Raw genomic sequence first — 66,700 nt, 5'->3', positions numbered from 1 at the left:
AGCAGAAAGACATTTACATAGATTAGAAACCATTACTTTATTTTCCAGATCACCAGACTGGGCCACAGCAACACATGGCAGGGGACAGCTAGTATATATATATATCCCAGAGGAGCCAGGCAGACAACGCTTGGAACTGGGTCGCCTGAGTTCACACTCAGATCACGCGGGGTTTTCTGCCTTGAGATTCTGGGATATTGTCACCATGCCAGGGCTCTGCCGTTATTCAGGCAGAGATGAACCAAACAAACTCCCAGGTTGTGTTAAACAATTTAATCAAAGCAGCACTAACTTCCTGGCTGTTTTAATACTCCAAAATATAAAATTTAAAACATTGCACTCGGCCACGGAATATAAAACAAAACTGACAGCAAACACTGTTGTGGGTTCAAGATAACATCCCTAGTCCAAAAGGTCCAGTCCAGTGGTCAAGCGCCAAACAAAGTCCAGGGATCAAGAGTCTAAACCCAGGGTCCTCAAACTAAGGCCCGGGGGCCGGATGCGGCCTTCCAAGATCATTTACCCGGCCCTCGCTCAGGGTCAACCTAAGTCTGAAATGACTTGGAAGCACACAACAACAACAACAACAACAACAACAATCCTATCTCATCAGCCAAAAGCAGGCCCACACTTCCCATTGAAATACTAATAAGTTTATATTTATCAGAATTGTTCTTCATTTTAATTATTGTCTTGTTTTTAAGTGTTTTTTCCCACTACAAATAAGATATGTTCAGGAATTCTTTTATCACTACAAATAAGATATGCATAGAAATTCATTCATTTTTTCTCCAAATTATAATCCGGCCTCCAACAGTTTGAGGGGCTGTGACCTGGCCTTCTGTCTAAAAAGTTGAGGACCCTGGTAGTCAAAAGCCAGTTCCAGGGTGCCAAGGGTTCAAGAGACAGGTCAGGACACCGAAAATCCACACACCTGGGGGAAAACCAGCAGCATCTACCACCACCAATAATAATAATAATAATAATAATAATAATAATAATAATAGTAATAGTAATAATAATAATACTTCATTTATACCCCGTCACCAAGGGGACTCAGGGCGGCTTACATGAGGCCACGCCAATCAACACAGTACAAACACAAAAATACAACAGAAAATCAAAATAGTAATAATAATATAAAACCAATAAGATAAGACAAATACTTTTCTCTTGAAGATCAGTCCCAAGGCTCGCTCCTCATATCCAGAAACACTCAGCTGCAACCCGTCTCTTGCATGCCTCCACCCTTGATTGCTTTCACCCAGGGACTCTTACTTACAGATTACTCAACCCTTTAGAACCAAGACTTACATTAACCCTTCCATCCCCAAATGGTAGGCCTGCCACCACCAGCCACCACCAACTGCAGAACATGACACATGACAGATATGTAAGGCTGCGTGGAATTGCCCCCAAGTCAGCCAGAGAAGTCAGCCAGAGCAGAGCACCTGAGGAACCCACCTGGGCACAGCATATTATGATTGGAGAATACAGAAATGCTGGAAATGCCACTCTCGCAACCTCCATGTCAGGCTACACAGAGAAGCCACTGGAATCCACAAGAAGCAGGTGGGGAATTTCAACAGGAAGCAGGAAACCATGAAAGTGAACACAATCTGGCTCCCAGTACTTTAAAAATTCCAAAATCAAGACAATAAATAAAGAAGAATACTCTGCAAACAAGGGAACTCCAGACAAGAAACAATCAGGGCCAGCTAACACCTCCCAACAAAGGATTCCACCAGGCAGGAAGCAGCCAGGCTTTGAAGCTACAAGGCCATCCAATGCTAATGAACGTGGCCAATTGCAACATTCACACTTGCTTCAAACAGACAAGAGTTCTTTCTCCTCACCCTGGGCATTATTCCACAGATAGATAAACCAAATTTTCCTAGTTTCCTCACAATCTCTGAGGAAGCCTGCTATAGATGTGGGCGAAATGCCAGGAGAGAATGCTTCTGGAACATGGCCATACAGCCTGAAACAAACCACAACCCTATTATTATTATTATTATTATTATTATTATTATTATTATTATTGTATTGTCGAAGGCTTTCATGGCTGGAATCCATGGGTTGTTGTAGGTTTTTCCGGGCTATATGGCCATGTTCTGGAGGCAATTTTTCTCCTGACGTTTCGCCTGCATCAGGCACATGAAATCACTCCCAACAAAAGATTCCCCCCAGGTGCTGCCAAGCCATTGAATGCAAATCAAGGTGATCAGCTGAAACATTCACACTTAGCCCCAGCAGAGAAGAGTTCTTTGTCCCACCCTGGTCATTCCACAGATATATAAACCCATTTTTCCTACTTCCAAACAGACCTCACAACCTCTGAGGATGCTTGCCATAGATGCAGGAGAAACGTCAGGAGAAAATGCCTCCAGAACATGGCCATATAGCCCGGAAAAACCTACAACAACCCATTACTATTATTATTATTATTATTATTATTATCATCATCATCATCATCCTTATTTCTCCCCTGCCTTTTCTCTCCCCCGAGGGAGGGGGGGCTCAAGGGGGTCTTCTATAAAAGCCTTGCCAGGAAGGCCCCCTCAGCCCCCACCTCGCTCCAAGCGCCAGCAAGGGAGGAAATATTTAAATTCCCAAGGCTTTAATCCCTAAAGCCCTTTTGGGGAGGGGGTCACCACTGGAGCGAGGGAGGGAGGGAGGGAGGAGGGGGTGGGAGAAGGCGCCCATTGCCGCCCATTGGTGCCCAGGCCGGGGGGGGGGGGCAACAGCTGGCTGCCTTGACCTCTCCCTGGAATCCAAAGGAAGAGCTAAGCCCTTCCAGAGGGCAGGGACACCCCCCCCCCCACTCCCACTCCCACTCCCTGGCATTGAATGGCCTCAACTCCTTCCAGGATGCGCAGAATGGAGCCACCACATCCTTTGCAGATCACGGTCCCCAAAGCGGTCCCTCTGCTCTCTGCTCAAGAACGTCATTCAACAGCCAAAGAGATCGCAGCTGACCTTAAGAAATGGGCCACAAACACATGGGAATTCTTGGCACTCGGACATTGTCGTTGGAGATCAGCTGTTACCAGCAGTGCTGTGGATTTGGAAAGGCACAAAGAGAGGGCCAAAAGGAGAAGCGGGCCAAGAGGAAGAAGGCGCGCCAAGCAAGCCCACCCTTGCGAGGAGGACGGCCTTGTTGGAGAATGGGCTTCTTCACAAAAGACCCTTCCTCATAAATGTACAGCAGACTCACTGATGCGCAGCAGCGTGACACACCAGCAGCAGCCAAAAGTGATCAAAAGAACAACACGCACGCACACCGAGACCAGTGTTATCTCTTCCCTGGGAGACTTTCCTTTGTAGTAAGATAATATGATTGCACTATTTACAAGAGCAAGGTTTCCATAACACAAATAAAGTTCTTTATACTTCCTTCTTTGCTTCCACGCTCGGCTTCTTTCTCATGCAGAAAAAATTGCTTCGCTCTCACAGAGCCTCCTCTCACACCAAACTTACACAGGAGCTTCACACACAGCTTTACACATGGGGCCCTCAACCTGGAGCGTCTCTCACCGAAGCTTCTCACACCTGGCCTCTCACACTCAGCTTTCTCCCAGACTAAGGTCTACTGCACACTGTGAGGCCTACCTCACACAGAGGCTTCTTTCACAGACTAAGGCCTGCCTCACAGACAGAGACCTTTCTCCCACTGAGGTTTACCTCAGAGTGACGGCTAAGCTTCAGGCACACCTGCTTATATAGGTAGTCCACGCTCTGGTTACATCCCGTCTTGACTACTGCAACACTCTCTACGTGGGGTTGCCTTTGAAGACGGCTCGGAAGCTCCAATTAGTCCAACGGTCGGCAACCATGATACTAACTGGAGCGGAGCGCAGGGAGCACACAACCCCCCTGTTGCACCAGCTCCACTGGCTGCCGATCTGCTACCGGGCTCAATTCAAAGTGCTGGCGTTGGCCTTTAAAGCCCTAAACGGTTCTGGCCCAACTTACCTATCCGAACGTATCTCTGCCTATCAGCCCACCAGGACCCTAAGATCTTCTGGGGGGGCCCTGCTCTCGATCCCGCCTGCTTCACAAGTGCGACTGGCGGGAACGAGAGACAGGGCCTTTTCTGTGGTGGCCCCTCGGCTATGGAACACCCTCCCCATAGAGCAGGGGTCAGGAACCTTCGGCTCTCCAGGTGTGGTGGACTTCAACTCCCACAATTCCTTGAGGCTCGGCATTCACCCCAAAGGCTTACCTTGGCCTCAAGGAATTGTGGGAGTTGAAGTCCACCACACCTGGAGAGCCGAAGGTTCCCCATGCCTGCCATAGAGGTAAGATCAGCCCCCTCACTGATGGTGTTTCGGAAAAGATTGAAGACATGGATGTTTAAACAAGCATTCGGTTAATCCGTTGCAACGAATTATGATGACTAAAGGACTAGTAATCATGGACGATGAAATTGGATTGCGACTCCAGTTACGAGATGCATTGGATGGTTATTGGTGGCCCAATAATTTGTATTGTATATGTGTTTTATGCTTTTAAACTGAATATTGTTGTTTTTTAAGTGTTGTAAACCGCAATGAGTCGCCGATTTAGGCTGAGATATTAGCGGTATACAAGCGCATTAATAAATAAATAAATAAATAAATAAATAAATATAGAACTGCAGCTTTCGCTGAGTCATTGTGCCCATTTAACCCTTTCAGTGCTTGATTCACATGTTTGTATTTAAAAATACCTGGTTAATTCTTAATATTTCTGACATGCTTTCCATATGGAAATCGATGTACTTGTTGTGAAGGACCGTGTGGATGAAGAATAGGTCTCTGCAGTCACCTGTGGGCCCCCCACCAAGACTCTACACTTGGAAGGCAATGGAACTCAGCCTGTGGTGTTGAGGAGCTTTTGTGGCAGTTGTTTCAGGATACAGCAGGCATGGGCCAACTTCGGCCCTCCAGGTGTTTTGGACTTCAACTCCCACAATTCCTAACAGTTGGTAGGCTAAATTTGCAATGCTTGGGATATAGGAATGACTGGGAGAGGGGATGTTTCCCTTGATCATCGTTTTGGGAAATTACACCCCATTTCAATAGATCTCACTGCCAGGATCACCGCATCAGCCCGGGACTGGCAGCTTCGGTTCTCTGCTGTCAAGAAGGGAGGCGGGGAAAGGAGGCTGGGGACAGTCAGGGAAGGTAGTGTAGATAAGGACCCTAAGATCTTCTGGGGGGGGGGGGCTGCTCTCTATCCCGCCTGCTTCACAGGGGCGGCTGGCGGGGACGAGAGACAGGGCCTTTTCTGTGGTGGCCCCGCGGCTATGGAACGCCCTCCCCATGGAGGTAAGATCAGCTCCCTCATTGATGGTTTTCTGGAAAAGACTAAAAACCTGGATGTTCGAGCAGGCGTTCGGTTAACTCAGTGCAATAAGTGTAATGATTGAAGGACTGGCAATCTGGACGACGAAACTGGATCACGATTTCAGTCAAGAGATGAATTGGATTGTTTATTGATATATGTATTGTGGATTGTGTTTTCATGCTTTTAAACTGTATACTGTTGTTTGTTATAAGTTGTTGTAAACCGCGTTGAGTCGCCGGCTAGGCTGAGAAACGGCGGAATACAAGTATAGCAAATAAATTTATTATTATTTATTTGCTTTATTTCTATACCGCGTTTCTCAACCTATAATAGGTGACTCAATGCGGTTTACACAATATTAATTACCACAACAATAACAATTAAAACACAGCATACCCAATAACAAACACACAATCATTCATACAATGCCTCGATCGCAACCAAGATCCAGTCTCATATCCTTATACCGTTCCTATGTTCAGTTTACCGTCATTCTGTGTACAATTGCGCTGATTAGCCAAACGCTTGCTCAAAGAGCCAGGTTTTGAGCTTCTTCCTAAATGCCAGCAACGAAGGGGCCTGTCTGATGTCGCTTGGTAGGGCATTCCATAACCGAGGGGCCACCACCGAGAAGGCCCTGTCTCTCGTTCCCGCCAACCGTGCCTGTGACGCAGGCGGAACCGAGAGCAGGGCCTCCCCGGACGATCTTAATGTCCGTGTCGGTTCATAGGAGGAGATGCGTTCGGAGAGGTAGGTGGGGCCGGAACCGTTTAGGGCTTTGTAGGCTAATGCCAGCACCTTGAATTGTGCCCGGTAGGGAATTGGCAGCCAGTGGAGCTGGCTCAACAGAGGAGTGGTATGCTCCCTGAGAGCTGCTCCTGTTAGCAACCTGGCTGCCGAGCGCTGGACCATCTGGAGCTTTGTGAAGGAAATTGAGATTGCAGTTTATTGTCGAAGGCTTTCGACCTCACTACCTCTGAGGATGCTTGCCATAGATGCAGGAGAAACGTCAGGAGAGAATGCCTCTAGAACATGGCCATATAGCCCCAAAAACCTACAACCACCCAGAGATGGCAATTATCAGACAGTGGGCATTTGTCCACTAAGGGCCGGATGGGAGTTGGGACTGATAGATACACCCCCTTTGCCACCCCCCCTCAAGGGGGGTCCCGACCCCTAAGTTGAGAAACGCTGCTGTATGACAAAAAGCCCCGGATCACAGGCTTCCTCCTTCCTTTGATTGCCGGGATTTCCTGGTATTTCCTTTATGTTGCCGTAAAACACCTCCCCGCTTCAGCAGCGCCTAATTTCTCTACTCACGGCTCACAGCCCTGATTGCCAGGAACCCTATTCTGCTGGAAATGTCTCCCTCGTTTGATAGCCAGCAATGACCGGGACAGTGACTGAGGAGCCCTGACCACAACACATCAAGGAACGGAAGCCGCAGCAGAAGCAGCCCCCCCCCTCTTTCTCCCCTCAAATGACCGAGACAGTGATTGAGGAGATGTGACCACAACATATTAAGGAACAGAAGCCGCAGCAGAAGCAGCCCCCTCCTCTCTCCCCCCTCAAATGACCGGGACAGTGACCGGGGAGTCCTGACCACAACACATCAAGGAACAGAAGCCGCAGCAGAAGCAGCCCCCCTCCTCTCCCCCCCCTCAAATGACCGGGACAGTGACCGCAACACATCAAGGAACAGAAGCAGCAACAGCAGCATTTTTTTTTCATTCAAAAAGTCATTTATTGAACTTTTTTTAAACATTATTCAAAAATGAAAGGTTAAGATTGTAGATAAAAAGGAGAAGGGGGGGGGGGGAAATAATATCATGGTGTAAAAGGCAAAAACGAAACCAAATCTAAAGGACTTCTTCTGACTCATGAACGCGCTCCCCCCCCCCCCCACGGCCCCCACAATGGGCGCGGCTGCTTCCTGAACGGATCCCACGGCTTCCCAACTCCAAGGGCCAGCCTGGCCGGGGCGGCTCTCGTTCCACCCCCGGTTCTTCCTTTGGACGGGTACTGCTGACCTTTTCCTTCAAGGAGGCACCTACACCCCTCCCCCAAGGTACGAGAGGGCAAACCTGCAGAGCCCCCCCCCCCCCCTCTGTCCCCTCAGACCCTTAAGAGATCCCACGCCACAAAATGGGAGGAGCAGCAGGCTGGATCCAGCCTCTCCCTTTCTCTCCCCACATTACATGGACCCACGAGAGAGGCCGATGCAGGGTGGGTTTGGGGGGGGGAGGGGGTGGGGGAGGGGGGGCCTGCTTGCACAGAGAAATAAAATGAACGCCGGGGTATACAAATGGCGCAGCTGGACTTGGGCAGCCCCATCTCAGACCCATCGACACCGGTCACGGGGGGGGGGGGGCGCCTTGTTCTCCTGGCTTGAACTTTCACAAAACGAAAAGGGGGGGGGAGGGGGGAGGCGCCGCGTTGGCTGAGCGATGGCAAGCGCATGGGGTTTTGCGGCGGTGGCGCAAGGCGGGTCAGCCGGCCTTGTTAGGAGATGTTGGGCGTGGCCAGGCCTTGGAGCATGATCATGAGCCGGCGGGCGGGCTTGCTCAGGCTGTTGTGAGGCTCGGCCTGCAGGAACTGGAAGAGCTTCTGCCGCACCTGGCTCATCACGGAGCCCATGTGGTCACGCGTGATGGGGTCGCTGTGGTCCAGGTGCATCACCGCCTCCTCCAGGTAACTGCGGACAGAAGAACACAAGGTGTGTCTGGGGAGGGCGTGGACGAGGACTCCAAAACCACACACGACATCAGGGACACAGTATTGGGGGAGAGAGAGGGAGCCCAAGAGTCATCCAGTCCAACCCCTTCCGCCATGCAGGGAAAGCACAATCAAAGCACCCCCGGGAGATAGCCATCCAGCCTAGGCTTGAAAGCCTCCAAAGCCACAGCTCTGTCTCCTGCAACATCACTTGGGAGCGCCTCAATAGATACAATATGAGAATATATAGAAATAATAATAACACTGTAATGTGATACTGCTGGTATATTGGACATAATATTAATAAAGCTGTAATTTATTTATTTATTTATTTAAAGCACTTTTATTCTGCCCTTTTCACCCCGACTCAGGGCGGAGCACAACATATCAACGGCAAACATTCAATGCCGAAACATAGAATCCTAGAATCAAAGAGCTGGAAGAGACCTCGTGGGCCATCATCCAGTCCAATCCCATTCTGCCAAGAAGCAGGAATACTGCATTCAAATCACCCCTGACAGATGGCCATCCAGCCTCTGCTTAAAAGCCTCCAAAGAAGGAGCCTCCACCACACTCCCTCTGGGGCAGAGAGTTCCACTGCTGAACGGCTCTCACAGTCAGGAAGTTCTTCCTCATGTTCAGGTGGAATCTCCTCTCTTGTATTTTGAAGCCATGGCTCCATTGCGTCCTAGTCTCTCTCCAAGGAAGCAGAAAGGAAGCTCGCTCCCTCCTCCTCCCTGTGGCTTCCCCTCACATATTTATACATGGCTATCCTATCTCCTCTCACATATTAGACCATACACATACAAAAGCATTAAAATCACTTATCTTGATGTTAAAATCCACTAGTTAAAACTGTGTCAACAACCATATCAAATTTGGTTGGCATACTAAGGGTTCCTCTCACTGCCTCATTGCACAGCCCCAAAGGCTCGGTCCCACAGCCGCAAAATAATATAATATAATATAATATAATATAATATAATATAATATATAGTATATTGTATATACTATAACATGATATGGCGCAACATATTATATACCACTAACAGTATAATGCACTGGTAGTGTATTACATATGTTGTGGTATAATAATATAGTACGATATAATAATATATAGTATATTGTATATACTACAACATGATATGGCACAACATATTATATAATTATAACAGTATAATATAGTGTATTACATATGTTGTGGTATACTAATATAGAACAATAGAATAATATATAATAACTGTATATTGTACATTACATATAATAATACTAGTATAAGGTGTTATTATTTTTGACATAGCTGTGGATTTGTTTTTGGGATTTGGGGGATCGGTTGTTTTTGTCTTGGTTCGCTTTCTCACAGCACTGAATGTTTGCCAATAAACCGCCCTGAGTCCCCTCGGGGAAATAAAGCGGGAAATAAATAAAGTTTTGTTATCATTATTTTATTAAAGAACAACACAATGCATGTGCGGAGAGGGCGTGAGCATGGATTCCAAAACCACCCACGAGATTAGGGGCACAGATCATAGCATTGGGAGAGAGAGAGAGAGAGAGAGAGAGAGAGAGAGAGCCCAAGAGCCATTTCCGGCCGGTCCACCCATGCGAATACTCACTTGATCTTAAGTTCTGTCCGGGCTCCTAAGTCGGAAGAGAGTTGCTGGATGAGGGAGAGGAGGACGGGCTGGGAGAGCGGGCAGGGGTGCTGCCCAAACACTTGCTGAGGGTCAACCATCTCGCAGACGTAGAGGACCAGGTTCAAATCTGCCGCAGTGAGAGCCTGCAAGGCCGAAGCGGGACACACCCATTGATTACTGGTTCAGAACATGGATATCCCGCCCTTCTTCTCACCCCGACTCAGGGGACTCAGGGCGGAGCACAGCATGTACACGGCAAACATTCAATGCCGGGACACAAATTCTTATATACACACATAAACATTAAAAACATTTGTCAAAATATTAAAATACACCATTTAAAACCGTCCTAGTCATCCTCATCAAATCCAATTGGTCCGGTCATCTTTCCCATTGCCGCTTTATTGCCCTGTCCTGAAAGCTGGGTCCCACGGTCAAGTTTTGACCACCCTTCTAAAGGACAGGAGGGAGGGGGCCAACCTGATCTCTCCAGGAAGGGAGTTTCCATAGCCGGGGAGCAATCACCGAGAAGGCCCTGTTTCTCCTCCCCACCAATGGCGGGATGGAAAGCAGGGCCTCCCCGGAGGATCTTAATCTCCGCGATGGTTCACAGGGGGAGATGCATTCGGACAGGTAATTTAGGCCAGGGCCATTTAGGGCTTGATAGGCCAAAGCCAGCACCAGTAGCAAACTGGCAGCCAGTGGAGCTGGTGTAACATGGGAGTTGCATGCTCCCTGTATGCCACCCCCTTATTAACCTGGCTGCCTCTCAATAGACTATTTGACGCTTCCGAGCAGTCTTCAAAGGCAGCCCCACGTAGAGTGCATTGCAGTAGTCTATCCTGGATGTAATGAGAGCGTGGCCACTGCATGATGGGAAATCTGTATCTCTGTATTGAGTTCAGCTACAGCATCAGGTCATTTTATTTGTAATGTTTTACAGATGAATCAGTATTTCTGAATTGCGTTTAACTCCTTGATTTAATGATGCTTAACCCAGCAACGCGGAATTGTTGCTCATCTCCTTTTCATTTGTAAACATTGCAAGTTGCTTTGGGAAGTTCTGGGGAAAATGACAGGCAAAGGAAGCCAAAAGTCAGGCTGTTATTAAATATTAGGGTAGCAGGTTGCAATAATTAATGAAGCACGATGTAAATAAGGGATCCCTTTCGTCCTCTTTGACACTGCCATCTAACAATGTATGGATCTCAACAATTCTGGAAGTATATGTAATACAATATAATATTAATAATATTATTATTATTAATAAAATATATTTTATATTACATGTAATATTACTAATAATATGACAATATCATGGTTAGTACAATATAGTAATATATAATACTGATATTGTACTATGCTAATAATATAATATATTGTATGTATTTATATCTTGTAAGCCGCTCTGAGTCCCTTCGGGGCGAGAAGGGTGGCATAGAAATGTCGTAAATAAATTAAGTAAGTATCCTGGGAGAACCTGCGGCTTTCCCCCTGGAGACCTGACCGGCTACGCCCGTCTTCCGTGGGAGGAAATACCTGCTGGAAGGCTTGATTCAGGTGTCCCTGTTGCAGCAGTTGCAGCACATGCGCTTGCTGGGACTGGAAGTCCAGGTGCGTGGCGGGGATGGGGGTGCCTGCCGCAGAGCGCATGGCCTGCATGATGCTGGAGGTGACCGCCGCCTGCTGCTCCTTCATGGCCGTGCTCACTTCGCCCTTGATCACGCGCTGCACCTGAGCCAGGATGGACTCCTGCATGCTGAAGGAAAAGGGAAACCACAACGCGGGGGAGGATCTCACATTGCCCAATACGTGTCACAAGAAATTCCATGTGCAGATTTGACAAATATGAATTCAATATGATGTGTGGGAATGAATGGAAGAATGGAAGGTGGATGTATGAATGGAGTTCATAACTTTGGAGACAGCAGTATAATATTAAGGCCTGCCATGACTAACCACCTGCTTGCTGGAACTGTGATCAAAACCTGGTAATGAGAAACCCTGACAAGAACTGGGACAGTGATAAAGGAAATGTTTGCAACCTTCCTTATGCTAAGAAGAAAGTCAACATAAGATCAACACCAATCAAGAAGATCAACACCTGACCAGGAAACTGAGATGGAGCCAGGATGGAAGATGTCTATGATTAATTTACAACTCTGGGACGACATCAGCAGAATATTCCTATAAAAGACTCAGTCGAATAATGCTCAAAGTGTGGCAGACCTGAGGAGTCTGTTCCACCCGCCCTGCTCTGCTCCATGGAAGGAGAGAGATAGTGTATTCAGAGAGTGGAAGATCTCCACGGGAGCAGCCTGGTCACTTTGGGGCTTCTTTCTCAAGGGAAGAGGAAGAAGGAGGGCGCTTTTGGAGTCTGGGATTTTGTGCAGCGAGTTGGGTTTTGCTGTATGGAAAACAGAGATCTGGTCCATGGCATTGCGCTTAGGGAAAGAAGTTTTGGCATTTCGGCGTTTTGAAGTTTTGGCGTTTTGGAACTATGTGTTGGCAAGCTGCAGGGAGGCAGGATCCGGCCTAACAGGGAGAAGGGGATATGGTCATATTTGGATGCACGTGGATGAATGCGTGTACACGTGTGTGAATGTTGAGTGAAAATGTAATTCCCCTTTGTTTGTGTGTTAACCAATGTAATTGTGAATTCAATGTAGTTGCACAGAATCTGTATGTCTGTATGTCCAATGCCATTCTTTGTCTAAATGTTTCTTCTAATCTGATATACCCTCTCACACTGGAAATTGCAATAATGACATATGTGCATGTGATGCATAAGCAGTAAATCCACTTGTGCTCTCAAAGGCTTTCATGGTCGTAATCACTGGGTTGCTGTGAGTTTTCCAGGCTGCCTGGCCATGTTCCAGAAGCATTCTCTCCTGACATTTCACCCACATCTATGGCAGGCATCCTCAGAGGTTGTGAGGTTTATTAGAATCCGGGCAAGTGAGGCTTCTATTTCTGTGGAATCATGTCCAGGGTGGGAGAAATATGGGTTGCTTACCTGTAAACGTATTTCTTCCAGTGATAGTCTGTGAAATCCGCACTAATGGGTTTCTGTGCGCATGCGCAGAGATTTCGGAACATTCTAGATTGAAAGATTTTAGGCGGGAGTCCCGCCCACCCTCCCAATGGTATAAGAGGCAGTAGGCGGAGTTCCGCTTCAGTTCCTTGCCGCCAGACAGCAGCCAGGAAAAGAGGCATGACATAAGAGGGGAGGACGGGCGGGACGTGCGGATTTCACAGACTATCACTGGAAGAAATACGTTTACAGGTAAGCAACCCATATTTCTTCCTCGTGTAGTCTGTGAAATGCGCACTAATGGGTGACTGTAAAGCTACCAACCTGGAGGTGGGTCATGCCACACAGGAGAAAAGAACTGCTCTGCCGAAGGCTGCATCCCTCTTGGCGAGGATGTCGAGCTTGTAATGAGAGGCAAAGGTAGAAGGTGTCGTCCAGGTTGCTGCTCTGCAGATGTCGTGGACAGGAACACCGTGGAGAAAGGCTTGAGATGTTGAAAGTGACCTCGTAGAGTGGGCATGGATAGTTGAAGGAGGTTCTTTGTGAGCCAAAGCATAAGCTAAGCGAATTGTGGATACTATCCATGATGATAGTCTTTGAGATGTTATTGGCTCCCCCAAGGCATCTTTCCGATATTTTAGGAAAAGTCTAGGAGATTTCCTATAGGAGGCTGTCCTGGATATATAGAAGGAGAGGGCTCTTTTGACATCCAACGCGTGGAGTGCAACTTCCAAGGGAGAGGAAGGGTTAGGAAAGAAAGCAGGGAGAGTGATGTCTTGGGACATGTGAAACTTGGAGACAACTTTGGGAAGGAAGGTAATGTCAGTCCGAAGGACTACTTTATCCTCATGAAACCTAATAAAGGGAGGATCTGAGCGAAGAGCAGCGAGCTCACTGGCCCTCCTTGCCGAGGTAATGGCCACTAGGAACGCCGTCTTCCAGGAAAGATGGGAGATGTCGCAGGAGGCCATGGGCTCAAAGGGAGGTTTGGAGAGTTGAGACAATACAAGCTCAAGGCTCCAAGCCGGGGGTGGAGGGGAAACTGGGGGGTGAACATTTTTATAACCTTTAACAAATAACTGTATCAACGGATCTTGAAACAGGGACGGTAGACCTGATTTCCTCCGAAACCAGGAGAGTGCTGCGAGATAGCACTTAATTGAGGAGAGGGAAAAACCCCGTGAGGATAGATGAACTAGGAAATCTAATACGATATGTACTGGGGCTGAGTCAGGCTCAAAGCCCAAGGGGTGAGTGAAAGACTTGAATTTCGACCATTTATAGGTGTAAGCTCTTTTGGTGGAAGTCTTCTGAGCTGCCTGGATAATAAGTCGTGCAGCCTCAGAGAGATGGGTTATGGTGTGATCCTCCACGCCGTGAGGCGTAGAGTTGGCAGATCTGGGTGGCAGATCAGTCCGTTTTGTATGGTGAGAAGATCCGGGCTGGATCGTAGGCGAAGGAACGTTCTTCGTGAAGCGTGAAGGAGAGGGGCAAACCATGGTTGTCTGGGCCACCATGGGGTTATCAGGATGCAATTGGCCCTGTCTGTGATGACCTTCGCCACTACTCTGGAGAGCAGAGGAAGGGGAGGAAAGATGTAGAGGAACCCCTGAGACCACTGAAAGAGAAAGGCGTCTCCTAAGCAACCTGGGAATACGTGAGGGCGGAGCCTCGCGCAAAAGAGTGTGCACTGTGTGTTGTCTGGGGAGGCAAACATATCTACTTGTGGGTGGCCCCAGTGACGGGTCAAGAGGTTGAACTCTCTGGGGTGCAGGTGCCACTCGTGGGTCGTGGTCGGAGTCCTGCTGAGGGAGTCCGCCAGGATATTGTCTTTCCCCGGAAGGTGGATTGCAATGAGGAATATGTTCCTCCGAATGCACCATTCCCAGATCTCTGATGATATGGAGAGGAGTGTTGGGGAGTGGGTTCCCCCTTGTTTGTTGAGGTAAAATTTTACTGATGTGTTGTCTGTGACTACCTGGATGGTGCGGTTGGAGACTTGGTGAGCAAAAGCCCGGAGGGCTTTTCCCACTGCTAGTAGCTCCAGTGCGTTGATGTGGAGTTTCTGTTCTGAGGGAGACCAGCGGCCGCTGATCGTCAAGTCCCGGAGGTGTGCTCCCCAGCCGAGGGAAGAGGCGTCTGTTGTGAGTGACAGAGACGGGCGTGGGGGTGTGAATGGGAGACCTGAGCACACATTGGATTCCTTTGTCCACCACAGGAGGGAGCTCAGGACGTGAGCGGGAGGTTGAAGAATCATGGATTGTGAGTCGTGAATGGGATCGAATACGCCCAGGAACCAGGACTGGAGTGGGCGGAGGCGAAGCCGGGCGAAGGGAGTCACACTTGTAGTGGACGCCATATGGCCAAGGATAGATTGGATAGCCCATGCAGAGGACCGGCCTGAAGAAAGCAGGCTGTTGATGGCTTGGCAGAGGTTGGAGAAGCGGTCTTCTGGCAGGTAAGCCCGTTGGGATGTGGAGTCTATCAGGGCACCAATGAAATGGATGCGCTGGGTAGGTATGAGGTGGGATTTGTCGAAATTTACGACAAGTCCAAGTTCCTGTAAGAGAGACAAGGTGAAGGAGATGTCAGAGAGGAGCTGGGAACGAGATTTCGCTGAAAAAAGCCAATCATCTATGTATGGAAAAACTGTTACGCCGTTCTGGCGTAGGTGAGCAGCTACTACTGACATGCATTTAGTGAAGACCCTTGGGGCAGAGGAAAGACCAAAGGGTAATACGGAAAAAGAAAATATGTGGTTGTCCAGTGCAAAGGAGAGATATTTGCGATGGTCATGTCTGATTGAGATGTGGAAGTATGCGTCAGTGAGGTCAACCTTGGCGAGCCATGCTCCCTTCGTGATGAAAGGAAGGATGTTGAGTAGTGTAACCATGCGAAATTTGCGAGGTGAGATAAATTTGTTAATGCCTCGGAGGTCTAAGATGGGGCGTTGACCTCCGTCCCTTTTGTCTACTAGGAAGTAGCGGGAAAAAAAGCAAGTGTGAGCCAGGTCGGGATGTACAGGGGAAATCGCCCCTTTGTGTAGAAGAGAGGAGATCTCGTCCCAAAGCATGGGAGAGGATTGAGTTGGTAAAACTTTTCCCAGTGGAGGGAGAGAGTGGAATTCAATGGCGTAACCTTCATCTACTATGCGGAGGACCCAGGTGTCATTGGTTATGGACTGCCAAGCAGGTAAGTATGGATGGAGTCTGTTGTGGCACAGTGGTGAGGTGGATGTGGTGTGTGTGGAGGGTGGGGAAGGATCAGGTAGATGCAATGGTGGGGATGGAGGAGGGCTAAAAACGCCGCTTTTTGTTATCTGGTGGTTTAGTGCCCCGATACTGACCCTTAAAGGGAACAGGTGGCTTCCCGGTGGTGGCAGGAGATGAGTGAGGACGTTGTTTTCCTCTGTAGGAGTGAGGGTTGTAACGGCCTCTTTGATAGGTGGGGTAATGATAATAATTGCCCCATCTCTGCCTCTGTTGATAAGGTTGTTGGTCATATTTAGTGACCGTTTGTTTCATCTCATGGGAATGTTTTAACTGGGAATCTGTTTCTGGATTAAACAATCCTGTTTGATCCATAGGGAGATCTTCGATCAGCGTGCGAGCTGAGGGAGAAAGAGTGGATGCCCTGAGCCAGGCGTGACGTCTCAAGGCCACTGCTCCAGCAATGAGTTTGCCAGATGTGTCAGCTGTGTTTTTCGCTAAGTCCTTCTGGAGCTTAGAGAGAAGAAGTGCTTCTTGAGCAAAGGCCTTTGCCATTGGTTGATCAGCCATTGGTAGGAGATCAAGGTAAGGCAAGATTTTATTCCAGAGGTGTGTCTGGTACACACTCATGTAGACGCCATAATGTGCCATTCTGGCAAAAAGGCAGGCAGAGGAATAAAACTTTTTTGCCATAGCATCCAGTTTCTTCCCTTCTTTGTCTGAGGGGGAAGCCTGATTCCTCTGAACTGGTTTGGGTTGGGCGTCTGTAACAACTGAATTGGCTCTGGGCAGTTTGGCAAGCCATGAAGCTGCCGTGAGGTCAATGCGATAAAGATTCTCAGCCCGCTTAGGCGTGGCTGGAACCAGGGCTGGAGAAACACCTTCCGTTTTGAGAACCTCTAAAAGATAAGGTAAAGTGGGCAATATAGTGGACATGGGCCGTTGTTGTTCAGATGAAGTAAAACAAGGGTCATCCACAGCCTTAGTAGGTTGGGGGACAGCCAGATTGAGTGATCTGGAGAGTCTGATTAATAAAGCAGAAAAGTTTTTAAACTCTTCTGCTTGTAAAGGGTCTGGATCCGGTTCAGTTTGGAGAGCAGCAGTGGGAGGAGAATCATTGGAGGATTCAGCGTCCACCATGTCTGGGTCGGGGTGGAGGTCCTGTTGAGGAGTAGCAGGATCCGGGGGTGGCGCTCCCTGGTGTTGAAGGATAGGAGGTTCAGGAGGGGGCCTGGAGATAGTGGCGGAAGGAGGAGGGTAGGAATGAGGATAAGGATGAGGAGGAGGGGTATGGTCCCTCGAGTATTCCCCTTGATAGTAAGGGTAGTAGAAGGGAGGAGGGGGATAGAGGGGAAAGGGATATTCGTACGGGGAAGGGAAGCGCGGATCGCGATCGCGTGGGTCGCGTCCGCGCGAGCGCTTGGGGGGAGGAGTGTGGGATCGGGACCGAGAATGAGAGGAGGAGGAGGATCGGGACCGGCGCCTGGAGCGGCTCGGCCGAGAACGGCCACGCTCAGCCTGAGAGGTGGGAGGGGCCGGTACCGGGGAGGGAGGGTGTTCTCTGGGAGGCTGGGCAGGCTGGAGGGAGGGAGAGGGAGGCAGGTTAGGCTCGGTTTGGGAGTCCAGGAGCTCTATCGGGAGGAGCTCCGGGGGCTCCTGAAGCTCTAAAAGTTGAGCGGTTTGCTCCGTCGGCGAGAGCTCAAGCAGCTGGGCCGGCGGCGCCAGCGTGGGAGGACTCAGGGGCTGCAAGCCAGAGAGTTGCCTTCCCTTTTTCTTATTTTGCTTTTCTTTAGATTTGCTCTTATGAGCAACTTGTTTGGAGGCCCTGGGTCTTTTCGGCGGCGGCTCGTCCCCCGGGGGAGGAGTCCCAGCCGCAAGGTTTTCGTCCAGCTGAGTGGAGGAGCCCGGCCGTTCCCCGGAGAGGGGGGAGGGAGAGGGCTGCTGAGAGAGACTTTGTGCGACTTGGCGAGTCTCTTCAGGGGCCAGTGCCTGCTCATATAAAAGAGCTTTAAGACGGGAGTCTCTGCTCTTTTGAGCCCGAGATGTAAACGCTCTGCAGATCTCACATGCAGAGCGATTATGGGCTTCCCCAAGGCACAAAAGACACTTATTGTGTCTATCGGCTTCTGGGAGATTAACTCCACAAGCCGAGCACTTTTTAAAAGATAAAGCCGACATAGCTAGCCTGTCCGTGATCAGTCCGAAGTCGAGGGTAGGAGAATGTAGGATCGTCGAGAGAAGTCCGAGTCGATAACAGGTAAGTAAAACAGAGAGAGAAAGTCCGAAGTGCTTCTGCTGTCGCGCGGAAAGAAGAACTGAAGCGGAACTCCGCCTACTGCCTCTTATACCATTGGGAGGGTGGGCGGGACTCCCGCCTAAAATCTTTCAATCTAGAATGTTCCGAAATCTCTGCGCATGCGCACAGAAACCCATTAGTGCGCATTTCACAGACTACACGAGGAAGAAAGAACTCTACTCTGCTTGAGGAAAGTGTGAATGTTGCCTCAAACTCTACAATTGGGACAGTAATTAAAGAGCAACACCCATAAAGCAGGGGAATTCCAGAAAAGCATCAATCGGGGCCAGCTAACGTCTCCCAACAAAGGATTCCCCCAGGCAGCAACCAACCAGGGTTGGAAGCTGTGATGCCATTAAATGTTAATCAAGGTGGTCATTTGCAGAGTTGGACACGGCTAAACTTAATGCCAAGGGGAAATGTTTACCTTTACTTTTTACTTTATAATGCATGGATTAAATTCATTGCTTTAGACACACTGAGCCATATGGAAGCCGTCCTGAGTCCCTGCGGGGAGATGGAGGCAGGGCACACAAATAAAGTAGTAGTAGTAGTAGTTGTTATTATTATTATTATAGAGCCCAGAAAACTCACAGAAACCCAGTTTCACCCAAAGATTAGGAAGAATCTGATCAGTGAGAATACTATTGTTGTTGTTGTTGTTATTATTATTAGAGAGCCCGGAAAACTCACAGAACTCAGAGTTTCACCCGAAGCTTAGGCAGAATTGGATCAGTGAGAATACTTTTCCCTCGGAGATGCGCATGTTGCCCACCCACTTGGAACTCACTTGCCCACGATCACATGGAGCTGGTGTTGCACCTCGGTGTGCACACTCGCCGCAATGGTGGAGGCCATTTGGTCCGTGGTGCTCTGAAAGGTGGTGACCAGCTGTCGGAGCTGGCCCAGCTGCGAGTCCCGGGCATCCTGGTCCCGGGCCTTCTTGTTCTTCATATGCGCCTCCAACTGCTGAACATCTAGGAAAGGAGTCACACACACTCCGTCTTAAGGCGGGCGCAGAAACAGAACAGGTTTGCAACGTAACCTAATGCACATGTGTCAGAGGCCACACCCGGCTGGCCATGTCACTGTATGGCTCTCCAGATGCCGGACTACAACTCCTGCGTTACTCCTCATTAGACATCAGGACTCAAGCTGGGATACAGTAACATCGGTTTAGTCAGGACAAGGGAGCTTCTTGGGTCTAGAGAGAAGGCTTTCCCTAACGTCAGAACCACAAGTGCCGTTGGGTTGTAAGTCCCATTATCCCCAACCCACATGGCAGAGTCAAAAGTATGGTTCCATAACATCTGGGGCAAAACTGTGGAATAATGTCCGGGGGGGGGGGGGGGGAGAGAAAGAACTCTACTCTTTGTGTCACTGGCCACTATGGAAAATAATTAGTTGGCTCTGTGCCTCAAGGATTCTCTCGGTCCATGGATTCAATTGCCCTTTGAAGGCAACCTTAAGGCAGATGTGGCCCTCAGTGGAAAGAAGTTGGACAGCCCTGTGGTCTATTTTATTCCTACTGCATTACGGTCAGAAATATTAAAAGCCAGCTCGGTATTTTTAATGACAGAAATGTGAGTCAAGCACTGAAAACGTTAAATGGAGGCAATGCTTCAGCAAAAACTGGAATTCAATACCAGTAGGTGTGCCTGGAGCTTCGTACACCTCGGTGTTAGTTGCCCTGTATGAAGAGGCCTCAGGCTGTGAGGAGGTCTCAGTGGGAGAAAGGCCTCAGTCTGAGAGAGGCCTCAGTGTGAGTAGGTCTCAATGTGTGAGAGGCTTCGGTGAGAGAAGGCCCAGGTTGAAGGCCTGATGTGTGAAGCTCCAGTGTGAAGGCTGCTGTGTGTAAAAGGCTCCTGTGTGAAGGTCCTGTGTAAGTTCGGTGTGAGAGGAAGCTCAGTGAGAGCAAAGCTGTTTATCTGCATGAGAAAGCAGCCCAGAGGGAAGCAAAGAAGGAAGTACAAAGAACGTTATTTGTGTTAGGGAAACCTTGTTGTTCTAAATAATGCAACCATATTATTTTGCTATAAAGAAAAGCCTCCCAAGGAAGGGATCACATTGGTCTCTGTGTTTCTGTTTTTCTTATTACTTTGGGCAACTGGTGCTGGGTCACGCTGATTTGGGGGCCAATTTGTTCAGTGGTTTTTGAGTTATGTTAATCCCACAAATGAACATGACCTTTTTATTTACAGAGATGTCTTTTGTGAATAATCCCACTAGCCCAACAGTGACAACACTGATCTGGATGAGGCGGCAGCAGCCATCTAGGAAGCTTTACAACGCTGCCTAACTACAAACCCAGTAACGTGTCCCATTGTACGCTATCTACAAGGTGCTTTATTAGGCATGTATATGACCAGCTCGATTTCCAAAGATTCAGCGCAATGGGAAACAGGAAATATCCCCTTGAACACGACATCAGAACCTCACTTCGGTTTTTAGAAAAGGTATCAGGCCTCCTGAACCGCCTGATTAACTGTGAACCCCACAAGCCTCTCAAATCTTTCTGAAAACACAAATTCTCAAAGGGGGAAAATCCCAAAGTAGTGGAGGGATGGTTGAGAATACCACCCCCCCCCCCCCACCAAAAGGCCACCCATGGTGCAATGAGGAAGACCTTCCTTCCTGCTTCATTCTCAGGAGGGACTGCCTGGTGCGCCAGGCCAGGCAGAGTGTGAGTGACATACATTCTTGCGTGCCTTGCTTGAAGGTGTCGTTGATTTGCTGGAACATCGACTGGCAGCTCTTCTCAAAAGCAGGCAGCACCACGCTCTGGAACGCTTCCCGGTACGCAGACTGCATCGGCCCTTGCAAGGAATCCGTCGCGGCCCGGGCAATCGCATCCGTTAAGTTCTGAAATAAAAGCAGAGGCTCAGCCTACGTATCCAAGGTGTATCTCTCTCTTCCAGGAGGACGGCAGGGGCAGAAAGAGGGGCAGAAGAGGCACTGGCGGGCCGGAGGTGGCACTTCCCCCACCCCTGAAAATCCCTCCCCCCTGGTCACGCCGGAAGAGGCCACTACAGCACGCCTGAGAGACAGATGCCCACTCAACCTCCACTGAAAGACCCCCAAGGAAGGAGGACCTATCGCTCTAAGGCAGCCTTTCTCAACCTGGGGGTCGGGACCCCTGGGAGGGTCGTGACGGGGTGTCAGAGGGGTCGCCAAAGACCATCAGAAAACACAGTATTTCTATTGGTCGTGGGGATTCTGTGTGGGAAGTTTGGCCCAATTCTATCATTGGTGGGGTTCAGAACGATCCTTGATTGTAGGTGAACTATAAATCCCAGCAACTACAACTCCCAAATGTCAAGGTCCTCAAAATCCATCAGTGTTCATGTTTGGGCATATGGAGTCTTCGTGCCAAGTTTGGTCCAGATCCATCCTTGTTTGAATCCACAGTGCTCTCTGGAGGTAGGTGAACTACAACTCCCAAACTCAAGGTCAGTGTCCACCAAACCCTTCCAATATTTTCTGTTGGGTTTTGTATGCCAAATTTGGTTCATTTCCATCATTGGTGGAGTTCAGAATGCTCTTCTATTGTAAGTGAACTATAAATCCCAGCAACTACAACTTCTAAATGACAAAATACCCCCCCCCCCCCGTACTAAAATTTGTGTGTATCGGGTATTTGTGCTAAATTTGATACAGTGAATGGAAATACATGCATCCTGCCTATCAGATATTTACATTATGATTCAAAAGCAGCAAAATTACTGTTATGAAGTGGCAACAAACATTATTTTATGGTTGGGGGTCACCACCACATGAGGAACTGTATGAAGGGGTCGCGGCATTAGGAAGGTTGAGAACCACTACTCTAAGGGGCCTGACACACACTCATGCAACCCAGAATATCAAGGCCGATTAGCCACAATATCTGCTTTGAACTGGGTTATCTGGGTCCACACTGCCATACAATCCAGTTCAATGTGGATTTTGTACAGTTCTGTAGAAGGGGTAATGACTTTGCAATCTTGCTTGATTTGGACCAGATCTGAAAATTATTATTATTATTATTATTATTATTATTATTGCTGGGTTATTGTGAGTTTTCCAGGCTGTCTGCCCATGTTCCAGAAGCATTCTCTCCTGACGTTTCACCTACATCTATGGCAGGCATTCTCAGAGGTTGTGAGGTCTGTTGGAAACTAGGCAAGTGGGGTTTATATCTCTGTGGAATAATGTCCAGGGAGGGAGAAAGAACTCTTGTCTGTCGGAGGCCAGTGGAATGGCCAACAAAGGATTCCCCCAGGCAGTAAGAAGCCAGAACTTGACACTGCTAGGCCATTAAATGTTAATCAAAGTGGCCAATTGAAACATTCGCACCTTCCTCAAGAGACAAGAGTTCTTTCTCCCACCTTGAACATTTATTTATTTAACCCAGGCTATTCCAGGGTTGAACAGTTCTTGGAGTCAGGAATGGTCAAGGCTGAACCTCTGTTTTTTTACAAATGCTAATCCAATAGTTTACGTTGTGGTCCTTGGAGCAAAACAAGGCAACTCCACTCCGTCTTCTATATTCTTCAAATATTTATTCATGACGGTCATGCCACCTCCAAGGCTCCTCTGCTTCAAGCTACACAAGTTATTCCCCCCAAAGCTTCCACTCTGGACCTTTGCTTATCTTGGTCTCTCATCTCTAGATATGTCCTAGTTTGCCAATATCACGGTGACAGAGGCAATGGGAGAAAGAGGCACTTTGCAACAGGACAGGCTGGCAACGTAGAGAGAGGCTGACCACGTTGCCAGAAGACTACGCCGAGCCACAAGCCAGCTTCCTCCTGTTTCCAAATTAGCAGGCACAGGGAGCTTGCTTGCAACAATCCAACCCCCCAATTTGTTACCTTTGATTTCACGAGTTTGGTGACGTTCTCCTTCAGTGTCCCTTCAATGGCCGTCAGCTTGTTTGCAATGGTGTTGCTCAGCTGCCCGGTGACAGGGTCCAAGGTCTTGGAAATGCCTGGGTGACCGTAAGAGGGCAAAAGTAAAGCGGTCAGCCTGGCACTCCCACTCTTTCCCCGTAAATGGCAAGGCGTGGGGAGATGGGCGCAGAAACTTACAGGGAGGCACCGTCTTCTTCATCTCCTCGCGGATGCACCTTTCCAGCCGATTGCACGCGGCCGTGGAGAGGGACTGGGAGAGCTGCTGGAAGAGGTGCTCCTGCAACTGACCGCCACGCTGCTGCCCCTCCGCGATGGCCTGGTCCAGCCGCCGCTCTGGAACCAACAGAGTTAAGGACACAAAGACTCTGGCAAGGGCTCACATCCTGGCTAACATCTCCCAAGACTATTCAGTTGCAAAGGCTCCAAGGGGGGAAAAGAAGGAAGAAGAGGGTTTGTAGAATGAAAGGGGAAAGAGGCCGGAGGAGCCGCCGTGACACGTGAAGGGATTCACAAATACAGGGCGTTGGGAGTGGTAGGAGGACCAAGGCTGACCGTCTAAGGCTGACCGCCCTACATGGGAACCCCGGAAGGTCCTCTACTTCCTGCCTCTTGGAGCGAAAAGGAGGAGAAACCTATCAGTGACCTGCTGGGAAATACAACCATCAAGAACCCAGGATGTTCCTCACCTAGAAAAAGGGAGAGGTGCAAGGGCACATGGGCAAAGCGGGCAACCACAGGCCCCACAGAATTGTCAGAAATACTAAACATTAACGAGATATTTTTAATTGCAAATATGTGAGTCAAGCACTAAAAGGGTCAAACGGATGCAATGACCCAGGAAAAGCTCCGGTTCAATATAAGCAGGTGTGCCTGTTGTGTAGTAACACCTCAGTCTGAGAGAAGTCTGTGGGAGAGGTTGCCTCAGTGGGAGAATGGCTCTCAGTGCTAGTAGGCCTCACTGTGGGAGAATAGGCCTTGGTGTTATTAGGCCTCACAGTGTGAGGTAGGCTTTAGTCTGTGAGGAGGCCGAGTGTGAGAAGGCCTGGGGTGAGAAGCTTCAGGCCTTGTGTGTAAAACCCCAGTATAAAGGCTGCTGTGTGTAAAAAGCTGCTATGTGAAGCTCCTGTGAGAAGGCCTCAGTATTAGTTTGCCTCAATGAGAAAAATACTTCAGTCGGAGAAAGGCCTCAGAGTTAGTAGGCCTCAGTGTGTGATAGGCCTGGTGCAAAAAGACCTGGTGTGAGAGACTTTGGTGAGAGAAGCCTCAGGCTGAAGGCCTCATGTGTAAAGCTCCAATGTGAAGGGTTTTGGGTTTTTTTTGTCGTGTCAGGAGTGACTCCTGTTGTGAGAGAATTGGCCGTCTGCAAGGACGTTGCCCAGGGGACTCCCGGATGATTTTGATGTTTTATCATCCTTGTGGGAGGCTTCTCTCATGTCCTCTTATGAGGAGCTGGAGCTGATAGAGGGAGCTCATCCACCTCTCCCCGGATTCGAACCTGCGACCTGTTGGTCTTCAGTCCTGCCGGCACAGGGCTTTAACCCACTGCGCCGCCGGGGGCTCCTAATGTGAAGGGTGTTGTGAGTAAAGGCTCCTGGGTAAGTTTGGTGTGAGAGGAAGCTCTGTGAGAGCGAAGCTGCTTATCTGCATGAGGAAGAAGCCCAGCGTGGAAGTAAAGAAGGAAGAGTGAAGAACTTTCTATTGTAAACAAGGCAACCATATTATTTTGCTACAAAGAAAAGCCTCCTTCCTGTGGAGAAGACAACACTGGCCTGTGTGTTTTTGTTCTTTTGATCACTTTGGGCGATGGGTGCTGGGTCACGCTGCTGCTCATAAGTTACTCTGTGGTACATGTATGACGAGGGCCTTTTGTTTATAAGCCCACTCGCCCAACAAGACTCTCACTACAGCAAGCGCAAAGCCTTTTCCCGGAAGGGATACGTTCCTGCTCCTGCTGGGAGTCGGCCACGCGCTCGATGTGTCCCATGAGGGAGCTCTGCACGGCATCCAAGTGGTCGCTCAGCCTCTGCATCAGCTCCATTTGGTTCTGCCTCAGCTCCGCAATTTCCCTCTGCTGGCTCCTCAGCAGCGAGATCAGCTCCTCCTGGTACTCGGGGGCCACCTGAGGGAAGAGGAGGAGGCCGCGCCCGTGCGTTGGACACAAGGAAAGGAGAGGCAGGCACTTCAACCCACTAGCAAGGAATTGCCGGATCTCAAGACAAAGAGATTGTTTAAGACCAACATGCTAACCCCAGGCGTGTATGGGTTTATCCCAAAGGAGTTCCACAGCATGCAGATTGCAAGCAAATGCAAGGGAAGTGGCATCCCAAGGTGCAATTCAGAAGGAACCTCCGTCTCAAAGGACTGGGCCGTGATGCTTGGCAAGTCAAAAACCAGGGCAAAACAGCACAGAACGGTCAAGTTACTGTATGTACTCGAGTACAAGCCAACCCGAAAATATAAGCCAAAGTACTTCATTTTAGCACAAAAAAACTGGGAAAACGTATTGACTCAAGTATAAGACAAGGGTGGGAAAGGCAGCAGCGACTGGTCAATTTCAAAATAAAAATAGATACCCATAACATTACATTAATTGAAGCATCAGTAGGTGCTATGTTTTTGAATCTACATAAATAAAAATGGAATGTTTGTTTGTGGGATTCACATAACTCAAAAACCACGGGACGAATTGACACCAAATTTGGACAGAAGACACCTCTCAGGCCAGGGAGTGACCATCACTCAAAACCCCTCCCAAAAAATAGCAGAACGGATTTAAAAACCCAAAAAAGCTAAATGACGGTACAGCGCATGTACGAAAATGACAGCTCCCAGCATCCCCTAGAGCAGGCCCTGCTCCCAAGCTGCAAACTTGCTTCTCCTTGGATTTCTTTCAGAGCATCCCAATCCCAACATAGTTCCTATTTCCCATTCCTGGACTGCAACTCCCAGCAATCCTCCAGAGAGATAAATTAGATAGAGATAGGTAGGTTGATTGATCAGGAGGAGCGCTGGGAGCTGCAGTCCAAGAATAGGTAGAGAAGGAAGAAAGGGGGAAAAGAAAAAGGGAGGAGTAGGAAGGAAGGAAGGAAGGAAGGAAGGAAGGAAGGAAAGAAGGAAAGAGGTGGAGAAGGAAGGAAGGAGAGGAGGAAAGAAAAAAAGGGAAGGAAGGTAAGAAAGAAAGAAAGAAAGAAAGTAAGAAAGAGAGAGAGAAAGAGGGAGGGAAGGTTGGCCACAGCAACACCGGGCGGGTACAGCTAGTATTTGCATAAAACTGTAATTTAAGATAATAAGACTGTCCAACTCTGATGAAACCATTATTCTAACCTCCTTCAATGTCAATGTGCTTGCGTATCCTTCCAATAGGAATAAAGAGAGTAACATAATAAATGTAATAAAAAATAATAGAGTAAAATAATAAATGCAATAATAAAAGTAATAATAGAGTAAAATAATAAATGTAATAAAAATAATAGAGTAAAATAATAAATGCAATAATAAAATAATAGAGTAAAATAATAAATGTAATAAAAATAATAGACTAAAATAATAAATGCAATAACAATAACAATAATAGAGTAAAATAATAAATGCAATAATAAAAGTAATAATAGAGTAAAATAATAAATGCAATAACAACAACAATAATAGAGTAAAATAATAAATGTAATAATAAAAGTAATAATAGAGTAAAATAATAAATGTAATAAAAATAATAATAACAACAACAGAGTAAAATAATAAATAACCTTGACTCGAGTATAAGCTGCGGGGACTTTTTAAACTTAAAAAAGGGGGCTGAAAAACGTGGCTTATATTTGAGTATATCAGGTAGTGGACTGATTTCTTCCCCTAATATGGATTTCAATATTTTACGAAGTAGGTTCCCAGCCTGAGACTTTCAGGTTTAGCCTGCGCTGGTCAAGTGAGGACAATAAGGCAAATATTAAAATGCAGATCGTGTGAGCCTCCAGCGTGACACAACCGCCGTTTGTGGAAAGTGAGCCGATGCCGGGCCATTCTTTCCTTTGATGCAGAAAAGGCTTTGTGATTGTTTGAGAAGATCTCTCCTTCAGATCCCGCCGGCATTTCTGGACTCCCAAACCAAATTAAAGGCCACGATCTAGAATCATCTATCAAAATTTCAATGCATGATAACACGTCATAGCTAATTATGACACAAAGGAGAGGCGCCTTTCCCTATCCTCTCCCTTTTTGTTTCGCCTTTTGAGTCCCGAGAATATGCAATTCGAGAGACGGGAAGGACATCCACAGAGAAGGTGACCATGCCCAGAAAGTCTGGAAGAAAGACACTCACCTGCTGATCAAAGGCTCTTGGGGACTGGGTGACATCCCTGGAACTGAAGAGAAGGCATTTCATCATCATCAATGACACAAGAAACAACCACAAAACACAAAATACGACAGCCATTACAAAAATAAAATCCACACAATAATGAAATCAACCACATAGGCCTGAATAAGAGGTCAAGGTTTCCCCTGGCATTAAGTCCAGTCGTGCCTAACTCTGGGATGCCTGGTGCTCACCTTCATTTCTATGCCGAAGAGCCGGCATTGTCCACAGACACCTCCAAGGTCATGTGGCCAGCATGACTGTATGGAGCGCCACTACCTTCCCGCCAAGCTGGTACCTATTGATCTCCTCACATTTGCATGTTTTCGAATTGCTAGGTTAGCAGAAGCTGGGGCTAACAACGGGAGTTCACCACGCTCCCTGGATTCGAACTGCCAACCTTTTGGTCAGCAAGTTCAGCAGCTCAGCAGTTCAACCTGCTGCACCCTGGGCCTGAATACTATTGGCAATCTTAACCACGGTAGATGTAGTGAATCGCTGGGACTGATGTGTTAACTCACAATTCAGCAATGACAAGAGCCATGGAGTTGGAAAACACCACAAGGGCCCTCCAGTCTGCCACGCAGGAATACACAATCAAAGCACTCCCGATAGATGGCCATCCAGCTCCTGTATAAAATCTTAAGAGAAGGAGGCTCCACCACACTTTGAGGAAGCAGATTGCACGGTTGAACAGCTCTTACAATCAGGATTTTTTTCTTAATGTTTAGGTAGAATATCAATTCTTGTAGTTTGACGTCATTGCTCCGTGTCCTAGTCACGGAAGAGCAGAAAGCCGGCTTGTTCCTTCTCTAAGATGGAATCCTTCCAAATGGTTAAACAGGTTACCTCTTAACCTCCAGGTTACCTCTTAACCTCCTCCTCCTCTCCAAGCTAAACCTATTCAGTTTCCTCAGCTGCTGCTGCTGCTGCTGCTCTTGGGACATCGTTTCTGAGCAGTTGCATTCGGACCAAAAGGCACGACATAAATACATAATACACAATGCCTACCCTGGATGGCGAGGCGCTACGCCCGTCACCGTTAGTCAAGAGCCTGGGAGTCCTTTTTGACCCTCTGCTGAGGATGGAGGCCCAGGTCTCTTTCCGCCGTGAGCAGAACCGCCTTCTTTCTTTCACCTGCGGCAGGCTAGACAGCTGGCCCCCTCCCTGTCCAGGGACAACCTGGCTATGGTGATCCAGGCCACGGTCATCTCAAGGCTGGACTACTGTAACGCCCTCTACATTGGCCTTCCTCCGTCGGTGATCCGGAAGCTCAAGTTGGTACAAAACGCAGCTGCTCGGCTTCTTGCGGGAATTCCGATGAGATGCCACATCACCCCAATCTGACTGCAGCTGCATTGGTTACCCATTGAGCACCGGATCACTTTCAAAGGGACTCACCTTGGAGGCCTGGCATGGTCTGGGGCCAATGTACCTGAGGGACCGCCTCACCCCTTACAAATCCCAGAGATCCCTCCGTTCTGAGGACCAAGATCTATTGGAAATTCCCAGTGTCAAGACCTTACGTCTAACAGCAACTAGGCGCAGAGCCTTCATGGCAGTGGCACCATCACTCTGGAATACTCTGCCACCTGAAGTCCGTGCCTTGCGGGACTTACCAGCTTTCCGCAGGGCATGTCAGACATACCTGTTTCGACAGGCTTTTAATGTTTGATATTGCCGTTTTTAAATTGTTTTAAATTGCTTTTAAATTTTGTTAGATTTTAGCCATTCTTGTAAGCCACTCTGAGCACCAGGGAAGGGAGTGGCCGCATAGAAGTTCGAATAATAAATAAATAAATAATATTGACTTAATGGTGATATTCAAGAAGAAGATGACTTGACTGTATTTGATTAAATGTAGATTCTTGTACATGAAAAAAAATCATGCTGTGAAGGTAAGTCTTTTGGAGCAAAAATTAAGATGAGACCCTTCTTATTTTGGGAGGAATGTGGCAGTTTTCATTATATTATTTCGAAAGCACAGTATCCAAAGCAATTCTATTTTTGTGTGTGTGTGTCCACAACCAAGAGAAGGGATGCGCCTGAGGGCAAGAGATAATGGCTTGTTCAAGACGACCTAGTGAGCAAAATGTGAAACCAGGGCCTTGCCAATCCCTCCCTCAGTGCCCTGCGTAAATAGCGTGCCAGGAAGGAGAAAGGCAGCCCAGGCACCAGCTGAGAGGGGCGGCAAAACTGTTAACGTAGCAAGTTGGGTTTCTTCCCAATCTTTGTGGCCACATGCTTACCCATCATCCTTCTTCCCTTTCCTCTTCGGCTTCGGAGAGGCTCGCGGAGAGACCTTGGCTTTCCAGTCCTTGACCGGCAGCCTCTGGGCAGCTGCTTTGGCCCCGTATCCGCCGGGCGCAGAGGCCAAGCCTGCCACTTCATCATCATGGTCACTGCAGGGAGAAGGGAGAGGGACACGGTAGGACGGCAGAGCTTCGCTCGTCCAACGCAGCCTGCCTCCCGCCCGGATACACGGCTCTTCCAATACATTGCGATGCTTGGGTGCTAAATTCGGAAATACAGTCATTACTACATAACGTTCCCATGGATTCAACTGCCTTTCCCATCGATTTGTTGTAAAAAACGATTCTGGCCCGGATTACCTGTCCAAACATATCTCCTGCCACGAAGTTGAAGATCTTCAGGAGAGGCCTGCTCTCGATCCCACCACTATCGCAAATACGGTTGATGGGGACGAGAGACAGGGCCTTCTCAGCAGTGGCCCCTCGCCTATGGAACGCCCTCCCTAGAGATATCAGATTGGCCCCCTCCCTCTTGTCTTTTAGAAGGAAAATCAAGACCTGGTGATGGGACCAAGTGTTTGATCGGTGAGCAGCAAGTGGAAGAAGAAGATCACACAACTTAAGGCAATGGATTGATCCTGATTGGTTCTTTTTGGATTTGGATTTTAATGGATGCGTCTTAATTAATTGTTGTTTCAATATTTTTAATATTTTGATTGTTCTGTGGTTGTTTTATGATACTTACATCGTATGATGCTTTTGTTAGGCCGCCCTGAGTCCCCCTTCGAGGGGAGGGTAGAAATATAGGAAATAAATAATAATAATAATAATAATAATAAACATCCTTTATTTATACCCCGCTACCATCTCCCGCAGGACTCGGTGCGGCTTACAAGAGGCCGAGCCCAAATGCATCAGAAACAACAAACACAACAACAAACAATACAACAATAAATAACTCATAGCAAAGCAAAACAGTAACAAAAAATATCACAACGCATTTAAAAACCTGTGGCAGGGCCTAATGTATGGTTATTTTTTTTAACAAAATGATAGGCATTAAATAATTTTTTAAAATTTATTTTATAAATAAAATAAATAAAACAAAATATGATGTTCTGCTCTTTAATTTGGAAAATCATAACGTAATTTGATGTGTAATAGGCTTTTCCTTAATCTCTCCTTATTATCCAGCGTTTTAGCTTATCCAACGTTCTGCTGGCCCGTTTATGTTGGATAAGCCAGACTCTACCGTACTGCTGAATAATACTAATAATAATAATAATAATAATAATAATAATCTTTATTTATACCCGGCCACCATCTCCCCAAAGGGGCCTCGGAGCATCTTACATGAGGCCAAGCCCAGCAATACATTACAGCAACATAAAATATAAACAACAAAATAACATCACAATAAAATAAATAAACCAATCAAGTAAAATAAACAGTACAAACAGTAAGAGCCCGAAGACCTGGTGGTTTCCACAAGCCTTTGAAAATGGCCAGTTCTAACTCAGCCCCACACATTGTCGAATGCGGCCTTATTCTTCCGACCAGTTACCCAGAGCACCATCCCAAAGGTCATGAGCGTCAACTGTACTCGGCACATTGCGACATGGAGGGAGAGGGAGAGAAAGGGACCTCCGTGCTCCTACCTTTGCTCGGCGTTGGCATCTTGACTCTCGTGCAGCAGGTGGTAGCTGTGCCTGTGGAAAGGGCCCTTGTGCTTGTCTTCCACGTCATTCCTGGGGCTGAGGAGGAAGAAGGGATCCTTCCGTCAGGCTACATTGATTCAGTTGCATCCATATAAGGTAAGGTAAGGTAGGGTAGGGTAGGGTAGGGTAGGGAAAGGTAGGGTAGGGAAGGTAGGGTAGGGTAGAGACGGGTAGGGTAGGGAAGTTAAGGTAGGGTAGGGTAGGGAAGGTAAGGTTGGGTAGGGAAGGTAAGGTAAGGTAGGAAAGGTAGAGAAGGGTAGGGTAGGGAAGGTAAGGTTGGGTAGAGAAGGGTAGGGTAGGGAAGGTAAGTTAGGGTAGGGAAGGGTAGGGTAGAGAAGGGTAGGGTAGGGAAGGTAAGGTAGGGTTGGGAAGGTAGGGTTGGGTAGAGAAGGGTAGGGTAGGGAAGGTAAGGTAGGGTAGGGAAGGGAAGGGTAGGGTAGAGAAGGGTAGGGTAGGGTAGGGAAGGTAAGGTAGGGTAGGGAAGGGTAGGGTAGAGAAGGGTAGGGTAGGGAAGGTAAGGTAGGGTTGGGAAGGTAGGGTTGGGTAGAGAAGGGTAGGGTAGGGAAGGTAAGGTAGGGTAGGGAAGGTAGGGTTGGGTAGAGAAGGGTAGGGTAGGGAAGGTAAGGTAGGGTTGGGTAGGGAAGGGTAGGGTAGAGAAGGGTAGGGTAGGGAAGGGAAGGTAGGGTAGGGAAGGAGAGGTAAGGTAAGGTAGGGAAGGGAAGGGTATTGTAGGGTAGGGAAGGGAAGGGAGGAAGGAAGGGAAAGGGAAGGAAGGAGGAGAGGAAGGACGAAAGGAAAGGAAAGGAAAGGAAAGGAAGGAAGGAAAGATGGAGGGAGTGGAGTAGGGAGGGAGGAGAGGAAGGAGGAAAGGAAAGGAAAGGAAAGGAAGGCGGGGCTACCTGTCTGCCATGCTGTTCCTGGTTTCTCTGGTGATGTCGGGAGCGGCAGGCCAGGGCTGGCTGCCCGGAGGGTCCGAGGCGGCCGCTTCCTGAGGCAGGACGGTCTCCAGCAGGGAGGGAGCGGTCAGCACGTCCACTTCACTGGGAGCCACGTCCAAGGAGTGGTGGCTGTGCTCGGAGCTGTGCCGGTTCCGCGGGGAGAGCAAGTGCAAGGCGGAGGCCGCGGAGGCCATGCTGTCGGCGTGGTGGGCGGGGTCCAGGCCCTCCCCGGGGAGCCCGGGCGGGGCTGCGCTGGCGGCGGCAAAGCTGCGCTGCAGAGTCTCCGAGGCGATCTCGGGGATGTCCTGCGACATGGCCGTGGAGGCGGAGGAAATGACGTCCGGGGAGCGCTCGCGGGTGGGAGAGGACTGGGGGACCACCAGAGGCTCCACCTCTTGCCGCTCCAGCGCGTGTGGGGCGTTCTCAGGGGAGATCTTCAAGAGGGAAGCACAAGAGTTTGGGAAGAGTATTTCTGAGCCCCCAGGAACGAGACCCCCCCCTCCTCGCCTGCCTTCTTGGCCAAACCCTCCCACACCGCTGTGAGTACGGGCGGTCTCCAAACGGTGAACAAGGCGGGTCCTGTCTTGACGCGGAATTTGTATGTAAGCCGGAAAAGGGGCATTTCTAAAATGTAACTCCGGCCAAAATCATATATATGTATATTTAGCTTTGGAGAGCACAGGTAAAGGTAGTCCCCTGACATTAAGCCCAGTCATGTCTGACTCTGGGACTCTGGTGCTCATCTCCATTTCTAAGTCGAAGAGCCAGCGTTGTCCGTAGACACCTCCAAGGTCATGTGGCCACTGGCATGACTGCATGGAGCGCCGTTACCTTCCTGCCGGAGCAGTACCTATTAATCTACTCACATTTGCATGTTTTCGAACTGCTAGGTTGGCAGAAGCTAGGGCTGACAGCAGAAGCTCACGCCGCTCCCCGGAATCGAACCTGCGACCTTTCGATCAACAAGCTCAGCAGCTCAGTGCTTTAACCCACTGCGCCACCGGGAAGGGTTAACACCCCATACGTTGCTTGTTTTGCTACCTGTGCCCTTATTCATTCAGGAGATGTCACCTCACTTCCTGTCCTTGTGAGAAGCGGAGTTTTGAAAAATGTGGCTTGTTGTGGAAACAAGGATCGGTGACAAAGCTTCAGTCGAGACACGCTTTCCCCACGGTCACTCTTTGAGGAGGGAATTTCCCTTCCTAGAGGTAGACGTCTCTCACTCCCTGTTGCCTCACCCCATTAGTAACTGGGGGGCTGCCTGTATTCACTTTAACACAGAATAGCCTTTCGGGGCAGAGGGTTCCAAAGGGACATCCCATTAAAACCCAATACAAAAACACCCACAAGATTTTGAGGAGTTAGGCAGCTTAAGCTTAAAAGGCCCTGCTGGTGGCGCAGCGGGTTAAACCGCTGAGCTGCTGACCTTGATGACCAAAAGGTTGGCAGTTTGAATCCGGGGAACAGGGTGAGCTCCTGCTGTTAGGCCCAGCTTCTGCCAACCTAGCAGTTCAGAAATATGTCAGTGTAAGTGGATCAATAGGTACTGCTTTGGCAGGAAGGTAAGGGCACTCCATGCAGTCATGCCGGCCACATGACCTTGAAGGTGTCTATGGATAACGCTGGCTCTTCGGCTTAGAAATGGAGATGAGCGCCAGAGTCCCAGAGTCGGACACGACTGGGCTTAATGTCAAGGGGAAATACCTTTACCTTAATCACATGGGAAGGTTTTGAAGGTGTTATTCCTGCTCCTATTTTTATCTCATTAGAATCTTTTAATTATTTTATCCTGCACATGTGGCCCGCCCACTGTTATCGTGATTGTGTTTAATGTTATTTCGTAACTGTGTTTATACTTTTTTTCTATGTCATTTTGATGATGTTGCTTGTTGTTTATGTTCTGGATTTATTTTGCTAACATGTTGTCCGGTCTTGGCCCCATGTCAGCCCCTCCGAGTGCCCGTCCGGGAGATGGTGGCGGGGTAGAAATAAAGATGATGATGATGATGATTATAAGTCCTCCAAAGCACTTTATATTGTTTTAGGCCTGCTTGTATGTTTCCACAAACGCCCCATCACTTATTCACCCATGTCCAGCATTAGTTTAAAATTTTTAACTACATTCGGCCTACGCATAGATTTTAAAGTGTGTTGTCCTACTGTTAATGCTTATGTTATTGTTTTGTTTGGTTTTAATTGCTTGTATTGTTGTTGTTATTGCTTGTATTGTTGTTTTATGAGCTTGGCCTCATGTAAGCCACACCGAGTGCCTCTGGGAGATGGTAGCAAGGTACAAATAAAGTTTATTATTATTATATATTACTAGCTGTACCCTGCCACGCATTGCTGTGGCCTATATAAGTAAATCTTTTCAAAGTAGAGGTAGATATCTGGTCTATTATGAAAGAGAGGTACCTACCTATTCCTTCCCCCTTTTCCTCCCCCTTTCTCTCCTTTCTTCCTTCTCTACCTCTTTCTTTCTTTCCTTCTTTCGCTCCTTGGTTTCATCCTTCTCTCTTTCCTTCATTCCCTCCCCCTTTCTTCCTTTGCCTCCTTTCTTCCCTCCATGTTTCCTTCCTTCTTTCATTTTTTATTTCTCCTTCCTTCTTTACCTCTTTCCTGCTTTTCCTTCCTTTTATTTTTCTTTCCTTTCTACTTTCTCTTCTTGCTTCCTTCGGTACCTCTTTCTTTCCTGCCTTCCCTCCTTCCTTCCTTTCTTCCTTCCCAATGCTTACCAAACCCTTCTCATGGGAGTCCTGTGTGCCACGTTTGGTTTAATTCCGTCGTTGGTGGAGTTCAGAATGCTTTGATTATAGGTAAACTATAAATCCCAGTAGCTACAACGGAGGGGGGTGGGAGGAGGCAGAGGAGTGCAGGGGCGGGGCCTCGGTGGGTGTGGGCGGGGCTTCGGCGGAGGGGGGAGGGAAGTGCGGAGGGTGCGTTGGCCGTTTGGCCATGTGTGCGTGCCAGGGACTTTGTGCCATTGTGCATGCTCAGTTGTTTTGTCGTTTTGTGAGTGTGTTGTTGTGTTGTTTTTTATTTTGATTCAATTTGTTTGTACCTTGTGGGTTGAGGTATGTGCAAGGGAATTTTGGTTAATTTTCGCTTGGGGGGTTTTGAGTTTTGCTGTCCCGTTGGACGCCCCTTACAGATTTATATATATAGATATATTATTATTATTATTATTATTATTATTATTATTCTGCTTTTTCTGATCTGGATCTCAGAGCAGTGCACACACCTGCCTGGTTTTCTCTTTAGAACAAGAATTGGAGGGGGGGGGTTGACCCAAGTTGACCCCCTGACCTTTGCAGACAGGCAAAACTTTATTTTTAAACAATAGGTGAGGAAAGCACAGAAGTAAAAATGCAATGAGGGGTAGGAAAGGCACAGAGACCCATCTCACTTTTCGAGTTTGATGTTGTGCGCTAAGGGACGGGTTACTGATCGACATGATTTTTAGTTTTTTGTAGGCAGTGACCAAATGCTTCCAAAACGCTCCTTGGGGGAGTGGAGGGGCTTTGTAGGCTGGAGATCGGGGGGAGGGGGGGGGTAAAGTGGAGAGTGGCCCATTCAGCTGCCAAGGGTGGAAGCAGTGAGGGCAGCAGAGAAGGCCGAGAGGAAGGAAGGCGGCCCCTTACCGAGATGGGGGCCATTGGGGTCAGCCTGTCGGGAAGACCCGGGAGGAGGACCGAATGACTCCGTGGACTTCCCTGCAGGTTCCCACTGCCGCCGCTCAGTCCCAGGCCGGCATCCAGCTGCATCTTTGGACTTGGAGAGACTTCTTCCGGCGGCCTGCAGGAGAAACCAAGCCAGATAATCACAACTTCTGAGGATGCCTGCCATAGATGCAGGCGAAACGTCAGGAGGGAATGTTCCATCTGAACATTAGGAAGAACTTCCTGACTGTGAGAGCCGTTCAGCAGTGGAACTCTCTGCCTTCCCCGGAGTGTGGTGGAGGCTCCTTCTTTGGAAGCTTTTAAACAGAGGCTGGATGGCCATTTGTCAGGGGTGCTTTGAATGCAATATTCCTGCTTCTTGGCAGAATGGGGTTGGACTGGATGGCCCATGAGGTCTCTTCCAACTCTTTGATTCTATGATTCTATGAATGCTTCTAGAACATGGCCATATAGCCCAAAAAACCTACAACAACCACTGATTCCGGCCACAACAGCCTTCGACAATCCATTAAAGCCAGAAGAGTGGCAGAGCCAACACCCTGAGATATGGATGGAAGATGATGTATAATCGATTTTAGTATGACGACTGACCATTGTAGTTTTGAATATATTTGTTGTTTTAATGTGTTATTGTAATATGAATTATGTTGTTTTACTGATTGTATCTGATTTTATGGTTAGAAACTGGTCTGAGTCCCTCAAAAGAGGTGAAAAGGTCAGTATATAAAACTTTTAAATAAATAAATAAGAGCTCAGGCCGACATCCCAAGGAGTCCAAGCACAAGCTTGCAGCATATCTGGCAACGTCATCCTTGGCTAAGAGCAACGATCTGCCTTAGAGAAGCTCACTGGAGAATCCCACAGAGTCGCTTCAGTTTGGGCGAGGCTTCATCCCTTGGGGACAGAAAACAGAGGGGCCAGAAAGAAGCCTTCACCTGGGACTCACCTGGGAACCGGAGGCTCACCCACGGAAGAGCTGCTCATGGAGGTGACGGCCGTGAGGGAGCTCATGCTGCTTCCCGGTGAGACTGTGATCTGCGGCAAGGGAGGCATTACGGTCAGCGGTCATTCTACTAAGACGAACAGGCTTCTATCCCCCATTCACACTATCACTGCCTTTCAGGGTGGCACTCGCTTGGGGACCCAGCGCTGCCCAGGTCATCTGAGAAAGTCAACTCTTAATTGTACAAAATGCATAAGGCTGTGGGTGAACTACAACTCACATCATGCCACGTCAACCCCAAAAAACTCCACCAGTACTTAAAGTTTGTTATGTTGGGCAAGTTTGCTCTGGATGCATCCTCACTGGGGTTCAGTGTGCTCTCCGGCTGCAGGGTAAACTACAACTCCCACTATGGTGAGTCAGTCCCCTCAAAACCCTCCTGAAGGCTGAGTTAGTCATGGGGTTTCTGTGTGCCAAGTTTACTCCAGGTCCATCCTAAGTGGAGGTCACAGTTTCTCTGGTTGTAGGTGAACTACAACTCCCAGAAAGGAAGGTCGGTTTCCCCCAAACCCCTCCAGTAATCAAATTTCAGCATATCAGGTCTGTGTGCCAAGTTTGGGTTCACAGGACTCTCTGGATGTAGGTGAACTACAACTCCCCTAAACCAAGGTGAATTTCCCTCAAAGACCTCCAGTATTTATTGCTGGTCATGGGGACTCTGTGCACCAAGTTTGGTTCAATTCTCTCTTTGGTGGAATTCAGAGTGCTCATTGTTTGCAGGTGAACTATACATCCCAGTACCTACAACTCCTATAAATGATGGTGCATTCTCCCCAAACCTCTTCCGCATGTTCAGTTACTGGTCAATTCCTGTTTGATATGTGGCATAGAAAAGAATAGGAAAGGGTCATGGGAGAGGCAGTGGGCGGAGTCATGCAAATTCCACACCAACGGAGGAAGTAAGAAACACTGGGATGTCTGTGGTGGAGGACACACAGAAAATCTAGGGCGAAATGGTCCCCGTGTGAAAGCCTTCATTGGGTGGTGGGCAGTGTGGTGTTTGCGGAGGACATTGGCCGGGCTCTTGGACATGCTCACAGTGCTCGCTATAACCTGGAGGGAGGGTCACCGTGCCTCCTGATGACCACTTGGCGCTACAGCTGTTTGTGGAGGCAGGAGCTTGTCTGTGTCAGTAGACACTCCAGCCACATACACCACACATATTGTTATTTTTATTATGTGTATCCATTACATACATGATTACTACCACTATAGGAATAATTAAAGATTTGTGTGCTGCCCAGAAATAATCTCCAGTGTTGATACTCTCCATTCCTATTTCCATTTCCACTTGGGAATTGTGCCGTCCTGCAAATATCAGCACACCTCAAAGCCCTGAGCCCCTCACCACGGGTTATGCCAGAAGGATGCGCAATTCCCACCCTTGCTTTAGAGTTTTTCGTGATTATATTTCTTTAGTTTTTTCTTCATTTGCACCTGGAAACGACTAGAGGAGCTGGATCCATATCCTTCTCCAAACAAGCTGGAATTACTGTATTTTTTTTCCCCTGAGAAACTGCCAAGTCCCTTAAAGCCTTTACCGAATCAAGTACGAACGCCTGAGGTTGGAACTCTCTCGGTCTGCCCCCCTGATTAGAGAAATACAATGCTGAAACCCCCTGCTCAGCAAGTAAAATATGCAGAAGGTCACTATCCTGCAGTAAGAAAAAAATGCAGGAAGACCCAATGAGATGTCCTTCCCCTCTGACCGTGCCAGGCCGAGACAGATACCTGTTGCAGAGACGTGCTGGGAGTCATGAAGGCATCTGGAGTCATGAGCTTCGGTTTGGAATCGCTGGACGGGGAGAGGAAGTCCACAGGCACAGACAACTCCGAAATGCGGTGCAGGTCCGGCTGCGAGCCGTGCACAGACCCTCTCTCGGACCCCAGGCCTTCTGAACCCAGGTCCGCCAGGTGGTCGGGGAATGCTGCAAAAGACACCACCACACAGGTCAAACCAAGAGCAGGAAGGGAAATCAGAGCCACTTACAAGCACACCGTTCTCCTGGCATGCAACTACCATCACATTACAGACATCCCATGGCTGATTCTGGCCATTAAAGCCTTTGAAATCATTGGGCAACTAAATCCTGAACCACAGAAGCTTGTGTTCTAGAAGCCATCAAAGGCAGGACTTGCTTCAGCCCCAATGTTACTTTAAGGCAGTTCTCTAAGTGGCTGGGAACATTTGTCATGACACTCTCCTAAGCAAGACAGCAGGGAAATGTGTGGGAAGTCGCAAGGAGATTTCCCTCTGACCCTGAAACTAACACCGCCAACAACAAAAAAGATAAATTAACACAAATAACAAGTTTCCTGGGTTTCAGAGGCTGTCTCTTTGAAAATGGAACTCCAAAGTCCACCTTCTGACCTGTCCCTTCAAGAGGTCAGCCACAGTGAACCACACGAGGCCTACACACGCGCCTGGCTAAGTGGGCCTTGCGGCCTTGTCCAACCTGCTTTTACATCCAGTCCCACCAGCGCTACCAAATGTAGCCACTGGTCCTGCATCCAATGAGTCATAGGCCGGGACACCAAGCGGGAGGAAGCGGATGTGGAGACACGCAGTGCTGGGGGCTCTCGTAGGTCATCTATCCAGAAGGAAGACTTGGAAAGCAGGATGCTCTTAGATGACATCACAACACACAACCTTCCCCCAGACTGAAGCACCTCTTCAGTTTCCGAGCATGTCTCCACCAGTATAGGGTTAGAAATACAAACTCTCAAACGCAAAGCTTGCAGCCAAGCAAACAAAAATGTATAAAACATTGACCAGCTTTTCAGTGGCAGAATTGGCTGTAAGTGTAAGTTCAGGCACCAAGTTCGGACTCACGTACAAAGGTCAGCCCAGAAATCGGTGAGTGAAAGAAAACTACTCACCAAAGTCTTCGTGGGAGCCGTGGGCAGGCATGGGCGCAGCTGCGTCTGGGCTGTGAAGAGGCTGGAACCGGATCTGCACATCCTGGAGGGCTCTGCCAAACATCAGGCACATAGCTTCCGTTTACAAACTTCTCCTGAATCTGCTAAATGTGTGATACTATTTCATGCAAGGAGAAATATTCCTAGGACATTTGCTTCACAGAATGTTTCTAGTCCACAGCACTGTCTCACAAGGCAGTGTGGAAAGCAAGGAGAGCTGCCATCTAGCCCACCGACCACCGTCAGAGGTTCTAGATCTCAAATGGATTTTATTATAAAATATTTTTAGTATATTCATGAGCCACAATTCTTTTGATGATGGTATGCAAATGTATGCAAAATTCTGAGAAGTACCAGACACGGTGGTCCATTTTATCCTGTTACTTATTTTGACACGGGGAGTCCTACTGAGAGTGAAAATATTAAAGGCCTGAGGATGAAGAAATTTTAAATATTCATTTAACTGAAAATGGGAAGAATTTGCTTTTATTTATCTTGAACGAGCTACGAATCCAGATTCTTTCAGGGGTGCAATTTCATTGGTTTGCTTTTGGAAATAATTTTCCAAAACTTAGGGTGCACATTCCACACGTACAAAGCCACCCTGACATCCTACATTGAGGTGGATATCTATTTTTTGAAGGGAACGTGGAGAAGCTGAAAGGCAGAGGTCCTTCCTGCTGGCCGTCCAAAACCAAAGAAGACACACCGGCCAGGTCTCCCTGCCTGAAGGCAACCCCAAAGAAACCAGAAACTGGGATCAAACACTCACTTAGTGTGGACGCAGAAGAGTTTGATGAGCACTCCTGCTGCGGATTCCACGGCGCCTGCGCCCGGCGTGCCTTCTGGAAAAGAAAAGCAGGAATGCCATTTGCTTCCTCGCGTGGCCTGCTCTCAGTGGCAGAGCGTGGACCAGCCAAGGCTGCAGATGATGACAGAGCCCTGCTCTCAAAACAACTATAATGCCTTAACAATAAATGTGTTCTTTGATGTACAACTTCACCGTAGGAAGTGCAATTAGGGTCATAGTTAAAGGAATCCATCTTTTTTTCCCTCAAGTGCCAAATCTCCCACAAGTCCTTTCGTAATAAAATCCAGCTATTCTCCCATGACAGGAAGGATAGAGCTGCACAACCTGCAAAACGTGTCCAGAACGTCAGATCCGACATCCGACCATAGTTCTGCTTAGAGCAGAAACATCAAGATCGATGGCAGGAGAGGCTAAATGGACCTCACCACAGAGCTAGACTGTCAAGAGCTTCAAACAGAGCCTGAGTTGAGAGTATTTCACAACGGCCAAGGCCAATAAATACTATAAGTAGGTATTATTTGAAGTGCAAAGGCTCCGACGTGGTTTGATGCATCTCGACCCAACTTGGTAACTTAAAATACTGACAGGTTTCAGATGGGAAAAAATAGGTGCCTTTTGTTTGTTGCCTTATTTTTCAATGACCCAAACTGGCAGCTGATGACACTCACATCGCAGTCCTCAGAGGGAGAGTGACCAATGGAAGAGGGCCAAAGCATCAGCAGGGAGGCACTCTAGGAGTCCCCCTCAGAGAGCCTCTCTTGCCATGGAAACTTTCTCATGGTGGACTTCCCAGAGCGCCCGGGACAGATAACAATAATTATCACTTTGTTTTTATACCCCGCCTGTAACTGTAGGATCGATATAGCAATATTAAATGACCACTCACAAGCTGGTTTTGCTTTGAAATGGATATATTGCTTGTATCTCTGCAGCAAAGACACTACGGTCTTTTTCCCACCACCACTTCCTTTTATACACCTTTTCTGCCCAACTCCCTCTCTTCTCAGTTTCCTTATTAGAACTTCACAAGTTCCAATGCAAGGTTTCCAGCACCCTCTGCTGGCTTCAAAATGTCACAGAGAGAGAATTGATTCAGCCAGGATGTCACGGAGGGAATTTGTGATGTCTTCATGCCCTCAGAAATTGACTCCTGACACCACCCCAGAGGGACTTGTGGCGGCTTACACAGGGACAAGCCCAATCAACATGGTTAAAATATAGCAGATTAAAATATCTAAACAACAACAGGAAACAAAAACAGGAAAAACTTGGAAGTGAGTGGGAAGTGGGCGGTGGGCCCTCCACCCTGGCTTCCGTGTCTTGGGCAGGGCAGTGGGAGAGGCGGAGCGACAGCCTCCGAGGGGAAGAACAAAGGCCGGGTATTTACATTAATAACAGAATACGAACAACAACATGCGAAAAGAAGTGGCCCATCCAGCCCGGTATGGCTGATACTGATCGGCAGCAGATCAATAAGGATTCCAGCAGAAGGATTGTAACCCTGCAGAGACTAAGTCTGTGCCCGGTATACAAAGTACCATACATACTCCACTATAGGCAGAGTTTTTCAGCCATTTTCTACAGCTGAAAAAGGCCCCCTCAGCTTATAGTTGGGTGAGGGTCCTGGTGGGAAGGCGTGGGGCTGAAAGAAGGGCTTTTTTCAGCCCCACACCTTCTCTCCTGGACCCTCACATCTCTGTTCAGCAACCTAGCTCTCCTTTCTCGCCTCCTTCCTCGCAGCACTTTTCTTTCTTCCTCCCTTGCCCTGCACGCGCCTTTCCCTCCATCTCCCTGCTGCTGCTGCTGCCGCTGCCCAGGATCCAAGGTCGCTCTGGAGAGGATCCCACCCTTGCCTTCCTTCCCTCCTCCTTCGCTCCTTCCTTCCTTCCTTCCAGTCCTGGCTGGGAGATCTGCTCCATTGCTTCTCTCGCTGCTGTGGCTTTCTCTTTCTCTATTATTATTATTATTATTATTATTATTATTATTATTATTATTGTTTTACATCATCATTGTTGTTTTATTACATTTATCATTTTATTATTATTGAAAGAATACGTAAGCACATTTAAAGAAGATTAGAATAACGATTTAACCAGAGTTGGGCAGTCTTACCTTAAATTCCCATTTTATGTAAATATTAAAGAAACAAATTTCCCCTCCTGCGGCATTTCCCACCCTCGGCTTATACTCGAGTTGATACGTTTTCCCAGTTTTTTGAGGTGAAATTAGGTGCCTCGGCTTATCTTCAGGCCGGCTGATACTCAAGTCTACGCGGCACGTGCTCTCCCTTCCTTTTCCTTCTTGTCCTTCCCCACCCGAGGAGTGGGCCCTCCCTGCCCCTCACCTGAACTCAGGCCCTCGCTCTCCTCTTCGGCTGGCAGGACTTCTGTGTGCCTCAGTCGGCAGCGGCTGACCACCTGGATACCGAAGCTTAAGACTGGATGGGTCAGCAGGAACTCGGAGATGGAGCTGAAGAAGGCTTTCCCCTCCTCTTGGTTCTGGACAAGTTCCATCACATACAAGACCTGGGAGGAGGGCACCGTGTGGAAAGGTAAGCTGCAAGCACCACGGACACACACACACACACACACACACACACACAAGCTTTACACACACAACATATGTCCAAGCAGATTCCGGATGACCATCTATTCCTTGAAAAACAGAACTTGACACTGTGAGCAACCTTTGCCTCTGACAATATGAACAGTGTAAAAGCAATGGAAGTATTTGCATGAATGAAGAAGCTGCTCTCAGCCCCAGGTGTGCTCTGAGTAAGTGAACAGGTGTGTTCATGCCTACCTTTCGCTGCACGTCACTCAAAATCAAATACTCAGCAGAAAGATCCAGGCAGGCCTTCAGGCTGGGAAGGACACTCATAGAGCTGAATATGTCTGGCGAAAATCTGAAATTGAAACCGCATGCACAAGTTATTTCTGGGTTGTTTGCAATCACTTTCCATTTAAGCCAGGATTTCTCAACCTGGGGGTAGAGACCCCCGGGGGGGGGGGGAAGGTTAGAGGGGTCTCCAAAGACCATGAGAAGACACACATTTCTGATGGTCTTAGGGACCCCTTTGGTCTCTGCCTGTCCTTCTCGGCCTGGAAATTCATTCTGGTCAAAGCCAATACTGAGCATAAACAGGGGGGAAGGTGACCGGAGAAAGAGATGGCCGCCAAGGTCTAGTCTACTAAAGCCCCCTCCCAAAGTCAAGGCACTTACAGTAGATAGCTTGACGACCATGACAATACTCACCGGACAGTCTGCAGACAAGTCCATGAGACGGTGCACCACATTTTCAGCTCTCGGTTCTGGTCCGCTCCTGTGATGAGGAACCTCCAAAACGGAACTCTGTAGAAATGAATGGGTGCCAGGGAAGGCGTGAGGGAGGTTGAAAATGCCAACGGGGTTCATTGCAAATCTCTACCTTTTTTCTCAGAATTCTAGCATACGTTTTGTGACACATCCCGTATATACTTGAGGAGAAGCCTAGTTTTTCAGCCCCCTTCCCCCTCCCCCCCGGCTTATACTCGAGTCAGTTATTTATTATTTCACTCTGCTATTAATATTATTGTATTACATTTATTAATTTAATTTAATATTGTTACATTTATATTATTTTACTGTATTATTGTTATTATTACATTTATTATTTTTCTCAATTTATTATTATTTTATTACATCTATTATTTTACTCTATTATTACTATTACATTTATTATTTCATTCTATTATTATTTTATTACATTTATTATTTTACTGTATTATTGTTATTATTACATTTATTATTTTTCTCAATTTATTATTATTTTATTACATCTATTATTTTACTCTATTATTATTACTATTACATTTATTATTTCATTCTATTATTTTATTACATTTATTATTTTACTGTATTATTGTTATTATTAAACTTATTATTTTTCTCTATTATTACTTTATTACATTTATTATTTTACTCTATTATTATTACTATTACACTTATTATTTCACTCTATTATTATTTTATTACATTTATTATTTTACTGTATTATTATTATGATTACATTCATTATTTCACTCTATTATTATTTTATTACATTTATTATTTTACTCTATTATTACTGTTATTACATTTCCATTTTTTACTCTATTATTATTATTATTATAATAATATTTATTTTACTCTCTTTACTATTATTGGAAGGATACGTAAACACATTTATATTGAAGAAGGTGAGAACTATGGTTCAATCAGAGTTGGACAATCTTATCTTAAATTACAGTTTTATGTAAATTTTCAAAAACATTTAACCCACTGATGCCTCAATTAATGTAATTTTATTGGTATCTATGTTTATTTTGTAATTGACCTATGCTGCATTTCCCACCCTCGGCTTATACGCGAGTCAATTCATTTTCCCATTTTTTTGTAGTAAAATTAGATGCCTCAGTTTATATCCGGGTGGGCTTATACAATGTATGTACTTGCATGTACTTGAAAGCCACCAGATCCCATCGGATCTTGAAATCTAAGCAGGTAATTCCTCGATAGTACTTAGATGGGGAACTACCAAAGAATACCGGGTTCTGTAGGCTTTATTTCAGAGGAAGAAACAAGTAAAACCACTTGGGCAATGGGTTCAAATTACAGGAAAGGAGATTCCGCCTGAACATCAGGAAGAAGTTCCTGACCACAAGAGCTGTTCAACAGTGGAACTCTCTGCCTTTGAGTGTGGTGGAAGCTCCTTCTTTGAAGTCTTTTAAGCAGAGGCCATATGGCCATCTTTTGGGGGTTCTCCGATTGTCCTTTCCCTTCAATGGCCAAAGAGGGTTGACTGGGGGTCTCTTCCAACTCTGTGATCCTATGATTATGGGTTTCATCCTATCGAAAGACTGATCTTCAGGGAATATAACCTGCCACATAGAAGTTACCCATCTCTGCTGCAAAATCAGCACTGTTGATGAAGCCCCTTGTTCCAGCAGGACTGCTGACCGACAGCTCCAATCGGGGGAGCGGGGGGAGCTCCCATCTGTCAGCTCCAGCTTCTCATGCGGGGACATGAGAGAAGCCTCCCACAGGATGGTAAAACATCCAGGCAGTGTCCCCTGGGCAATGTCCCTGCAGACAGCCAATTATCTCACACTGTCAGGAGTCAATTTCCGACGGCATGAAGACATCACAAATTCCCTCCGTGACATCCTGACTGAATCAATTCTCTCTCTGTGACATTTTGGAGCCAGCAGAGGGCACTGGAAGCCTTGCATTGGAACTTGTGATATACAAGGAAGTGGTGGTGGGAAAAAGTAATGTCATGTCTTTCTTTGCTGCAGAGATACAAGCAATGTATCCATTTCAAAGCAAAACCGGCTTGTGAGTGGTTATTTAATATTGCTATATAGATCCTACAGTCTGACACACACCAGAAGCAACTTGCAGTTTCTCAAGTCGCTTCTGACATGGAAAAAAAGCACAGCTAAATCGGAAATGATGCTAAATTCAGAGCCAGGGACTGGAAATACAGAAAGATTTTATCCAGTGTTGACTGTAAATAGAAGGACATCTGCCTGAAGGTCCAACAGAGCCACTGTGGATATTTTAGGCTACAGAGTGGACTTCACCACGGGAAAACCCACCTTTCCACATTCTGTTCTTTTGCTACAAACAGTGACACACCCATCCACACCCCACACCCCCCCCCCCCCCTGGACAAAAGGCAAGGCGCCTGCCGCTACTTTCCCAAGCCGGCCAGTCTCAATCGTCACTGAAAGTGGAACAAAGAGCCAGGATCACGTCTTACTCTGGGTCCTGTTTCTTATGGTTGTCACAGAAGAGCAAGCAAGACAGGGGCTTGCCGTCATGCGGCTTCCACTCATGGAGACACCTAAGCCAGAAACAAAAACAGGACTGACAATGCGGATCCCAACCCCCCACCCCCCCCCCCCCCCAGCCGCAGGGCTGAAAGCCTCCTGCAACCCAAGGAAAACCAGGGCCACCCCCTTCCCACCCCACCCTGTTGCCTCTGCTGCTTCCGAAATCACCTTGGCTCGTCCTGCCCTTCAATGTAGATCTGCCAGAACTTGACAAAGCCATCGTGGCTTGCCGTGGCCAAGACCGTCCCATCGGGGGAAAGGGCCCCTTCACTCAGGCACTGAAAAAGAAGCAGTAAACATCTGACAGACTTCTACACTTCTCTGTCATTCCTCGACCGACATTCCCAAACGGTCATCCTGTTTAAACCTGAGCGTGCTAAACGGTCACTGAGTCAGTCACGTGACCTGCAGCCCCTCCCACTGCTTTCAGTATACAGAGGTAAGGTAACTGCAAAATACAAATAAGACATATACTTCAGATTATAAAACGACACCTTATAAAACAGATAGACATCATATACAGTAGAGGAGGCTTGAGAAGGTCGCTTCCTTCAGCACCAATGTCTTGTTTAATTTTCAGCTTAAACATTTGGGTATCCTTTGGGATGCATTAGCAATTAGTATTAGCAATTAGTATTAGCAATTAGTATTGCTATTGTTTTTATTGATTTTATTGATATATGAATTAGTGTGATGTAATTGTGTAATTGTTTAACTTTGTGTCTTGATTGTTTTGTACTGCAGGCATCGAATCATGCCTTGCTTCTGTAAGCCGCCCTGAGTCCCCTTCGGGGTGAGAAGGGCGGGGTAAAAGAACCCCAAATAAATAAATAAATATCACTACTACTAGGACACCTCAGCAAGCAAGAGTCCAAAAGTGGCAGGCTCAAACCTGGAACCTCAATCAGTGGCTCCTGGGCACACAGAAAACTGGGCGACCTGGAAGGCGCTGAACAGGCTGCGCTCGGGCACCACGAGATGCAGAGCCAACCTTCAGAAATGGGGTTACAAAGTGGAGTCCGTGGCATGTGAGTGCGGAGAAGAGCAAACCACAGACCACCTCCTACAATGCAGCCCATCCAGGCGTCCCCTGGGCAACGTCCTTGCAGACGGTCAATTCTCTCACACCAGAAGCGACTTGCAGTTTATCAAGTCACTCCTGACACGACCAAAACGCCCGAGCCCTGCCACACGCACAATGGAGGACCTTCTCACAGTGACACCAGAAGCACTCCAAGTGGCCAGGTTCTGGTCAAAGGACATTTAGCATCATGCCAAGTTTTTAAAAAACTTTGTATTTTTAAATGCCCTTTAACTGTATCCTCAACTTGCTTCAGACACGATAAATAAATAAAGAATTAAAGCACGCACCTGCCAAGACTGAAGATCGGCCCTGACACCAAAAATCAGCTCAGCTCTTACCGTTCTGTGACCTTTCACCACAATGAAGCCTTCTTTGATGTTAGTCACTTCCACCGGCCAGGAATTATGGTTGGCTCGGATGATGTCAAGGTCCCAGACTTCTGCCTACAGGACGGAGAGCAAGACAGACTCAAAGCGCATGCTACACTTCTCGCAGGTGTCTTTGTCGTAGGGATCGGCCTGCATTGCAATCACGGTTCTCTTTCCTTGTGCCTGAGACCCTTCCCCGTTGCCCTCACCAAGTCTGACAAAACACAGCCCTGGGTTTGCTCGAAGCCACATTGTCCTCACTTTTTAAAGCTATACACGTGTAGTTCGTAAACAAAGAGTAAATCAGAGAGACCATTTCCTAAGCAAATGAAGTCCTCTCCTGGGCCTGAAACGCCCTGTTTAGCCCCCCACTGCCTCCTGTGTCCCTTTGGTAGGAAACAAATCTTTTTAAAAACCCAAGAATGAGGGAATTCAGGCTCTTCTAGTTCTGCCAAGTTCCCATGAAACACAGGTGAGCAAAGAGCAAACTCACTGTTCATATAATCTCACAATTGTGTTTACAGAAATCATAGGCAGTCTATGTGGGCCAGAGTGAAAGGGGGGGGGGCAGAGGACAGCTCCATCTTGTCTCATGCATAGGTCATCAGTTGGGGACCCCTCCCCCCAAAACCAACTGCCACTCTGGGCCAGAGTGAAAGGGGGGGGGGGGCAGGGGACAGCTCCATCTTGTCTCATGCATAGGTCATCAGTTGGGGACCCCTCCCCCCAAAACCAACTGCCACTCTGGGCCAGAGTGAAAGGGGGGGGGGCAGAGGACAGCTCCATCTTGTCTCATGCACAGGTCATCAGTTGGGGACCCCTCCCCCCAAAACCAACTGCCACTCTGGGCCAGAGTGAAAGGGGGGGGGGGCAGGGGACAGCTCCATCTTGTCTCATGCACAGGTCATCAGTTGGGGACCCCTCCCCCCAAAACCAACTGCCACTCTGGGCCAGAGTGAAGAGAGAAGGGGGACAGCTCCATCTTGTCTCCTGCGCTATGCTAATAATGTAGTGTACTATATTGTATAAAGGTAAAGGTTGTCCCCTGACATCAAGTCCAGTCATGTCTGACTCTGGGGTGTGGTGCTCATCTCCATTTCTAAGAGCCAGCGTTGTCCGTAGACAAGGTCATGTGGCCATAGGCAGGACTGCATGGAGCGCCGTTACCTTCCCGCCGGAGCGGTACCTATTGATCTACTCACATTTGCATGTTTTCGAACTGCTAGGTTGGCAGAAGCTAGGGCTGACAGCGGAAGCTCACGCCGCTCCCCGGAATCAAACCTGCGACCTTTCGATCAACAAGCTCAGCAGCTCAGTGCTTTAACCCACTGTGCCACCGGGGGCTCCACTATATTGTATATACATATAATATCTATAAAATTATAATGCAATACAATATAATACTAATAATAAGATATTATAACTATATATTTTATATTACATTTAATATTACTAATATTACAATATTACAATAATTGTAATTGTAATATTACAATAATTGTAATTGTAATATTACAATATTACAATAATTGTAATTACTAATATTACAATATAATAGTATAGTACAATATAGTAATATATAATACTGATATTGTACTATGCTAATAATATAATATATTGTATGCATATCTATCTTGTAAGCTGCTCTGAGTCCCCTTTGGGGTGAGAAGGGCGGCATAGAAATGTCGTAAATAAATAAATACTTTGCAGCCATGGGGAAATAGGGTAAAGGTGGATTGTTAAATGATCCAAATAAGATTGCTTCTTTGAATATAAATGCATTAGCTTTGGATGTTAAAAGGTGGAGACTATACACAACCGTGGAAAGGTCTAAGATCACCCTCCCCCCCCCCCCCCCGACTTTCCGAAAAAAAGTAACGACCTGTCTCTTTGAGAAATCTTTTGAGAATGCAGCGGAATAGATAACATGGAACTATGAATGAGGAACATGGCATGGCCAGGCGATGTGACTGGATAATGGTTTTAACAGGATGACACCAATGATTAACGGTTTTTATATATGTTTGATATTGTAATGTTGATTGTTTTTAATGGCACTTTTATGAATGCCTGACATCGAATTGTGCCAATCTGTAACCCGCCTTGAGTCGCCGTATGGATGAAAAAGGCAGGCTATAAATATCGTAAATAAATAAATAAATATGTGTATGTGCCACTGAACGAATGAGACTTTCTCCTCGGACCGCATAAGTTCAACCTGCAACCCACTGAGATCTAACCAGTCTGGAGCTGGCGCTAACGGCAACCACGGCTTTAATTAAAACACACTGGGCACTGATTTGAAAAGTTTGTGTTCTTATTGATGGAGTCCTCGTGGACAACAAGTTAAACATGAGCCAGGAATGTGATGTGGCGGCAAAAAAAGCCAATGGGATTTTGGCCTCAGGCATCAATAGGAGCCTAGTGTCTAGATCTAAGGAAGTCATGCTACCCATGCTCTATTCTGCTTTGGTTAGACTACATCTGGAATATTGTGTCCACTTCTGGGCACCACAATTCAAGAGAGATATTGACTCTAAGCTGGAATGTGTCCAGAGGAGGGCGACTAAAATGATCAAGGGTCTGGAGAACAAGCCCTATGAGGAGCGGCTTAAGGAGCTGGGCATGTTTAGCCTGAAGAAGAGAAGGCTGAGAGGAGATATGATGAGGGCCATGTATAAATATGTGAGAGGAAGCCACAGGGAGGAGGAGGAGGGAGCAAGCTTGTTTTCTGCTTCCTTGGAGACTAGGACGCAAGGGAACAATGGTTTCAAACTACAAGAGAGGAGATTCCATCTGAACATGAGGAAGAACTTCCTGACTGTGAGAGTTGTTCAGCAGTGGAACTCTCTGCCCCGGAGGGAGTGTGGTGGAGGCTCCTTCTTTGGAAGAGTTTAAACAGAGGCTGGATGGCCATCTGTCAGGGGTGATTTGAATGCAATATTCCTGCTTCTTGGCAGAATGGGGTTGGACTGGATGGCCCATGAGGTCTCTTCCAACTCTTTGATTCTAGGATTCTATGATATCCCAATGCAAATGAGGCCCTGGAGGTGCGGGGAGATGGGCGCCACTTACCCGGTCCTCGTGCAGGAGAGCCAGCGTCTGGCTGCCCTCTTCGCAGCCGTCCTCGTTCTCGTCAGGGATGAAAGGGCACCAGATGATCCTCCTGAAGCTATTCAGAGGCGTCCCATCTGGTCGCTTGATGTTCACCAAAATTTCTTCTCTGAGCAACATGTTTAGGAAGAGCTACAGCGTTCTCTTTTGATATAGAAAACTTCCAATAAATGTAACTTTCACGTGCTTTCGGATATCACAAGCCAACAAAACCAAACTAATACTCAGAAATGGGAGTAGCAGTTTAAATCAATTTTATCATGGGTTGTTGTAGGTTTTTCCGGGCTATATGGCCATGTTCTAAAGGCATTTTCTCCTGACGTTTCGCCTGCATCTATGGCAAGCATCCTCAGAAATAGTGAGGTCTGTTGGAACTAGGAAAGTGGGTTTATATATCTGTGGAATGACCAGGGTGGGACAAAGGGCTCTTCTGTTGAGAGTGATTTGATGTGCCTGATTGTTTACTCTCTGTTGTTTTTCTGTTGTAAACAGAAAGGAAGAAACCATGAAAATGAACAAAATCTGGCTACCACTATTTAAAAAAAACTCAAAAATTACAATAGCAAAACAACAGAGAGGAAACAATCAGGCACATCAAATCACTCTCAACCAAAGATTCCCCCCAGGCACTTCCAAGCCATTAAATGCTAATCAAGGTGGTCAGTTGAAACATTCACCCCTAGCTCCAGCAGACAAGAGTCCTTTGTCCCACCCTGGTCATTCCACAGATATATAAACCCTTTTTCCTAGTTCCAACAGACCTCTCTACCTCTGAGGATGCTTGCCATAGATGCAGGCGAAACGTCAGGAGAGAGTGCCTCTAGAACATGGCCATATAGCCCGGAAAAATCTACAACAACCCAGTGATTCCGGCCATGAAAGCCTTCGACAATATAATTTTATCATGATTTTAAATATGTCTTCAGTTTTTTCCATCACGTCAACTTTTTAAAATATGACGAATGGTACATTACAGCGGACGACTCTAAAGTCTGCACATTTCACATCACATTCATGTAACACAAGCCAGCAAATATTTATAGAGTTCTTGCACTGAGTTCAGATCTGTGTTTATTTTTTCTCTATGACAGGTAATTTTTGCAATGAGGTTAATCAAATAATTAATGCATTTACGCACTGATATCAATAGAATCTAATTAATCACTAGCCAACAAGTATTTTCCATCAGATATAATTTTAGGTCATTCTTATAGAGTTTTATGCACTGAGTTAAGATCTGTTTATTTTTTTTAAACTACCATATATAGTTTTTGCAATGAGACTAATTGAATAATTCATGCATTTACGCACTGATATCAATATTATCTATTGGTATCAGTTTGTAACTGCATTAATTATTCAATTAGCCTTGAGTCAATTATTATTATTATTACATTTATAATTTTATTTTATTTATTATTATTGCATTTCCATTATTTTACACTATTAATATTTTATTACATTTATTATTTTTCTCTATTATTGTCATTTTTACATTTCCATTATTTTACTCTATTATTATTATTATTATTATTATTATTTTACTGACACAAAAACACAGTATGTCACAGCAAACAAGATATATTATTACATTTATTACTTTACTGTATTATTATTGGAAGGATACGTAAGCACATTTACACTGAAGGTGGTGAGAATAATGGTTTAATCGGAGATGGACAGCCTTATCTTAAATTACAGTGTTATGTAAATATTCAAAAACATTTAACCTACTGATGCCTCAATTAATGTAATTTTATTGGTATCTATTTTTATTTTTGAAAATTACCAGTCGCTGTTGCATTTTCCACTCTTGACTTATACTCGAATCAATACACTTTCCCAGTTTTTTGTGGTAAATTTAGGTGCTTCGGCTTATATTCGGGTCGGCTTAGACTCAAGAATACATGGTGATTCTGATCTCCGATGCCCTCCTTCACCCAGCTACTCCCACTAGCAAGAATCTGCTGCTCCGAGCTAACTCGACAACTACTTTGACTGATCCACGTATCGACCAGCCCTGGAGCAGTTTCACGCAAAGTGTAATCCAAACGGGGATACTGAATTTTCCCATTTTCCATAGCCATGCGCCAGACAAAAAGGTTTCCAGCTTCATCGAGACAGGCCAGCTGATTGGAGTTGAGGTGAGCAAAAGCCAAGTCTGCAACGCCGCCAGTGAAGCCCTTCAGCAGGGTCCGCTCGGCTGTGCTGACACTCAGGACTCGCACCATGGCAGAGCCATTGCTGGCACCTATGGCGCAACAAGAAAAGGCTCGTCAGCCCAGGGAAGGAACACCAATGTCCTCAGCCCAACACAAGGCCGTTACAAGGAAACGCGACGCAAAGGGAGGTGGACTCAAATCGCAACGTTGCACGGTAAGCAGCGAGGGAGAGTTGGCTCACCTCGAATGGCGTATGCCAGGTAGGCATTTGACACAGCTATCAGATTCCCATAGTAGTATTTCTGCTCCCAATCATATCTGGCCACTGGCTGGATTTTTACCTAAGTGGAGGACAAGGAACACAAAACCAAACGAAGTGTCAAAACAACTTCAACATTGCCAAAAATATACTATAATATGATATACTGTGTGTGTGTGTGTGTGTATATATATATATATAATATTTATAATATTATAATGTAATGCAATATAATGCTAATAATAACAGTAAAAGGTAAAGGTAAAGGTAGTTCCCTGACATTAAGTCCAGTCATGTCTGACTCTGGGGTGTGGTGCTCATCTCCATTTCTAAGCCGAAGAGCCAGCGTTGTCCATAGACACCTCCAAGGTCATGTGGCCATAGGCATGACTGCATGGAGCGCCATTACCTTCCCCCCGGAGCGGTACCTATTGATGTACTCACACTTTAACCCACGCTTTAACCAACTGCGCCACTGGGGGCTCCAATAATAACAGTACAATATTATAATTATATATTTTATATTACTAATAATATTACAATATAATAGTATAGTACAATATTAGCATAGCATTGTACTATGCTAATAATACAGGGTTAGTCAAAATGCATAGGCCAATCTGCCATTCAATTGAATGGCTTATTGACCTATGCATTTTGACTAACCCTGTATAATATATTGTATGTATATATATCTTGTAAGCTGCTCTGAGTCCCCTTCGGGGTGAGAAGGGCGGCATATAAAAGTTGTAAATAAATAAATAAAAATAATAACAGGACGTTTTAAGACAAGCAGTGTGTGTATGTGAGTGCGGGGGTGGAGGGTGATGACAACATGTGGCTCTCTAGAACAGGGGTTCTCAACCTTGCTAAGTTCCTTGTGTTGGGGTGACCCCCAACTATAAAGTTATTTTGCTGCTACTTCATGATTGTAATTTTGCTACTATTATCAATTGTAATGTAAATATCTGATATGCAGGATGTATTTTAATTCACTGGACCAAATTTGGCATGGATACTCAACATGCCCACGTTTGAATACTGGAGGGGTTGGGGGGATTTATTTTGTCATTTGGGAGTTGCAGTTGCTGGGATTTATAGTTCACCTACAATCAAAGAGCATTCTGAACTCCACCAAAGAATGAATTGGGCCAAACTTGCCACACAGAACCCCCATGACCAACAGAACATACTGTGTTTTCTGATGGTCTTTGGCGACCGATCTGACAGCCCCTCCCAACCCCCAGGCTGAGAAACGCTGTTCCAGAAGATACTGAAGTGCAGCCCACACCACCCCACCACACCGCTGATGGGAATTACTCCCTAACTACATTATGGAGAATCATGTGTTGCCAATCGCGGTCATCAGATCCACAACATGTCCTTCAAGACAAGCATGCAGAATGCCACGGTGTTATGAGAGAAAGGGTGAAGAGGGGGGAAATGTCTAATGCTTATTTCACCCACGATATGAGGGATGTTTCAAACAGTACAATATAAACTTGGTCAAATTTACCCTGCCTAATTAATATTATCAGAACTAAATCTATTGCAGAAGTTCTTCTGGAAACAACAAAGAAATGTGTTCAAGACAATCTGGACGTGGGGAAACAGGTCACTGGATGCAGAGCCTTAAGGATCAAAAGAAGCTTGGTCTTTCAAAACACCGAGTTCATAAATGATTGTCTGATAGGACCTAAATGGTAACTGCCTGCTCAACAAATGTGGATGGCAGCAGCTGGGGAAAGTCAGTCTGTAGATACTGATGAGACAAAGACTTCAATGTTTACGGTCATCTCCAGACTGGACTACTGTAACGCCCTCTACATTGGCCTTCCTCTGTTGGTGATCCGGAAGCTCAAGTTGGTACAAAACGCAGCTGCTCAGCTTCTTGCGGGAATTCGATGAGATGCCACATCACCCCAATCTGACTGCAGCTGCATTGGTTACCCATTGAGCACCGGATCACTTTCAAAGGGATGGGACTCACCTTTAAGGCCTCGCATGGTCTGGGGCCGATGTACCTGAGGGACCGCCTCACCCCCTCCCAACCCCAGAGATCCCTCCGTTCTGAGGACCAAGATCTGTTGGAAATTCCCAGTGTCAAGACCTTGCGTCTAACAGCAACCAGACACAGAGCCTTCACAGCAGTGGCACCATCACTCTGGAATACTCTGCCACCTGAAGTCTGTGCCTTGCAGGACTTATCAGCTTTCCACAGGGCATGTAAGACACACCTGTTTTGACAGGCCTTTGATCTTTGATATTGCTGTTTTTAAATTGTTTTAAATTGTTTTTAAATTGTGTTCAATTTTAGCCTATTCTTGTAAGCCGCTCCGAGCCCCAGGGGAGTGGCCACATAGAAGTTCGAATAATAAATAAATAAATAAATGTTTACCTTGTTGCTCCCTCGAGCTTTACTGGTGATGCTGGAATCGCTGCTGGCAACTATCTCCACATCTTTAGCAGTGATGACCATTCCCGTGGAGCTATCGTCTCCAGAGAGGCAGCTAAACGGGGAGAGGCAAACAAAGTCAGACAAAATAACATTAAGCGTGTTACTGCTGGAAGTGAAATATCTGCAGAAGAGGCGGCTCCACATGAAGCTAATTGTTGCAGACGCACAAACGGTGCTCCCAGCTTTGCCCGCCTTCCATCAGAGAAGAGACTCACATGACTTGCTTCTCCTGCAGTGCTCCCAGGGGGACCGTCTGGGGAAGAGGCTTGGCCAAGGAAATACCGTCTCCGCTCGCGATGGGATCCGGTACCAACAAACCATTGAGGTCTCCATTGTACGAACTAGAAGCTCTTTGGTTTTCATTCACAGAACCTGAATGGAATGAAACAAAACAAGGGCTCCATGGGCATCAAAGACAGGATTAAAATGCGCATCAACGGGTTTTTCTTTCTGAAGTTGTGCACAGAGCCAGATCTTCAGGGTTTTTTTCTAGAACCCAGAAGCGATGGGGCCTGCCTGTCGCCTTCGGGCTGCGAAAGGCGGGATATAAATACGGTAAATAAATAATAAATAAATAATGGTGTTGCTGGAGAGAGAGTTTCACAGTTGAGGAGCCACCCCTGAGAAGGCCCTGTCTCTCATCTCCATCAGTTGCACTCGTGAAGAAGGTGGAACCGAGATCAGGGCCTCACCAGAAGATCTTACACGTACTAGTAGGCTCCTAATCTTTAAAAGGTCATTGTATTTAGACTCTGTGCCTACTGACTAATATTGAACTGCATGTATTGTATTTAAAGTCTATTATCCACGCACTAATATTGAATTGTATTTTAACTCTATAGCTACGCTGTAATATTTATTTTTAACATGTGAGTTGTTTTCAATGGGATTGGTATTAGATTGTGGGGTTGAGTTGTTGTAGGTTTTTTTTCAGACTAACTGGCCGTGTTCTAGAGCAGGGGTCCTCAAACTTTTTAAACAGAGGGCCAGGTCGCAGTCCCTCTAACTGTTGGAGGGACAGGTTATAATTTGGAAAAAACATGAATGAATTCCTATGCACACTGCACATATCTTATCTGTAGTGCAAAAAACATATTACAACAATACAATAATTAAAATGAAGAACAATTTTAACAAACATAACCTTATTAGTATTTCAAGAGGAAGGGTGGGCCTGCTTTTGGCTGATGAGATAGGCTTGTTATTGTTGTGTGCTTTCATGTCATTTCAGATTTAGGCTGACCCTGAGTGAGGGCCAGGTAAATGACCTTGGAGAGGCGTATCCGGCCCCTGGGCCTTAGTTTAAGGACCCCTGGTCTAGAGGAATTCTCTCCTGACGTTTTGCCTGCATCTCTGGCAGGCATCCTCAGCGGTTGTGAGGTCTGTTGGAACTAGGAAAATTGGGTTTATATATCTGTGGAATGATGTCCAAGGTGGGAGAAAGAACTCTTGTCTGTTGGAGGCAAGGGTGAATGTTGCAATTAATCACCTTGATTAGCATTTGATGGCCTGGCAGTTTTTTTGGTGTGGCTTGTTCGTGTCTGGGGGAATCTTTTGTTGAGAGGTGATTAGCTGTCCCTGATTGTTTCCTCTCTGGAGTTACCGTGTGTGTTGGTGTTGTTTTGCTATAATAATTTTAGAGTAGCCAAAAACCTGCCAGGCCATCAAATGCTAATCAAGGTGATTAATTGCAACATTGTATTGTTGAAGGCTTTCATGGCTGGAATCACTGGGTTGTTGTAAGTTTTTTCGGGCTATATGGCCATGTTATAGAGGCATTTTCTCCTGACGTTTCACCTGCATCTATGGCAAGCATCCTCAGAGGTAGTGAGGTCCTCACAACAACCCAATTGCAACATTCACTCTTGCCTCCAAAAGACAAGAGTTCTTTCTCCCACCTGGGACTTAACACAGATATATAAACCCAATTTTCCTAGTTCCAACAGACCTCCCAACCTCTGAGGATGCCTGCCATAGATGCAGGTGAAATGTCAGGAGAGAATGCTTCTGGAACATGGCCAGACAGCAAGGAAACCTCACAGCAACCCAGTGATTCCAGCCAGGAAAGCCTTCGACAACAGATTGTGGGGTTGTTGGCCAGCTTGAGTCCCTATGGGGAGAAAGGCGGGGGAGAGGAAAAAACTTAATAATAATCATGTATTGTTGAAGGCTTTCATGGCCGGAATCACTAGGTTGTTGTAGGTTTTTTCGGGCTATAATGCCTCTAGGCCATGGCCATATAGCCCAAAAAGACCTACAACAACCTAATAATAATAATAATAATAATAATAATAATAATAATGGGTGCTGACTATCTGTGGGCAGAAAAAGGCAGCAGGAGAGGACTTGACACTGGAGCGGGGCTTCCTCCCAGCCGCTCAGAGCTCGGTACTTGGCTTCAACGGGCAGCCTAAAAGCACGACTCATCCTCCTCCTCCAGCCCAGGCCCTTCTCAGAGGCGCTTGGGCTCCCTCTCCATATAATCACCTCTCAACAAAAGATTGCTCCAGGCACTGTCAAGCCATTAAATGCTAATGAAGGTGGTCAGTTGAAACATTCCCACCTAGCTCCAGCAGACAAGAGTCCTTTGTCCCACCCTGGTCATTATTCCACAGATATATAAACCCTTTTCCCTAGTTCCAACAGACCTCACGACCTCTGAGGATGCTTGCCATAGATGCAGGCAAAACGTCAGGAGAGAATGCCTACAGACCATGGCCATATAGCCCAAAAAAACCTACAACAACCCAATAATAATAATAATAATAATAATAATGGGTGGTGAAAATGGCAGCAGAGGCCCAGCTTCCCAAAGGGCCTGACACTAGAGCGGGGCTTCCTCCTCCTCCAGCCCAGGCCCTTGTCAGAGGCGCTTGGGCTCCCTCTCCATATAATCACCTCTCAACAAAAGATTGCTCCAGGCACTGTCGAGCCATTAAATGCTAATGAAGGTGGTCAGTTGAAACATTCCCACCTAGCTCCAACAGACACGAGTTCTTTGTCCCACCCTGGGCATCATTCTTGATATATAAACCCATTGTCCTAGTTCCAACAGACCTCACTACCTGAGGAGGCTTGCCATGGATGCAGGCGAAACGTCAGGAGAGAATGCCTCTAGAACATGGCCATATAGCCCGAAAAAACCTACAACAACCCAATAATAATAATAATAATAATAATAATGGGCGCTGAAAATGGCAGCAGGGGCCCAGCTTCCCAAAGGGCCTGACACTGGAGCGGGGCTTCCTCCTCCTCCTGCAGCCCAGGCCCTTCTCAGGGGCGCTGGGGCTCCCTCTCCGGCCGGGGCGCCCTCCTCCAGGCTAGGCCGCGAAGCCGGGGCCTGGCGTTGTCCCTCCTTCCCGCCGGCCTGGGCCTCCTCACCTGCGGGCCGGTCCAGCTTGAGGATGTCCCGCAGGTGCTGCGTGGCATCCTCGATGTCGATGCTGGCCGAGGCCATGGAGACCCCTCGCCCGGCCGCCCTCCTCCGCAACACACGCCGCCTCCGCCTCTGCCGCTCGCGCCGACTCAGGTAGGCCAAACCCCGACGCGCAGCCCACTTCCGCTTCCGGTCCGTGCTTCCCGCTCCTTCCCCCCGCCAACAGCAGCCCCGCGCATTGAGTTCCGCTTCCAAACAGGCGCTTGGCGCAGGAATCCTCCCCGGAAGGTTGGAGAGAGACCGGGATATTTTTTGGGAATACATGGCTCTGTATCCCAGGATCTGGTCCCAGCCCAGATCCCAGACCCAGGGCCGGGTAAATGACCTTGGAGGTCTTCATCCGGCCCCGGGACTTAGTTTAAGGACCCCTGGTCTAGAGGCATTCTCTCCTGACGTTTCGCCTGCATCTGTGGCAAGCGTCCTCAGAGGGAGTGAGGTCTGGTGGAAGTAGGAAAGTGGAATGACCAGGGTGGGAGAAAGAACTCTTGTCTGCTGGAGCTAGGTGTGAATGTTTCAACTGACCACCTTGGTTAGCAGTGCCTGGGGCAATCTTTTGTTCAGAGGTGATTAGATCCTCAGAGGTCGTGAGGTCTGTTGGAAATAGGAAAAAAAGGGTTTATATATCTGTGGAATAATGACCAGGGTGGGACAAAGGACTCTTGTATGTTGGAGCTAGGGGTGAATGTTTCAACTGACCACCTTGATTAGCATTTGATGGCCTGGCAGTGCCTGGGGGAATCTTTTGTTGAGAGGTGATTAGACGTCCTGATTGTTTTCCCTCTGCTGTTCTGCTGTTTTAATTTTAGAGTTTTTTTAATACTGGTAGCCAGATTGTGTTCATTTTCATTGTTTCCTCCTTTCATGTCACCCCTAGCTCCAACAGACAAGAGTCCTTTGTCTCACCCTGGTCATTATTCCACAGATATATCAACCCATTTTCCTAGTTCCAACAGACCTCACTCCCTCTGAGGATGCTTGCCATAGATACAGGCGAAACGTCAGGAGAGAATGCCTCTAGAACATGGCCCTATTGCCTGAAAAAAACCACAACAACCCAGTGATTCCGGCCATGAAAGCCTTTGACAATACATTGTCCACATGCTTCTTGTGGATTTCAAAGGCTTCTCTGTGTAGCCTGACGTGGTGGTTGTGAGAGTGGTCCAGCATTTCTGGGTTCTCCAATAATAATCTGCTGGGTCCAGGTGTGTTCCTCAGGTGCTCTGCTATGGCTGACTTCTCTGGCTGAATTACCCTGCAGTGCCTTCCATGTTCCTTGAAAATCCAGGTGGTTATCTGCTTTGAATTGGATTATCTGGCAGTGTCCAGTTCAGAACTGATAATGTGGATGATCTGGATTATCTGGCAGTGTAGAAGGGGCCTTACACCCATCATTGGCTCTGGGAAGATGCTCCAAGCCAGGGCTAATTTTACAGCAACCCCACCATGGGGTTTTCGTAGCCAGATTTTTTTTCCCAAGGGAGAGAACAACAACAACAACAATAATCTTTGTTTATAACCATAGGGGACTCGGGGCGGCTAACGTGAGGCCAAGCCCTGGAATATTACAGCATAATTAGGCACAAAACAACAGAAAAATTACATCACAGCAAAATACATAAAATAACATAATAAAATAGACAGTGCAAAATAACATAATAAGAATCAAACACAAAGGGTGGGGGGCTTTTTTTTTTTTTTTTTTTTTTTTGTCGTGTCAGGAGCGACTTGAGAAACTGCAAGTCGCTTCTGGTGAGAGAATTGGCCGTCTGCAAGGACGTTGCCCAGGGGACAATGCTAGGATGTCTTGATCTTTTACCATCCTTGTGGGAGGCTCCTCTCATGTCCCCGCATGAGGAGCTGGAGCAGGTAGAGGGAGCTCATCCACCTCTCCCCGGAAAGCCTCCAGGCAGAAGGTGACATTGTCAGGTATTGACGTTACTCCAGGCTCCAAGCGCAAAAGGAGTTGGGTGTCATCCGCATATTGAGAGCAGTCCAGGCCGAATCTCTGAGCCAAACTGGCAAGGGGTCTCACGGAGATGTTGAAGAGAAGAGGGGAGACAATGGCACCTTGGGGGACCCCGCATAGGAGGGGGAACTTTCGAAGACCGCGAATTCTGGACATGGCGAGACGGTGGATCATTAAATCGTAGTCAACGGTGTCAAACGCTGCGGTAAGATCGAGAAGTACCAGAAGCGCTGATCCGCTGTTATCAGACTGGCGACGAAGTTCATCCGTAATGGCAACCAGGACCATCTCCGCCCGGGCAAAAACCTGAGTGGAAAGGGTCCAAGCCGGCTGTGTCATCCACAAATTGCTGCAATTGTCACAATACAGGCCGCTCTATCACCTTACCTAAGAATGGAAGATTAGAGACGGGACGGTTCAAATCCGGGGAGCGGGGTGAGCTCCCATCTGTTAGCTTCTTATGTGGGGACATGAGAGAAGCTTCCCACAGGATGGTAAAACATCTGAGCGTCCCCAGGGCAACGTCCTTGCAGATGGCTAATTCTCTCACACCAGAAACAATTTGCAGTTTCTCAAGTCGCTCCCAGCACTCAAAAAAGTAGGAAAATTATTCTGAAGACCATATAGCGCATGCCGTTATTCAGAGGCTGAAGGTCACGTGAGCAGGACAAGCTCTCCCCTGAGCTGTTCCATCAAAAAGAATGAGCCAGGGCCCCTTTGAAACAAAACGTGTTCCCTGTGAAATTCACCTTTTGTAAGGCATTCTGTGTCTATATGGCTGTTGAACACGCTGCTCTTATTAAGGCCAATACAATAAGTTCAAAACACAGAAAGATGGACTGCCTTCCTTCCTCCAACATTCAAACAAGGCGAAGTCATTTGAGGTTTGCACCAAAGACACCTGGGTCCTAATAGTCCTAATAGTGAGTTTGCAGGGAGAAAAACCTCTTCTTTCTGTCACTTGCTTCGAAGACCAAAATGCTGTCAATCTTAACAAGGTTGAAAATAAATCCCACAAACATTGGGACTATCTCAAAGGAAGTCTACACACATATTAAGCCTCATTGCCAAACAACTTTCCAAAACTGGTCTGCAACACCACTGACAAGCAGGGCCATAAGCTGAATCTATACTGAATCTGAATTATATGGGCAATGTAGACTAGGCATGGGCCAACTTCGGCCTTCCAGGTGTTTTGGACTTCAACTCCCACAATTCCTAACAGCCTACCGGCTGTTAGGAATTGTGGGAGTTGAAGTCCAAAACACCTGGAAGGCCGAAGTTGGCCCATGCCTGGTGTAGACCCATACAATGCAGTTCACCTGCGTTACATAGGTCTCCACTGACCATACTGTACAGATTCAAACTGCATTATATGGCAATGTAAATCCAGCCATAGTTGTTCAGAGATGCTTCCCTGCTGGGAAAAGTAGCAGTCACGTGCATCTTCCCTGAGTGAGGAAACACCACCATGAAAATATAAGGACGCAGAAGCATCAGTGCAAAGAATATATAGCCTGTTTTCCCCAAAATAAGTGTCTTATATTAATTTTTCCTCCCAAAGATCTGCTAGGTCTTATTTTCAGGGAATGCCTTATTTTTCCATGAAGGATATTCACATTTATTGTTGAATCACAGCTGCATGCTCTGGTGTTGTTCGGAGGACGTGCTTCCAAACAAAAACTTTGCTAGGTCTTACTTTCGGGGGAGGCCCTATATTTAGCAAAATCTCTACTAGATCTTATTTTCAGGGGATGTCTTATTTTTCCATGAAGAATCTTCACATTTACTGTTGAATCACAGCTGCATGTATCTGGTGTTGTTCAGAGGACATGCTTCCAAACAAAAACTTTGCTAGGTCTTACTTTCGGGGGAGGAATTATATTTAGCAAAATCTCTACTAGATCTTATTTTCAGGGAATGTCTTATTTTTCCATGAAGAATCTTCACATTTACTGTTGAATCACAGCTGCATGCTCTGGTGTTGTTCAGAGGACATGCTTTCAAACAAAAACGTTGCTAGGTCTTACTTTCGGGGGAGGCCCTATATTTAGCAAAATCTCTACTAGATCTTATTTTCAGGGAATGTCTTACTTTTCCATGAAGAATCTTCACATTTACTGATGAATCACAGCTGCATGCTCTGGTGTTGTTCAGAGGACATGCTTCCAAACAAAAACTTTGCTAGGTCTTACTTTCGGGGGAGGCCCTATATTTAGCAAAATCTCTACTAGATCTTATTTTCAGGGAATGTCTTATTTTTCCATGAAGAATCTTCACATTTACTGTTGAATCACAGCTGCATGTATCTGGTGCTGTTCAGAGGACATGCTTCCAAACAAAAACTTTGCTAGGTCTTACTTTCGGGGGAGGAATTATATTTAGCAAAATCTCTACTAGATCTTATTTTCAGGGAATGTCTTATTTTTCCATGAAGAATCTTCACATTTACTGTTGAATCACAGCTGCATGCTCTGGTGTTGTTCAGAGGACATGCTTTCAAACAAAAACGTTGCTAGGTCTTACTTTCGGGGGAGGCCCTATATTTAGCAAAATCTCTACTAGATCTTATTTTCAGGGAATGTCTTACTTTTCCATGAAGAATCTTCACATTTACTGATGAATCACAGCTGCATGCTCTGGTGTTGTTCAGAGGACATGCTTCCAAACAAAAACTTTGCTAGGTCTTACTTTCGGGGGAGGCCCTATATTTAGCAAAATCTCTACTAGATCTTATTTTCAGGGAATGTCTTATTTTTCCATGAAGAATCTTCACATTTACTGTTGAATCACAGCTGCATGTATCTGGTGTTGTTCAGAGGACATGCTTCCAAACAAAAACTTTGCTAGGTCTTACTTTCGGGGGAGGAATTATATTTAGCAATTTAGCAAAATCTCTACTAGATCTTATTTTCAGGGAAACAGGGTACCTGACACACTGAAGAGTAAATCTGAAAGTGACTTCTTAAAAGCTTGGGTCATTTGGGTACTTTAGAAAAAAACATTTGTATTTGCATACACTTTAAAACGTGGCTTTCCATTGTTTGTAGCTACATTGGAGGTGCAGACCACAGCTGCCCTGATGCAGGCTCATCAAATGGAGATTCCTTTTGCAAAGCCAAGAACACACATTTGTTCGGGTTCTCACCAGCATTTTGAAGAGAAGGCTGTGCCAGCTCAGGTGCCCAGCATGTACTGGAAAATGCCTTGTGAAATGCAGAAAATATGTGAATGTTACAAGGCCTGTGAATGCAAAACTGCTCAGCTCCCACTAATAAACACTCGAACAAACACATACAGCCCGGAAACCATACAACACCACGGTGATTCCAGATGTGAAATTCTTCAACAATACTTTAAGAAATATCCTTCCATGATCTGGCCATTTTGGGGAGCTGGGATTATGTACTTCTATGAAGCTTTCCGCAGAGGGAAAACATATTTTTCTTGAGCTGTTTATATGTACTGAGGCTTTTTAACCAATTAGTAAAGGTAAAAGTTTTCCCCTGACAATAAGTCTAATCGTCTTCGATTCTGATGCTCATCTCTATTTCTAAGCCAAAGAGCCGGTGTTGTCCGTAGACGCCCCCAAGGTCATGTGGCCGGCATGACTGCACAGAGCGCCATTACCTTCCCACAGAAGCGGCACCTATTGATCTACTCACATTTGCACATTTTCAAACTGCTAGGTTGGCAGGAGCTGGACCTAACAGATTCAAACCTCCAACTTTTCAGTCCGCAAGTTCAGCAGATCAGCAGTTTATCCCGCTGCGCCACCAGGGGGGCTGCATAACTAATTAAGACACTACAATTAGTGCATGCCCCTGGCACACCAGGAAATCTGAAGGACAGCTCAGGATATCAAATTACCTGTCCGAACGCCTCTCCCCCTATGAACCACTGCGGAGATTAAGATCCTCCGGGGGGGCCCTGCTTTCCGTCCCGCCATTGTCACAGGCACGATTGGTGGGGAAGAGAGACAGGGCCTTCCCGGTAATGGCTCCCCGGCTATGGAACTCCCTTCCTGGTGGGATCAGGTCGGCCCCCTCCCTCCTGTCCTTCAGAAGGATGGTCAAAACTTGGCTGTGGGACCAAGCTTTCAGGACAGGGCTATAAAGCAGCAATAGGAAAGATGACCAGGCCAATTAGATTTTACATGGATGACTAGGACGGTTTTAAATGGTGTATTTTAATATTTTGACAAATGTTTTTTAATGTTTATGTATTGTATGTGAATCTGTGTCCCGGCATTGAATGTTTGCCGTGTATATGCTGTGCTCCGCCCCAAGTCCCCTGAGTCGGGGTGAGAAGAAGGGCGGAATATCCATGTTTTCAAATAAAATACATAAATAATATCACCCCGAGGAAGACACAGGTGGGCATTAAAATGTGGTTACCAGTGTCTTCAGGGACAAAGTTACACGCTTGAAAGAAGGTCCCTAGCTCTTGAACAAAACGGCAAATATGGTAGTCTGGAAAACAGTCCAGAAAAAGGAAACCTATCCACGGTACAGCCTGCATGGTCACCTTTTACGCATCACTTTTCAATCCATTTGGTACTAAAAATGAAACAAAAAAAAACCACTAAAGGTTCAATGGAATGATCTGATCTGCACACAAAGAATCAATATAAATCCATGTTGCGATTTCCATGCGGAGGCCATGTTGTGTTCAGTACATGAACAATCCATCAATCGATAAATCCAAAACTTTATCAACTACCAAAAAAGTCGTTCAAAACAGCTATGGACATTTTTCGCAACTTCAAATGTACATCCATCCACTTGCTCCCAAACCAGGTGCTCAGACATAGTTGGAGATGATGGACTCTGTAGTTACAGACTGAACATCCCACAAATTAAACTGTTAGGAAAATTGCATGGTTTTATTGTATTATGTAGCACTGAAACATCTGAATGACAAAAAAAAAAATATCTGAGCTGGATTCGGGCTGCTGTTCTTTTCTTTCCTTTTGTTTCTTTGGAGTATTAGAAAACTTGTCAGTACAGAAACACAACCTTTTGTGTTACGGGTTCTTCCCAAGACATGCTGGCAACACAAACATTTCCCTTGCCAAATGCAGCTAAGTCTAACTTCCAAACATCATGCACAAGGAGCTCTTCTAGTGAAACAACAAAAACTCTTCGGAAGGGCACGTCACAGGTCTCGCTGGCTCGCCAGAGTGTTGCACGTTTGTGTATGATATTTGGAA

General features: G+C 46.8%; 3 protein-coding genes across 3 annotated transcripts in view; all 3 read right to left on the bottom strand.

Annotated features, from left to right (window-relative positions):
- Positions 1-1,276, bottom strand: part of NRN1L (neuritin 1 like) — a 27,209-nt gene extending 25,933 nt beyond the window's left edge. Inside the window, exon 1 of the mRNA XM_067471156.1 lies at positions 1,167-1,276. Coding sequence (XP_067327257.1) covers position 1,167 — 1 coding nt within the window. The 5' untranslated portion in view covers positions 1,168-1,276. The remainder of the gene's footprint in view (positions 1-1,166) is intronic.
- A 6,309-nt stretch (positions 1,277-7,585) lies between these two features.
- On the bottom strand, positions 7,586-59,662 carry EDC4 (enhancer of mRNA decapping 4). The gene is made up of 29 exons (XM_060787800.2): positions 59,468-59,662; positions 56,302-56,458; positions 56,027-56,138; positions 53,611-53,710; positions 53,269-53,458; positions 51,169-51,316; positions 48,064-48,168; positions 46,810-46,919; positions 46,569-46,652; positions 44,042-44,137; positions 43,589-43,691; positions 43,131-43,311; positions 40,748-40,820; positions 39,937-40,028; positions 38,788-38,984; positions 37,000-37,088; positions 36,015-36,168; positions 32,335-32,807; positions 31,376-31,471; positions 29,715-29,867; positions 27,430-27,472; positions 25,053-25,233; positions 23,292-23,447; positions 23,076-23,191; positions 20,919-21,084; positions 19,013-19,199; positions 11,223-11,442; positions 9,663-9,826; positions 7,586-8,026 (listed from the first exon to the last, which is right to left on the bottom strand). Exons 1-29 carry the CDS (start codon positions 59,541-59,543, stop codon positions 7,834-7,836), a joined length of 4,215 nt encoding a protein of 1,404 aa, XP_060643783.2. The 5' UTR covers positions 59,544-59,662; the 3' UTR covers positions 7,586-7,833.
- Positions 59,663-66,352: 6,690 nt separating this feature from the next.
- Positions 66,353-66,700, bottom strand: part of NUTF2 (nuclear transport factor 2) — a 19,411-nt gene continuing 19,063 nt past the window's right edge. Inside the window, exon 5 of the mRNA XM_060788335.2 lies at positions 66,353-66,700. This exon is cut by the window's right edge and continues 188 nt beyond it. The gene's annotated coding sequence lies outside the window, so the exon portion shown is untranslated.

Source organism: Anolis sagrei, chromosome 8 (assembly GCF_037176765.1).
Source record: "Anolis sagrei isolate rAnoSag1 chromosome 8, rAnoSag1.mat, whole genome shotgun sequence".
Lineage (NCBI taxonomy): Eukaryota > Metazoa > Chordata > Lepidosauria > Squamata > Dactyloidae > Anolis > Anolis sagrei.
The sequence above is the reverse complement of the archived record's forward strand: the minus strand, read 5'-3'. Positions and strand labels throughout refer to the sequence as shown.

Bases quoted from the DNA above. Each gene is read 5' to 3' on its own strand.
- EDC4 (XM_060787800.2), bottom strand. From the start codon at position 59,543: ATGGCCTCGGCCAGCATCGACATCGAGGATGCCACGCAGCACCTGCGG. The intron at 40,821-43,130 runs GTGAGGGGCAGG...TTTCTTTTCCAG, and splicing joins GAGCGAGGGCCTGAGTTCAG to AAGGCACGCCGGGCGCAGGC. The intron at 27,473-29,714 runs GTAAGCATGTGG...CCTTCTCTTCAG, and splicing joins AAAGGGAAGAAGGATGATGG to TTCCAGGGATGTCACCCAGT.